General features: G+C 41.3%; 3 protein-coding genes across 4 annotated transcripts; 1 reads left to right on the top strand and 2 right to left on the bottom strand.

Annotated features, from left to right (window-relative positions):
- Window positions 1-7,458: 7,458 nt before the first annotated feature.
- THRSP (thyroid hormone responsive) lies at window positions 7,459-10,095 on the top strand. Its single transcript, XM_058687668.1, has 2 exons — window positions 7,459-8,065; window positions 9,629-10,095. The coding sequence occupies exon 1, from the start codon at window positions 7,576-7,578 to the stop codon at window positions 8,044-8,046; it is 471 nt and encodes a 156-aa protein (XP_058543651.1). The 5' UTR covers window positions 7,459-7,575; the 3' UTR covers window positions 8,047-8,065; window positions 9,629-10,095.
- A 1,881-nt stretch (window positions 10,096-11,976) lies between these two features.
- NDUFC2 (NADH:ubiquinone oxidoreductase subunit C2) lies at window positions 11,977-21,457 on the bottom strand. The gene is made up of 3 exons (XM_058687659.1): window positions 21,118-21,457; window positions 14,541-14,684; window positions 11,977-12,160 (listed from the first exon to the last, which is right to left on the bottom strand). Exons 1-3 carry the CDS (start codon window positions 21,284-21,286, stop codon window positions 12,111-12,113), a joined length of 363 nt encoding a protein of 120 aa, XP_058543642.1. The 5' UTR covers window positions 21,287-21,457; the 3' UTR covers window positions 11,977-12,110.
- A 13,249-nt stretch (window positions 21,458-34,706) lies between these two features.
- ALG8 (ALG8 alpha-1,3-glucosyltransferase) lies at window positions 34,707-64,786 on the bottom strand. Of its 2 annotated transcripts, none has more exons than XM_058687658.1 (13): window positions 64,637-64,786; window positions 60,869-60,947; window positions 55,796-55,989; window positions 52,988-53,097; window positions 50,598-50,665; window positions 47,700-47,826; window positions 47,339-47,442; window positions 46,526-46,646; window positions 43,302-43,441; window positions 41,595-41,734; window positions 40,161-40,258; window positions 39,772-39,844; window positions 34,707-34,962 (listed from the first exon to the last, which is right to left on the bottom strand). In XM_058687658.1, exons 1-13 carry the CDS (start codon window positions 64,729-64,731, stop codon window positions 34,821-34,823), a joined length of 1,491 nt encoding a protein of 496 aa, XP_058543641.1. In that variant the 5' UTR covers window positions 64,732-64,786; the 3' UTR covers window positions 34,707-34,820. The 2 variants fall into 2 exon arrangements, with proteins under 2 accessions (XP_058543641.1, XP_058543640.1); XM_058687657.1 differs by lacking the exon at window positions 34,707-34,962 and adding an exon at window positions 37,170-37,806.
- Window positions 64,787-67,751: the final 2,965 nt, after the last annotated feature.

Here is a 67,751-nt window from a genome sequence, read left to right as displayed (position 1 = left end):
GTGACTCATGGAGATCCTCTGTCAGAAACTGGCCATCTTGGAAGGAGGCAGCTGAGCCAAGGCCCCACCACTGCGGAGCTCTCTGGAGTCCGGGTGCTGCTGTTGGTAGGCTCTCCGCTGAGTGCCTCCCCTGGGGGGAGCTCAGTAAAAGTGTGTTGAAAGAAAAAAATGGAAAAAAGAGTGAGGAAATACCTGGGAAGCACACCCAAGTAGACAGATCCCCACAGTTTTCATTCATGCATCCTTTCAGTCAACAAACTAAGGAAACTTTCTTAAGCTCCTGGGGTCCTGGGGTCACAAGGAAGAGTTAGACCAGTTTCTTGCCCTCAGGGGCTCCCAGGTGGAGGAGAGACAGACAGGATTTCTGTTTGAGTGACTAGTCTTATCTAGTCACAGAATTAAAAGAATTTTTTTTAATGTTTATTTATTTTTGAGAGAGAGAGAGAGACAGACTGTGAGCAAGGGAGGGAGGGCAGAGAGAGAGAAAGAGACAAAATCCAAAACAGGCTTCGGGCTCTGCGCTGACACAGGGCTTGAACTTACAAAGTGTGTGATCACAACCCAGCTGAAGTCAGATGCTTAACCAACTGAGCCACCCAGGTGCCCCTGGTCACAGAACTTTTAAATATAGCCCTATTGTAAGTGATACATATGGCCTTTCAGGGGAGTGAACAATACGTGATTAGAAACACAAGGTGAAGCCTCAGTTTTCTCATCAATAAAGGAGAGGTTGGGTGCATGATAGTTATCCTATGTCCAACTCTGACAATCCAGATTTTGACTCACTGGGGAGCACTTCTGCCTCTGCCTCTTACTCGGGGAGCCCAGAAGCCCTAGGCTGACCCCAAGCTGGTTGCATCAGCTAGAGGAAGGAGTAGGTCTTCCCAGAACTGAGGGAGGAGTGTGACGGGGGGAAGTTGGGAGTGGAGGCTGGATGGGAAGACCTGCCAGTTTCCCGGGTCTACCCCGGGCAGCCATTCACAAGGAACCTTTGTAACAGTGGAGTTTGTGATGGGTTCCTTGAACTGCAGACACGCCTGTATTCCCGAGTAACAGAAAAGGCCCGGGCCTCTTGGGGTGACCTGAGGACTCCAGAGAAGGGACCCTACTGTTCCCTCAAATAGCTCTTTCTTAGCCGGTCATTTGACTCTTGATGCCTTAAAACCCTTCATTCAAAAGATAGTGGTTTTGGTTTTTTTTTTTTTTTTGGTTGTTTGTTTTTGTTTTTTGCTTGAAAGAGTCTCTACTTAGCTCAGCTCCTCAGTTTTTCAGTTGGTAAACTGAGGCCCAGAGGGGTGGAGTGGCTTGCTTAAGGTTACCCAGTGAGTTAGTTGTGTCTTTAAGGAGAATATATTATGATCAGTCACACTGACTACTCCCTCTGCCTGGGAGATAGATCCTCCAGAAGCTGAGAATATTCAGGTCCCAGCATAGATATTTCTTCTTCCTCAGGGTAATAACCATGTTTGGAGTGAATGCTTGACTCCCTGGCCACACACATCCCTGGGGGATCTTGCTGAAATGCAGTTTCTCATCCAGTAGGTCCTGGGGCGGCCCTGAGAATCTGCATTTCTGATGAACTCCCTTCCCTGGTGGTTAGATGCTGCTGGTCTGCAGACCACACTTGTACTAAGTAGCAAGGCTCTAGCTCATTATTTTAGTTATTTTATTTCTAGTACATGTCACAATGTAGTATTATATTTATCTGTGCATATGTTCTTTGTGGCTTTCTCCCCACTAGATATAAAGTGCCTGAGTGAGTGCTGTGTCTGCTTTGTGCCTTGCTATATCCCCAGGCCCAGCACAGTGCGAGCAGAATAAGCTCTCAATATATGAGGTCCCCTGGGTGACAGAGGGAGCCAGGTTCTGGAAAGCAGGAACCAACTGCTTTCTCCTGCCTCCCTGTGGCACCCCAGAGAATAGGAGCACACCAGAGGGGTTCAAGTACTGGGAGTAGGGGCATATAAAAGTTCTTGACTTTTGACCCCATGTGTTCCCCCATAGGTCAGGACTGAAGTAACAGTGTAAAGAAAAGCAGCCTGAGGCCCATAGATATCAGATGATGATGATGATGATGAGCGTATAAAAGTCATTTTGGGGGTACCTGGGTGGCTTAGTCAGTTAAGCGTCCAACTCTTGGTTTTGGCTCAGGTCATGATCTCACAGTTCATGGGTTCGAGCTCCATGTCAGGCTCTGCGCTCAGTGCAGAGCCTGCTTGGAATTCTCTCTCTCTCTCTCTCTCTCTCTCTCTCTCTCTCTCTCTCTCTCTCTCTTTCTGCCCTTCCCCTTTGAGTGTGTTCTCTCTCAAAATAAATAAACTTACAAAAAAGAGTCATTTTTAAAACTAGAAAACTTGGGGGTGCCTGACTGGCTCAGTTGGAGGAGCATGCGACTCTTGGTCTCGGGGTCATGAGTTCAAGCCACACGTTGGGGGCAGAAATTACTCAATAAATAAATAAACTTTAAAAAACCATCAACCTAAGAAAAGTTGTCGCAACCATAGTCTGAGTCCATTCTGTAGCTGCGTGGGCTGAAGTCCAGCCAGGGTTACTTGGACACTGGCAGTCCCAGAGCACAACCTCATCATCTTACCCCTTGTACCACATTCACATGGTGTTCCTGGCCTGGCCCTTGGGGGCCTTGACCCGACCATCTGGGGCCATATCGGTGTATCCAACTTGGGGCATTCAGATACCTTGAGGATGAGGCCACTGTCAGCTTTGCAGAGGCCATGCCAGTGAAGTGCCTCACTCAGCCTCAGTTTCCCCACCTGAGAGCGGGGGAAGGCAGGGGGAGAAAGGAAGACTGAGGAAACTCAGTGACACTTGAGATCTAGTCCAGCTTCTGCTACCTTTGTCCTCTCCATGGCCAGGACCTCCTTACCTGCAGTGGCCCAGCTGGACCAGATAATCTCCCAGCCCTGGGATGTGGCATCTTGAGAGCAAGGACACCTGAGTCCAGTGGACCTGGCTGAATCAGAACCACCTCTCCTGCCCTACTAAATCCCCTGAAAAGAGCCGACGTCCCTTCTTTCCTGTCTTCCTCCTTTCCCCTCCTCACTCCTAGAACTTGTCTGAGTTCAGCCTATCCCCTCAGATCCCGTCTCTCTGTCTTCTAATCGGAGACGCTGGGCAGCCGCTAATTCAGCAACATTTCATCCAGGGCCTCCATCTGCCAGGCAGACCTGGAGGCAGCCTCAGTCTGTAGCCTGCTGGCTGGACACCGGCCGTGTCCTCCTTCCCAGGGCTCTTCGTATGGTCTGCACTTACTCACTCACATGGCCTTTTTATTCTCCTAATTACCAATTTGTTCACTTTCTCCCTTTTTCACTGACACCCATTTGCTCACTCACACACGTGGCACTCACTTGGTCCCTCTGGGCCAGGTCCAGGAACACATCTGGGAACAGACTGGCCCAAGATGGGATTGGGACACAAACGGCAGAGGCAGAATGACACAGAAGGGCACGGGGGCCCTGTGCTCAGGTGGACTCCCTCAAAGTCTGAGCTGGAGAGGCTCTAACAAAGATCAGCCCCCTCGTTGAATAGATGGGAGGAGGACCAGGGAGGCCTTGGTTGGCCCCAGGCCACTTGCAGGGCACTTCTGGCCTGCCCACCATGCCAGGGTCAGCTCCCCCAGCCCTGTCCACATCATGTTTTCCAGGGCTAGGTTCAAAACACAAGAACTAAGGCAGGGTAATGCCCTTAGGGACCTGGACATGGGTTCAGAAGAAGTTACACAATTAGGGCTGAAAGGGCCTTCCCTTCAGAGACCTCCCATCCCTTCATTTTACAACCGTGGACCCCAGGGTGCAGGGTGCCTGCTTGCAAGTGGGCCTGGAAGCAGCCCCAAACCCGAACTACAGTGTCCAGGCTCGTGGTCTTTGGCTGTACCCACTGCTCAGCCATCTTGGATGTTCGATTACAAAGGAAGCCCATTTTTCTGAGGAGAAAACATTTAAAGAATGGTTTTCCCAATGAAGGTAAAAAAAAAAACAAAAACAACTTTTAGGGCTGGAAATGAGTTAATCAAATATTTACTTAAGTACCCTGTTAAAATTAAATTCTTTCACTTTATTAATTTAGAAAACCTGCTTTTTTCTACTCATAGTGTAGGAAACAGTTTTATGCAAATTCTTTACCCCTCTGACTGGTGGAGGTAATTTTGGGCCCGTGTGTCTTGCTAAGAGTTTAGTTTGCAGTAAAGTAGGAGGAGAGCAACCTGGACAATGAAGACTGTCAGAACAGGAGTATGTCACGTCCCTCCTTCCCTGAGGAGCAATTCTGGAAAAGAGTCTCAATGTTAGCACCAGCAGTAGCTGCGGATGCTCAGGCTCCCTCACTGGCCAGAGTCCTCACGACTGCCTCCTGCCAAGCCAGGGACGCTGTTTTTCAAGGCGACTGGACATTATGACCAAAGGCACTAGAATGTATCAAGAAGTGAATCTTTTATTTATTTATTTAATTTTACATTTATTTATTTATCTTTGAGAGAGAGCGTGCGCGCGCGCACACACACACACACACACACACACACACATACACACACACACAAGCAGGGGGAGGCATAGAGAGAGAGAGAGAGAGAGAGAGAGAGAGAGAGAGGGAGACACAGAATCCAAAGCAGGTTCCAGGCTCTGAGCTGTCAGCACAGAGCCTGATGTGGGGCTCAAACTCACAAACTGTGAGATCATGACCTGAGCAAAAGTCAGACGCTTAACTGACTGAGCCATCCAGGCTCCCTGCAAGAAGTGAATCTAATGGTCATTAATCAGCTAGTATCTACCGAACATTTGCAGCACTGGGCCCTGGGACAGGTGCACAGTGAATGGAAATGTATGTAGCAAGTCCTAGAATGAGGGAATAAAAGAGGGGTTGGGAGGACAGAAGGAGGAAAACAGAAATGCCAGGAGGCAGTGCAAATTTTTTTTTTTTTTAATTTTTTTTTTCAACGTTTTTTATTTATTTTTTTGGGACAGAGAGAGACAGAGCATGAACGGGGGAGGGGCAGAGAGAGAGAGGGAGACAGAGAATCGGAAACAGGCTCCAGGCTCCGAGCCATCAGCCCAGAGCCCGACGCGGGGCTCGAACTCACGGACCGCGAGATCGTGACCTGGCTGAAGTCGGACGCTTAACCGACTGCGCCACCCAGGCGCCCCGAGGCAGTGCAAATTTATTGAGGTCGCGATATACCAGATATTTCGTAAATATCATCTGTAATCTCCATGGTGGGAGTTATTACTCATCTCAACTCCTCCTTGCTTAAGGACTAATAATGTGTATTCTTAGGCTGGTTACTTTACCCCCATAGGCCTCAATTTCCTCAACTCCTGCCACATGTCATTGCTGGGAGGATTGAGTTCTGTTCTAAGCACTTTGCTTAGAAAAGCAAGCCCTCAATCAATGTCATCATGATTACACCATAGGAGGAAGCTGAGGCTCAGAGAGGAGCAGTGACTAGTCCGGGGCCACATAGCCATGGGGAGGAAGAGCTGGCTTATGTTCTCTGTTCCACTCCACAATCTGTGATACAGGAAAGGTTAAAGTGGAAGCTTTGCCCTTCACAGCAAGCCTGTGGCCTGGACTTGGCTGTCCTCTCTGCCCTGGAGAAGCAAGGCCACCTGTCTAACGCAGGATGACCCCAGGTTACCTGTGGCTATGTGCATGGCCAGCCCAGGAAGGGCACTTGGAGAGAGGGCCAACCTTGGTTTTCCTCTGAGGGCTGGAGAGCTGGGCCAAGCCTCATCTTGTCAGGTTTGAGCCCTTGGACAAGTACCTCCTCCTTTCAGCTGTTTCCTTGTCTGAAAAGAGGGCTGCCAATGTTTTTCTGCCCCATAGGGCTACTGTTACGGTGGGGATTGAGAAAGTTAAAGACTGGGAAATGGTGTTTCACACAACCCTGTTGTGCTAACAGAAGCATAGTTAAGGTAGGCAACTTTGGGGTGGGATGGGGTGAATATTACAATTTAATTTAATGGGAGGGGCTAAAGGCAGGTAGAATTCATTTAGAAATAAAGATGAACTTTCTTGTATCTCTGGCCATAGGAGTGGTAGGGAATGGGCGAATGGAGTCAAGAGAGTGAGTCAAGTGAATGCAGAGGGGACTCCCGCCCTGAGGTAGGGGTGAGAGTGGCTTAGGTGAGACAAGATCCCCTCCCTATGCTCTCCTCCTCTCTCCCCATTGCTGGGGCAGAAGCACCTAGCAGATCTTTCCACCCAAGGTGGTGTTGTGAGCAGGTGCCTGAACCAGAACTTGGAAGGACTTGTTCTCCACTTGACTCTGACACTTACTTGTTGCACAACTTTGAGCCACTCTCTGGGCCTCAGTTTTCCTAATTATCTCATAAATAATAGAGCAAATGCAGTGTGTCAACTGTGATAACGTGGTTTTGCAAAAGATTACTGTCTTCTAAGACTGCTGGTCAAAGGACTAGGTCGGTGGTGAAGAGGAAGCATCGTAACTGCTGGAATTGTAGGTTACAGTTGACAGTGACCTGCATTCATCTAGTATCTGCACAGATAATGCACCTGGGAACTGTGCTTTGTGGTTTACAGAGCATTTTCAATGGCTTTATCTTATTTAATCATCACAACACCTGAAATTTACAGATCAGGATACGGATGCATTTAACATGTACAACTTATGCAACCTCACACATAGGTCTAGAGCTCTGACTGGAGGTGGGAGTGAAGTGGTCCTGGGCTGCCATCCCAGCTCCAATGGGGCCATGGGCAAGTTACTTTAACTTAGTGCAGAACTTGATGTGAAGTAGGTTTTCAATAAGTGTTAGCCAGCAAACAACCAGAAAACGCAGCTGGGAAGTTGCAGAACTGGGCTTCTGGCTCCTATGTCAGTGCTCTTTGCCCCATAATGAGCTGTTTCATTTCATGACCCTCCTCCCTAGTTCATTTAGCAGCTGAGGCACCCCAGGCTAAAGAAGTGAACTTGTACATTAAGAGGCAGGCAGTGAAGGGACGCCTGGGTGGCTCAGTCGGTTAAGCGTCCAGCTTCAGCTCAGGTCATGATCTCACGGTTCGTGGGTTTGAGCCTCATGTTGGGCTTTGTGCTGACAGCTCAGAGCCTGGAGCCTGCTTCAGATTCTGTGTCTCCTTTTCTCTCTGCCCCTCCCCTGCCCACTCTCTGTCTTTCTCTGTCTCTCAAAAATAAATAAACGTTAAGAAAAATTAAAAAAAAAAAAAAAAAAAAGGAGGCAGTCAGTGAAGAGGCAGCTTGGTCTCAGATAACCCGAAAGAACTCATGACTGCCCTGGGGTCAAGCACACTGGTTGCCAAAGAGAAAAGCTTCCCTCTAACAAGCCAGTTGCGCTGGTGAAGGAGGAGGCGGGTGCTTGCTGAGGCGGTCACAGAGTGCTGAAATGACTGACAGAGGGCTGGCAGGTCTGTCTCTGGGCAGATGTATCGCCTGATATAGACGTTGGTGCCCAAGCCCTGGGATTGGCCTAAAACAGGTTTGTGTTGACCCACTGGCGGGCTTTGGCATCCTGTCAAACTGCTGTCACCTCCGGACATAAAAATGGTCTTGACATAGTGCTGGGGCAGTCTGCTGGACTCGGCATGGAAGCAGCAGCCATCATGCGGGTGCAAACCAAGCACTACCCCAAGAACTGCCTGCTGACTGTCATGGACCGGTACTCGGCCGTGGTGCGTAACATGGAGCAGGTGGTGATGATCCCCAGCCTCCTGCGGGACATGCAGTTTAATGTGCACGGGCACCGGGCCCAGGATGGGGTCCCTGATCTCTACAACTACTTCACCATGCTCAAGGCCATCCGTGTGGATGTGGACCACGGGCTGCTGCCCCGAGAGGAGTGGAGGTCCAAGGTGGCAGATGGCAGGGCCAGTGAGGCTGAGAATGAAGCTGCAAAGACAGAGAAGGATGAGGAGGAGAGGATCTTGGGGCAGCTGGACCTGGAAGCCCAGTTCCACCTGCACTTTTCCAGCCTTCATCACATCCTCACCCACCTTACCCTGAAAGCTGAGGAGGTGACGAGGACATACCAGGAGATAATGGGACAGGCCAAGTAGGCCTCGGACTCTAGGGAAGGTAATGGTGGCTCATTGGTGGGTGTCAGAGTCCACTGAGGGATATTCCAGGGGAGGTGAGCTGGAGCAGTGCACAGCCCAGTGGGAGAGGGAGAGCCTGGGTCTCAGACAGGTACCCTCACTGCAGGGTATTGAGACCAGGACCTGGGAGGGCTCAAGGCCAGGCCTGTCTTACTCTCTGGACCCAGAACTGGTAAGTAATGGCCACGAATGGCATGGTGATAATAAGAAAGGTGGCCTGTGAATGCATACCTTATGTGCACATATATGTGTTTGTGCATGGGTGCATTTACTAGCAAGTGTGTGAATGCTTGGGTCAACAGCTCTGGTTCAAGTTCTGACTCTACCACTAAGGCCTTGGTTTCACTGGCTCACTTCCCCGGGTTGCTGTTTCTTCACTGAATCATAACAGTATTAGTAAAAACAACTACTGGCACTTCAATAGTTTTCTAATTTAAAAATCACTTGCATATGGGGCACCTGGCTGGCTCAGTGGGTTGAGCCTCTGACTCTTGATTTTGGCTCAGGTCGTGATCCCAGGGTCATGGGACCGAGCCCCATGTAGGGCTCCGCGGTGAGCGTGGAGCCTGCTTAGGATTCTCTCTCTCCCTCGCTCAGCCCCTCCCCCCAGTGGCACTCTCTCCCTCGTTCTCTCTCTCAAATTTAAAAACAAAAAATCACTTGCATATCAATTTTCTAATGGAACTATCATTCCCTTTTACAGATGAAAAACTGGGGGCCTGAGAAGTAAAAGGAGTCCCAGGTTACTCAGGAAATGAATGCACCCTGGCTTAACTCAAATCCAGTTCCCTTTCTCTGTGCTAGTGGATTGGCCTAGAACCTTAGAACCCTGCAGCCTGGGCTGGAGAGAAACCCCCTCTATGTGTGTCAACTATACTTTAATTTAAAAAAAAAACAAAAAACGGGGCACCTAGGTGGCTCAGTTGGTTAAACCTCCAACTTTTGCTCCAACTCTCATGGTTCGTGGGTTCGAGCCCCGTGTCGGGCTCTGTGCTGACAGCTGAGAGCCTGGAGCCTGCTTCAGATTCTGTGTGTGTGTGTCTCTCTCTCTCTGCCCCTTCCCTGCTCTCACTCTGTCCCTCTCTGTCTCAAAAATAAATAAACATTAAAAAAAAAAAAAACTAGAACAAAAATCCAATTTGTTAGTGTCAACTTTAGCAACAAAATAGAAAAGAAACTGCACCCAACTCCTTCAAAGACGAGAGCAGCCATTCTGCACCATGTTTGAGCACACCGTAACCTGATGTTCATGGAGGCTATCTGGTACAGCAGAAGTTAAAAAATCTGGGCTCTGGTCTTGGGTCTACCACTGACTCTGTATGACCCCAGACAACTTCACCTGTCTGCATTGCAGTTTCCCTGTGAGTGAAACGCGGAGGCGAAACTAGCTGTTACCACAGCTCTGACACCCCAACTCTTACACTGCTAACTGCATTGCCAGATTTCCCTACAGCAATGAGCTGTTGCGTTGTTTTTCCTACCTAAATAGGCACGTTGTATGAATTTATACTGACTCGGTTTTTTAAATTTCGGCTCTCCACAGATCCCTTTAAGTGGCAGAGGGCAGACTCTGATGAGGACACGGAACAGTTCACTGGCTCTGACGCAGACCAGAAAGGCCTGGACCTGCCGCTGGAAGCAAACAAAGGCGACTTGGCTCTCTGGGATGCTTCTCTCGCTCTGAGCACCAGCTTGTGGACTTGGCACCAGGTCACCTTTAGGATGCCTGCTGTTATTCACAGCTCCCCTCACCGTCTTAGCAGCTTGGGGTGGTGGCCAGTGCTTCATGAGGGGCTAGGTATTACCTGGCCAGTGTGGTATGCCAGAAAGGACGTAGGTTTTAGCACCTGGCCCAACTGAAATTCACATCCTTTCTCTGGGCAGTCATTTACCATGTGATCTTGGACATTATTCAACTCACCGGAGCCTAAATTTCCTCATCTATAAAATGGGATAGTATTACCTCATGAGATTGTAATGGAAATTAAAGAAGATGATGAATCAAAAGCACCTGGCATGTGAGTGCTATTATTATAGGTTGACTTTCTCCCACCCTTACCATGTATTTGCTCTAGCCCTTGCTTTTTACCCTCCAGAACTAAGGCATAGCAAAGTCCCTTGGGATGAATGGTTCACACTCATGTACCCGCCAACCACAAGTGAATTATAAACGTATTTATTGCAGTAGCAGTAAACAACCCAAAACTTTGTACTTATATATATCTTCATTAGCTTTAAAAAAAATTTGTTTCATATTTGAGAGAGAAGAGAGCGAGTAGGGGAGGGGCAGAGAGACAGAGACAGAATCCAAAGCAGGTTCCAGGCTCTGAGCTGTCAGCACAGAGCCCGATGTGGGGCTTGAGCTCACGAGCAGTGAGATCATGACCTGAGCCACCCAGGGGCCCCTATCTTCATTAGGTTCTAAAGTAATTTCTCAGACATAATTTAATTTTTAACAAGTGAGACCCAAGAGAATAGATGGAACTCATCTGATTTTGTCCAGAAACCACATGCGTATACTCATTCTAATTTGATATAATGTATTGAGAAATAATTTTATTAATCTCCCCAAACTAATCTGATCATAAAATCTGAGCTTGCAAACAAACACATTTTGGATAAACATTTGGATTTGGGAAGTGATAAAGGGTAAATTTGTTCCAGTTAAAAAAAGGGGTTTTTACCTTTAATCACACCAAGCTCTGCTGTAGACAGTGTTAGCTGCTGAGCCCATTTTCTCCTGGGTGATCCCTGGATCATAACCAAAGACCCTTTTGCAGTATCAGTGTTCTAACAGTTCTTCTGGTCTTGAGTCTCCTCCTAAACCACCCTTTATATTGATTGTTGCAGAGAGCTCAGAAATACAAACCTGACTGTGCTATTCCACTAAAAAGCCTTTAGTGACTTCCCACCACCTGTAGAATCAAGCCCAAATTATTCTGCAAATTCAGAAAACCCTCCATAATCTGGGTTACTTTATTTTGCTTTTACCAGCACTGGGAACAGGTAAGCTTTTTCTGTAATCGGCCATATATTAAATAGTTCAGCTTTTGCAGGCCATAACGTCTGTCACAACTACTCAACTCTGTCAGTATGACATGGAAACAACCATAGACAGGCAAACAAGCATGGCTATATTCCAATAAACCATTCTGGCAGCGGACAACATTTGGCCCACAGGCTGGTTTGCTAACTCAACTCAACTTCATTTTATTTTTTATTTATTTTGAGAGAGAAAGAGAGAATCTTAAGCAGGCCCCAAAATCAAAAGTCAGGAATGCTTGACTGAACCACCCAGGTGCCCCTAAACTCCATTTTATTTTATTAAAAAAATTTTTTTTAATGTTTATTTATTTTTGAGAGAGAGAGAGAGAGAGAGAGAGAGAGAGAGAAAGCAGGGGAAGGGGAAGGAGAGAGGGAGACACAGAATCTGAAGCAGGTTCCAGGCTCTGAACTGTCAGCACAGAGCCTGAAGCAGGGCTTGAACCCACGAACTGTGAGAACATGACCTGAGCTGAAGTTGGAGGCTTAATCGACTGAGCCACCCAGGCCCCCCACCTAAACTCCACTGTAAATCTGCCAGATGTCTTCTTAAAATTGGGTGAATAGGGGTGCCTGGGTGGCTCAGTCGGCTAAGCGTCCGACTTCGGCTCAGGTCACGATCTCGCGGTCTGTGGGTTCGAGCCCTGCGTCGGGCTCTGTGCTGACAGCCTCGAGCCTGTTTCGGATTCTGTCTCCCTCTCTCTGACCCTCCCCCGTTCATGCTCTGTCTCTCTCTGTCTCAAAAATAAATAAACATTAAAAAAAAAAATTAAAAAAAAAAAATTGGGTGAATGGAAACGGACCATTCTCCAATGAATTATTTTTCTTATGACAAAAAGGAGTCAAGAGTGTTCACGATGACCATTTTAATCACAAAGTGTTAACATACAGATTAACATAAACTTCAGGTATCATGGAAACATGTTTCACAAAATTCAGACATAACTGGTATCAGTGAAACCAAAGTAAGCATTTTGGAGACTTCAACGCACTGGATGGAATTCTTCAAGAAAGTCACCGTAAGTTTTCTTATCTATAAAAAGGAAAGATCACAAAAAAAATTATTTTATATGTTTATTTATTTTTGAGAGAGACAGAACACGAGTCGTGGAGGGTCAGAGAGAGAGGGAGACACAGAATCTGAGCACGTTCTGGGCTTAGAGCTGTCAGTACAGAGCCCAAATGTAGGGCTCAAACCCAGGAACCGTGAGATCATGACCTGAGCTGAAGTCAGATGCTAAACCAATTAAGCCACTCAGAAGCCCTTTAAGTTATGTTTTAAAAATCGTATTTCCTAAAGAAAAATTAACAGTTAATATTCTCGTAGACAGAAACTCCTCTAAGAATTTTCTTAGGTTCTTGTCCTCAACCATAGCTTGGCAATCCCTGAGACACTGTTTCACTGGATGAAGGGTAACTTTGGAAGACTCTGGTGACATCCAGATGGCTGCCCAGAGGGACAAAGCGCTGCCAGGGGGCCCTGGCTGACGGGGTAATGGAAGGAATAAACAGGGAGGAGCACAGGTCAGCTGCAGGACCAGGAGTGGAGGTGGTCAAGCTTTCCATGTCCCTGCTGTCAGTGCAAGAGGCTCTCAGCACACCTGCCACTGATATGCTGCTCAGAGACAGAATGAGTCTGTAAGGCTATACAGGCTCCCACTGACAGAGGGAGCTAGTATAAACAGGAGGCAATGAGCCACAAGCCTGGGACCGAGGACTGCTCTGCCACTGGGTCTGTTAGGAATCACTATTTCCAAGATTCCAATGCTAACATGCATTTGCCTACTCCCCATCCCTGATACATCCATTATTCACGGCTTTGTACTCTAGCCTTTGAATTCTTCATTGGTAAAGAAAGCTATACCTTTTTGATCCACCATGAACATCACATATGTGACTAAAGGCTATGGGAATATTAAATAGAGTAATAAAATTTTAGAGCTAAATAGGACATTAGAGACCATCCTTTAGTATAATGAAATTTAAATGCTTAATATTACATTTTTGTGAATATGTAAATATTTAAATATCTCTTTAAAATCTATGTAAGTTCAAAGTTTTTCTACATTCGTTCATTCATTCTTTCACATATATGTACATCTGTATTATGTACATGTATTAAAATACAAACAAGACAACAGTTATATTACAATCATATTCATAGTTGAAGAGTGCTAAGTAGAGTGTACTGAGGAAATTCCTGTCTGTAGCTGGGCCAAGACTTCTCTGAGATGATGAATCTTACGTTGGAATTTGCTAGGTGGACAGGTAAAAATGGAGGAAGAGGACGATCAAGAAGGTACAGAGTCGAGCATTACCCAGGATATAGGGCAGATTTAGGACACAGAATTTCACAAGGCAGGAGATGAGTGACAGGAGATGAGACAGGTTTTTGTGTAGATCAGATCAGCTATTATTTATTGCTTACTAGTATAGGCTTTGTACTAGAGGGCTGAGGAAAAAAGATGAAGCTACAGTCTAGTGAGGGAGACAGACATGTACATGTTATGTGGTGGATAAAAGGTATGGGCAAAGTCTTTCTAGCAGGCAATTAGCTCAGCCTGGGGAAATAAGCCCTCCTAAACAGTCTGGATTTTGTCCAATAGGCAATAGATAGCTACTGTAAGCAATGCCTATCATTATGCATAGCCACATTTATCCAGAGACATGATCTTCAGTAAGACTGAAGGCAGAGGTGTGCTGGAGGCAAGTGCAAGAGTTCAAGCAAGAGATTATAAGGGTGTGAACTGGGGTAGTGGCAGCGGGAGAGAGATGGGAGTTTAGGATTGAGAAATAGGAAGTAGAATGGTAAGACTTGAGGACTAATGAGAGGTCACAGAAAGACTGGAGGACACTTTCCAGGCTTCTGGCTGGAGTAGCCAGGTGGACAACAGTGCCACTCAACCGATGCAAAACACAGAAGTCTGCAGAGGCAGAGGGGACATAAAATCTGTTTGCTGTCTGAGGGACACAGAGGTACTCGGCTAGGAACTGGATATACAAATTCAAGAGAATCCTAATACATAGGCAATGATGTGAGAGTCAACAGAATACTGAATGTACCTGAAGCCACAGGCATGTATAAGATTAACCAGGGCAAATGATACAGGGTAAGAAAGAGGTTCACTATAGGTAACTTGAAATACCTTTCTCTTTTTTTGTTTATGTTTATTTATTTAATTTTGAGAGAGAGAGAGAGAGACAGAGTGTGAGCAGGTGAAGGGCAGAGAGAGACAGAAACACACAATCCAAAGCAGGCTCCAGGCTTTGAGCTGTCAGCACAGAGCCCGATGCAGGGCTTGAACCCATGAACCGTGGGATCATAAAGTTGGATGCTTAACCAACTGAACCACCCAGGCGCCCCTGAAATACCTTTTTCAAAAAATAATAAATCAAATAAATAAATGAAATACCTTTTTCAGGAAAATCCTCTGGATGTGATTTTACATATGCAAACATATCATGGTCCTTCACAGCATACATATAGTCTTGACGTTTTAAAAGATAATATCCAATAAAGACAAAAGAAGTAACATATAGAAGCTGGCGATGTAAACCTGAAATTCAAACAATAAATTCCAAAGAAAGCAAAAATCCATCAATGTATATTTAAAATCACAGCTTTGCAGTTCAGATATGTAATTTATTGTTATTTCTTCCACCATTCTTTAAAAAAAAAAAGGTTTTTCTACATGGCTCTTTTGCAAAAACAGCCTTGACCCTGACATCAATTATGAAAACCAACATTAAATCTACAAACATAACTATGAATAGAATCCATGTTTATTTATTCATTCATTTATTTACTTATGCAAAACGAACTCAAGATTTTTAAAATTTAGGTTTTATAAATTTCTTTATGGGAAAAGGTGGATTAAGTACAAAATCCTGAAGATCTAAACTAACTTGTATTCCAGGACCTGTTCAGGATGCCATGTGACAGAGATGAAGTCCTTTATAAATGCTCAGAAAGCAGTTTGGTTTGTCTCCATACACCAATTTGTATCTGCATATTTACTGGTTACCAAAGCAGCCAGCTACACTATCAATTCTCTTCTTACCTTCTAAATTCTGTACCATGTGTATGAGTACCTATTCGAAAACTAGATTAAAAAAATCATCCTATTATAATGAGACTGGGGAGGATCAAATCATGTGATCTAGGGAACGCCAAAATTTAAAGTCTGAATGGGAGATCCAAAGGGCTGAACTTTATATACAGAAACATCTTTTAAAAAAGGCTAACCACAGGTTTGATTTTCTAGCTATGCCCCAGAATTCTATCCCCAGCCCTCTTCTTCTTATCCCATATATATTGCTTTGAAGAATACATTTATTCCTATAGTTTTATTTACCACCCATGTTCTAGTGACCTGCAAGTATGTCCGACTCAGATACCCAAGGTGAATAACAGATATATCCAAATGTTTGATACGTGTGTTTACCTGCGTATCCCCAAACGAACTTCCTTCCTTCCTAATTACCTTTTGTAAGACCAATCACCCAGGAAATCAAGCCCTGGGTGATCACAGTACTCATCCCTTTTTTTTAATGCTCTTTCCCCACATCCTGTCACTGAGTCCTGCCAATTCTACCTTGTAAATATTTCCTTGCCTCACTTCAGGGAACTCAAGCTCCCTTTCATCTCATTTTCTACTCTGCACTTATCCCAGTCTGCACCCTGTCACTAGAGGAATTTTAACTAAAATACAAACCTAGCTTGTCAGCCCTTTCTCCTTCAATTATACCCAATAGGAGACCAAACTCCTAGATGACCTCCCAGGTCTTTCATGAGCTGACTTTTCCATCTTTATCTAACATTCCCTGATATGCACATTGTGTTCCAGCAATACTGAACTACTTCTATTTTTATTTTTAATTAATTTTTAGAGAGAGAGAGCAGGGAAGGGGCAGAGAGAGAATCCCAAGCAAGTTCTTTGCTATCAGTGCAGAGCCCAACGTGGACTTGAACTCCCCAACCATGAGATCGTGACCGGAGCAGAAATCAAGGGTCAGACACTTAACTGACTGAGCCATTATACTGATGGGCACCCCATTATACTGAACTACTTTTTTTTTTTTTTTTAATTTCTCTTTGAGAGACAGAGACAGACAGAGTGCAAGCAGGGAGGGGTAGAGAGAGCGGGAGACACAGAATCCAAAGCAGGCTCCAGGCTCTGAACTGTCAGCACAGAGTATGAAGCAGGGCTTGAACCCACGAACTGTGAGAACAGGACCTGAGCTAAAGTAGGACATTTAACCGATTGAGATACCCAGGCGCCCAATACTGAACTGCTTTTAATTCCTCATACCACCCACTGGTTATTTCTCTGCCCAGAAAACCTCTGCCCCCATCCTTCAAGATTCAATTCAGACATCACTTCTGCTAAGAAGTCATCCCAGAATTTTCCTTAACAGGGTTAAAACAGGGTGAACTCCTCTCTATTAGCATGTTAACTGGTATATAGATTATTTCCCTCTACTACCACACAAAGCCAATGTTTAATTCATTTTTGTGTACCAGCATGTAGACAGCACTTAATATTTAATAAATGGATAAAAGGTCTTGGGCAAGTCAATTTACTACCTCTAAAACAAAGATGATACCTATCCTATCGTTCTCGTGGCAGTATTATATACACCAAAAGAAAATGCGTGTAAAAATATTTTGGAAAAATGTGTAAAACAATAAAAATTCAAAATAGTACTACAATCTGGGACTGGACAGGGTTCAGGCTCTTTCGCATTCTCCCTGACCCCAAACAGCCATCACTCCCCCTAATGGGCCACCTGCAATACAGCAAACAAAGTGTGCTGAGTTCTTCTTCTGTATGCCACTGGACGACACAGACACAAAGACCTAGACTCTCTATGCTTATGTATATCCCTCATAGAAAAAGATTCCCTGAATGTTTCAGATGGTGATGTTAGTGTCCCAGCCCTCAAGGGCATGGTTTGGCCCCTTCCCAAGTCCTCCTTTCCTTAACCTCTTCTCTCCCTCTCAGTGGTGGCCTCCCTCCCACCACATGCACAACCCCTCCACAATCGTTTTCCCTTTATTAAGTGAATTAAAACAATTTTTTTAGGTTTATTTATTTTTCAGAGAGAGAGAGAGAGAGAGACAGACAGACAGACAGAGCATGGGTGGGGGAGTGGCAGAGAGAGGGAGACACAGAATCTGAAGCAGGCTCCAGGCTCTGAGCTGTCAGCACAGAGCCCAATGAGGGGCTCGAGCTCACGGACCGCGAGATCATGACCTGAGCCAAAGTCAGACGCTCAACCGGCTGAGCCACCCAGGCTCCCCAAGTGAATTTAAACTTGGAAGCCATGGTGTTCTTTGCAGAATACCATTAACTACTGATATATTATACTAGAAATCAATAAATATATTTAATTTTGTGGGTGACACTTAGATACCAACGGACTATAAATCTAGAGCAGGTAAGTGGTAACTACTATCAGTAGTTTAGAGCTTGCGATGGGAGAAAAGCTCAAGAAAAAAATTCTATTTAATATTTTCTGCTAACTTGAAAAAGATCTGCATAATTTGATTTCATTTACAGAATATTCCAATGCTACCCACAGAATGCCAGATACTTTCCACGGCTATAGTTTGAAAATCCACCATATCTTTCTCCTTCCCCACTCCTCTGTCACAGCTGTTACCCAACATGCATAAACTTACACCATTTGGCCTTTTAAATGGATATGCTTGTCTGATTTGTGAGTCTTTCGAGGCCTGGGACCATGTTTTAGACTTCCTCGTAATCGACATATATTTATTCATTCAATACTTACTGAATACTGCTATATGACCGTCATTAAACTAGACAAACATAATGTGCTTCAGTAAATGCTGCTGAGAACCATTTCAATAAAGTTCTCAAGACCGAGGAAACCCCGGGGAACTCAGGAACTCTAACCCCTAGCCCCTAGGTTAAGGGCTTTATACATCATCTCATCTAGTTCTCACAGCCACACAGAGGTAGATATTATCTCTATTTCATATGTAAGGAAACTAAAGCTCAAAGAGGTAAGTAACTTCCCCAGAATTGAATGGCTAGTAGAATGGAGTGGTGTCAAACCCAAAATCATGTGCTCTTGACCACTATGTTCTTCCTCTGGAATAGTATCTCTCCAATCTGTACCTCCTCTGTGCTCCCAAAGTGCTCTCTGCTCACCTACTTCTATGAAAACATATTATCTGTCATGCCTAGACCCATAATGGACTGTTCACTTGTCTGACTCGACTAGGAGCTCTTCAAGGGCAGGAACAGTATCTCACCCCATATACCTGGTATGTAACCCTTCCTGGCACAAAGAAAGAACTTAGTAAATGCTGAACAAACAAATATATGGTAAACTGTGTGCATAACAACAGCTAAGGAATAGAAACTTTGTCTAGTATCTTCTGTAAGCCAGGCATTTTCTCTCTAGAATCTCACTTAATTCCCACAACAAATATGCAAAGATTAATTACTCTCATTTTACTGATGAAGAAATTTTGCCTCTGAATGGCCCGGCCAAGTAACTTGTCCAAGCTAACACAGATAGGAAAGAGAGGAGCAAGGCCATTGAGTTGCAAAGTGCAGCTGTGACATGCTGGGGCAAATGTGGAGTGGTGATGAAAAGGGAGAAAACCTCATCTCCCCAGAGGCAGAAGTAGACAAAGCCCACTCCTTTGGATGGAGGAGGGTCATGTCTAAGGGAGATGGGATTTCAATACTATTTGAGCACTGGAAACGCTAAGATTTGGTGAGCTGAAAGCTGGACTTCAGGCACGACATACAGCTGCAAGGTGGCCAAAAGAGGAACAAGTGAAGTGATTCCTGGTCGCCTGAACCACTGTATTAGCTTTCTTCTTAACTGAGTTCCTCGGCTCCAATCAGTGCTTTGCACTGACAAAGGTGACCTTCTTTTTAAAATACAAGGCCTGGTGCCCCTGGGAGGCTCAGTCAGATAAGCATCTGACTCTTGATTTCGGCTCAGGTCATGTTCTCCAGGGTTCCTGATTTCAAGCCCCATGTGAGGCTCTATGCTGACAGCAAAGGACCCGCTTGGTATTCTCTCCATGCTCCCTGTGCCCCTCCCCACTCACGTGTGCTCTCTCTCAAAATTAATAAATAAACATTTAAAAGAAAAAACAAAACAAAACACAAGGCCTGGGGAACCTGGCTGGCTCAGTTTGTAGAGCATCTGACTCTTGATGTCACAGTCATGAGTTCAAGGCCTACGTTGGGCATGGAGCCTGCTTAAAACACAAGGCCTGCTTACCACATCTCTCCACTCCCCATCCGCCAATAGATCTCAAAAGCTAAAAAGGTTCCTGTCTGCCTGGAGTATAATGTGCCCTGATCTACCTAAATCTCCTTCTTACCCTCATTATACTATTCTATACACTCAATCATCAAACTGTTCCCCATTCAGAGGCCCTTACTTCCATTTACTTCCACTAGCTTCTCAAAGGCCTGAAAAACTCTCCTAGAATTTGATAAATCATAGCTAAGTTCAAAGACACCTCTTCCAGGGGCGCCTGGGTGGCTCAGTCGGTTAAACAACTGACTTCGGCTCGAGTCATGATCTCACAGTTCTCACAGTTCGTGGGTTTGAGCCCCACGTCAGGCTCTGTGCTGACAGCTTAGAGCCTGGAGCCTGCTTCGAATTCTGTGTCTCCCTCTTTCTCTGTTCTTCCCTTGCTCATGCTCTGTTTCTCTCTCTCCTTCAAAAATAAATAAAAACATTTAAAAAAAGACACCTCTTCCAAAGCTTCCCTCCTCTTTTCCCTTTGGAAATCCACTGCCCTTTGCCCAGCTACTGTGTCAGCCATTATCTAACAGGCGGCCACTGACATGCTACTAGAAAATACAGCCCAGGGGCGCCTGGGTGGCGCAGTTGGTTAAGCGTCCGACTTCAGCCAGGTCACAATCTCGCGGTCCGTGAGTTTGAGCCCCGCGTCAGGCTCTGGGCCGATGGCTCGGAGCCTGGAGCCTGTTTCCGATTCTGTGTCTCCCTCTCTCTCTGCCCCTCCCCCGTTCATGCTCTGTCTCTCTCTGTCCCAAAAATAAATAAAAAACGTTGAAAAAAAAATTTTTTTTAAAAGAAAATACAGCCCAGTGGTTTTATCCTCTCCTACTCAAAGGGGGTCTCTAGACTAGCATCATCAACAGTATCTGGGAGTTTGTAAACATCACGCTTCTCTCCAGACCTGATAAATCAGAATCCGCATTTTAAAAAGATCCCCAGGTTACCAGTAGGTACATTAAGTTTGAGAAGCACTACTTTCAAATACAGACTTGAGGTCTAAAAACAGGCTGCTCAGGAGCGCCTGGGTGGCTCAGTGGGTTAAGTGTCCGGCCTCGGCTCAGGTCATGATCTCCCCGTTCCTGGGTTCGAGCCCCCATAGCAGGCTCTGTGCCGACACCTCGGAACCTGGAGCCTGCTTTAGATTCTGTGTCTCCCTCTCTCTCTGCCCTCCCCCCTGCTGTCTCTCTCTCTCTCTCAAAAATAAATAAACATTAAAAAAAATTAAAAACAGGCTACTTAACAACCATATGACCTTGGGCAAGTTGCGTTAGCCCCTCTAAAGCTCAATTTCCTCATTGCGGATAATACCTTTCAGTAAAGTATTTTGAGAATTAAATGCTATAATGCACGTAGCGTCAGTAGTGCATGGCACAAAGTGTACGCTCACTCTTGCACACACCAAGGCGCGAACTGAGAGAGGACCTGGCAGTTCAATCCTGGGTTCTTCACAGACTCACTGTGGGGCCTTGGGTTTCATTGTCCTCAATTGTTAAGTGCCAAATAACACTTTGGCCCTATCGGGTTCTGAAGAGCTCCCGGGACACGGATGCCCCAGGGAGGCGAGGCGGGGACTGTTAGGTGAAAGGCCCGGAAAAGCGAAAGAACCTTGGGCAGCCTATGGAGGAACCAACCCACAGCCCTGAGACCCCCTCTCCTCCCAGCCGATCCCGCCCGCGCAGCCCTCACCGGCAGTCACCACCGGCCTTCGCCGGATCGCGTTATCAATCAGGCCGGAGCAGTAGCCCAAGAAACCCATGTAGACGAGTCTCGGGTCGGTCAGCTTGGGCGGTGGGAGGCTCCGGGCCTCATCCGGCAGGAACTGTAAGGGCACTCGGCCCGGCCGTCCGCTCATCATGGTGATGCCGTTCCCACTGGAGGCCTAGCCTCGGACCGCCAACTACAAAGAAAACCACCAGGACCACCGCCTCGGCCCAAGCCGCGAGCTTTCTCCTCCGAGAGCCGGGCTGAAGGGCATGGCGCAGGGCGGTACAGCGCCCATACGCTTCCCCGTGTGCGCTGCTGCAGGGACCCCGCACACGAAGTTCCGGGTTATCAAATGGCCGGTGCTGCTTGGCCTCCCGCCGGCGCTGATGCTGGCGGGTAGCGGGTGGGTTTCCTGGGCTTGGTACCGCGGGGTCCAGGGTACACCAAATGAGCAGAGCTCAGAGACTAGTAGATACTGCTTTTTTTTTTTTTTTTTTTTTGCTCTCGAAGCCCCCCGCCCGAATTGCCTCTCTTTCCCTCTCCCCTGAATGGTCCTTCAGGCCGAATTGATCTTTGTATCCAACACCCACAAGTAGGTTTGACGGATCGTTCTAAGAAACGTAATTAATCAAAATCATAAAAGCTAGTTTCATTTGCTGGATTTCCCGTTGTTCACAGGCACACCTTCCAAAGCCTAAAATTAAGATGCAGCCAGCAACAAAGAATTCAGAGAACATCAGGATTGGATCATTTAGCCAAACACTTGAAAGTCAGCTTGGGTGGCAGCACCCTAAAAATTTTCACCTCTGAGTCTTTACGTCCTTGCACGTAGCTCAAGGAAAAGGTGTTCCCTACAGGTTTGAAGAATGAAAGAAGAAATTTATAACATTCTGCCAAGTAATTGCCAAGTCTCTGCTTCCCTACCTCCAGTAATGGGGAGCTTCTACTTTTGAACAGCTCTCTTTCGAAAACCCTTCCTGATTTGAGTGACAATGTCTTCTTTTCGTGTTCATTCATTAGTGAGGTCAACATTTTACCTAGATAAATGCTGATTAAACCAGAGATTAATGCAAAGGTATACGTATCAAAGGTATTGAGCTCCAAAGTGGAAGAACTAAATATCAGTTAAGAATGATTAAATAAAGGATGGACCTTTTGTGTCTCATAAAAAGCACTCCCAGATCTATAATATTTCAAGTTAGGATACCCCTAGGTAATGTATATTGGGAGTTGCCTGGAAAGCAGCAATTGTTTCAAAGTTTCACACTCTTTGATCCAGTAATTACAGAGCTGGAAATCAGTCCTATGGAAATAGAATGACATATAATAAAGCTGTTTTACAATTAAAAAAAAAACCTCGGTGTTTATTTTTAAAACTACATCAAAAGAAGGGAAACCACTTAAAATTTCCCATAGTAAGATTGTGTAAATTTTGAATACTAAATGAACTCTTAGGCAAACACTTAAAAATATTTAAATGATATTTACACATTCTTCTCCCCCACATTTTTCTAAGTCCAATCTGGGACAAGATAACAAATACCCATATTCTACCACTCAGAATTCACAACCATTAATGTTTTGTCATATTTATTTTTAACCTTTTTTTTAAAGGAAATAAAACACTATAAATAAAGCTTAAGTCCCCTCTCTCTTCTTCCCCAGAGAACCACTGTCATGAGTTTAGTATATATACTTCCAATTCACTTTTTATATTTTTACATATATTTAGTATCATGTTATGTGTGTTTGTTATGTTTTTTTACCCAAATAGTATAATTCCTTGTTCCTCTTTTCTCTCACTTTTATCATTGCATGCAATGATTCATTCCTTTTTTTTTTTTTTTGAAAGTTTACTAATTTGTGTTGAGAGAGAGTGCATAAGCGAGCAGAGGAGGGGCAGAGAAACAGGGAGAGAGAGAATCCCAAGCAGGCTCCACACTGTTAGCTCAGAGCCGGACATGGGGCTTAATCTCACCAACTGGGAGAACATGACCTGAGCTGAAATCAAGAGTGGAACCCTTAACCAACTGAGCTACCCAGGCACCCCTGATTCATTCATTTTGACTACTGTATAATATTCCATCATATAAATATGTCATATTTAATTTATCCATTACCCTTTTGATGGATATTTAGATTGTTTTCAATTCCTTGAACATCTATACTCTAAGCCTATACTCTAGTGTCCAGAGAAACTTGAATACATGTACTAGGATTAGGAGATGTACAAGAATATATGCAGGAGTAGAAGCACCTGAGTGATTCCGTCGATAAGTGTCTGACTTCGGCTCAGGTCATGATCTCATGGTTCATGGATTCAAGCCCCACATAGGACAGCCCAGAGCCCAGAGCCTGAAACCTGCTTCAGATTCTGTTTCTCCCTCTTTCTCTGCCCCTCCCCCACTCACGCTCTGTCTCTCTCTGTCTCTCAAAAATGAATAAACGTTAAAAAAAGAAAAAGAATATTCACAGGAGCAATAGCCATTTATAATTCTCCCAAACTGGAAACATCCTAAATGTCTGTTAAGAACAGAATAGAAGGGGCTCCTTGGGTGGTTCAGTTGGTTAAGTGTCCAACCTCAGCTCAGGTCATGATCTAAAAATTTGTGAGTTCTAGCCCTGCATTGGGCTCTCAGCTGTCAACACATAGCCCACTTCAGATCCTCAGTCCCCCTCTCTCTACCCCTCCCCTGCTTGCACTCTCTCTCACAAATAAAAACATTAAACAAACAAACAAACAAAAAGAAAAGAAGGGGCACCTGGGTGGCTCAGTCGGTTAGGAAACTGACTCTTCATTTTGGCTCAGGTCATGATCCCAGGGTTGTGGGATCGAGCCCCAAGTAGGGCTCCATGCTGAGTTTGGGGCCTGCTTGAGATTCTCTCCCTCTCTCTCTCTCTCTCTCTCTCTCTCTCTGTGCTCCTCTCGCTCCTCTCCCCTGCTTTTGCTCTTTCTCTATATAATAATAAGAAGAATAAGAAGAAGAAGAAACAGAAAATAAATTGTGGTATTTTCATAGGAAGGTGTATCTATGCATTGGTATGATGAATCTCAAAAAAGAGAGTCATGTTAAAAAAGGGAATAGGCATAAGGGAATAAGAGATAAGTTACAGGAGAATATTTAATTCCATTTATATAAAGTTCAGTGTTAGGCAAAAATATATTGTTTAGAGATACACATGTTGGTAAATTTGGAAAGAAAAGCAAGAGAAGGATTAACATAAATATTCAGGATTATTATCTCTGGGGAAGGAGAAGCACACATAAGGCCTTTATGGTATTAATAATATTCTATTTCTAAGGTGTGGTGGGTACATGAGTGTACATTTTATTATTTTTGACTTTACATGTGCATTACACACTTTTGGGTTTATGATATATTTAATGTAATAATAAATTTATATTGCTACATTAAAATTTTAACTTTACCATCTTAACCATTTTTAAGCATACAGCTCATTAGTATTAAGTATATTCACATCGTCATGCAACATATCTCTAGAACTCCTTCATCCTGCAAAACTGAAACTCTACACCCATTAAACACTAATTCCATGTCCCTCTTCCCCCCAGCTTTGGCAGCCACCTCTCTACTTTTCTGTTTCTATGATTCTGACTTCTGTAGATACTTCATATGTATGGAATTATATAACATTTGTCCTTTTGTGACTGGCTTATTTCACTTACCATAATGTCTTTGAGATGAAATCATATTGCTGCATGTGACAGGATTTTCTTCCTTTTGAGGCTGCATAATATTCCATCACAAAAAGTAGACACTACATTTTCTTTATCCATTCATCTGTCAATGGACATTTGTGTAGCTTCCACCTTTTACCTACTGTGAATAATACTGCAATGAAAATAAGTTTGCAAATATCCCAAGGTCCTGCTTTGAGTTCTTTTAGCTATATCCCAGAAGTGGGATTGCTGAATCATATGGTAATTCTATTTTTTATTTTTTTGAGGAACCTCTCTACTGTTTTCCATAAGTCTGCACCATTTTATTATGTTCCCACAGTGCCTAAGGATTCCAAGTTCTCCACGTTCTTACCTACACTTGCTGTTTTCTGTTCTTTTGATAGGGACCATCCTGTTGAATGTGAGCTGTTATCTCATTGTGGTTCTGATTTGCATTTCTCTTATGATTAGTGATGTTGAGCTTCTTTTCAGACACCAACTTATTGGCCATGTCTATATCTTCTTTGGAGAATTGTCTGTTCAAGTCCTTTGGTCATTTAAAATTGGGGTTATTTGGTTCTTTTTGTTGTTGGGTTGTGGAAGTTCCTTATACATTCTAGCTATTAATCCCTTACCAGATATAGATTTGCAAATATTTTCTCCCATTCCAGAGGTTGCCTTTTCACTATGCTGATTATTTCCTTTGAGATGCAGAAATTTTTTGTTTAAGTTTTTTTCATTCTTTTTAAAATTTTTTTCCTCATACATTTTATTTTATTTTATTTTTCAATATATGAAGTTTATTGTCAAATTGGTTTCCATACAACACCCAGTGCTCATCCCAAAAGGTGCCCTCCTCAATACCCATCCCCCACCCTCCCCTCTCTCCCACCCCCCATCAACCCTCAGTTTGTTCTCAGTTTTTAAGTCTCTTATGCTTTGGCTCTCTTCCACTCTAACCTCTTTTTTTTTTTTTTCCTTCTCCTCCCCCATGGGTTTCTGTTAAGTTTCTCAGGATCCACATAAGAGTGAAACCATATGGTATCTGTCTTTCTCTGTATGGCTTATTTCACTTAGCATCACACTCTCCAGTTCCATCCATGTTGCTACAAAGGGCCATATTTCATTCTTTCTCATTGCCACGTAGTACTCCATTGTGTATATAAACCACAATTTCTTTATCCATTCATCAGCTGGTGGACATTTAGGCGCTTTCCATAATTTGGCTATTGTTGAGAGTGCTGCTATAAACATTGGGGTACAAGTGCCCCTATGCATCAGTACTCCTGTGTCCCTTGGGTAAATTCCTAGCAGTGCTATTGCTGGGTCATAGGGTAGGTCTATTTTTAATTTTTTGAGGAACTTCCACACTGTTTTCCAGAGTGGCTGCATCAATTTGCATTGCCACCAACAGTGCAAGAGGGTTCCCGTTTCTCCACATCCTCTCTAGCATCTATAGTCTCCTGATTTGTTCATTTTGGCCACTCTGACTGGCATGAGGTGATATCTGAGTGTGGTTTTGATTTGTATTTCCCTGATGAGGAGCGATGTTGAGCATCTTTTCATGTGCCTGTTGGCCATCCGGATGTCTTCTTTAGAGAAGTGTCTATTCATGTTTTCTGCCCATTTCTTCACTGGGTTATTTGTTTTTTCGGGTGTGGAGTTTGATGAGCTCTTTATAAATTTTGGATACTAGCCCATTGTCCGATATGTCATTTGCAAAGATCTTTTCCCATTCCGTTGGTTGCCTTTTAGTTTTGTTGGTTGTTTCCTTTGCTGTGCAGAAGCTTTTTATCTTCATAAGGTCCCAGTAGTTGATTTTTGCTTTTAATTCCCTTGCCTTTGGGGATGTATCAAGTAAGAAATTGCTACGGCTGAGGTCAGAGAGGTCTTTTCCTGCTTTCTCCTCTAGGGTTTTGATGGTTTCCTGTCTCACATTCAGGTCCTTTATCCATTTTGAGTTTATTTTTGTGAATGGTGTGAGAAAGTGGTCTAGTTTCAATTTTCATTCTTTTTAAAAATGTTTATTTATTTTTGAGAGAGAGACTGCAGGAGGGGCAGAGAGAGAGGGAGACACAGAATCCCAAGCAGGCTCCAGGCTCCAAGCTGTCAACACAGAGCCTGATGCAGAGCTTGATCTCATGAACTGTGAGATCATGACCTGAGCCAAAGTCGGATGCTTAACCGACTGAGCCACCCAGGCACCCCTGTTTGTTTTATGATTTTTAAGCAATCTCTACCCTCAGTGTGGGGCTGGAACTTACAAACCTGAGATCGAGAGTCACGCACTTGGGGCACCCGGGTGATTCAGCTGGTTAAGCGTTTGAGTTTGAGCCCCACATCGTGCTCTGCTCTGACAGTGCAGAGTCTGCTTGGGATTCTCTTTCTCCCTCTCTCTCTGTTCCTCCCCCACTTTTTCTCACTCTTCTCTCAAAATAAATAAATAAGCTTAAAAAAAGATCGTTTTGCAATGTGGGGTCAACAATGCATTTTTTCCTTTTTTTAAATATACGCTTTAAAAAGAAAAACATCTCATTTTAATGTAAATATACATGATGATTAGAAAGGTTATGAGAAGTCTTTCATAGATTTATTGGTCATCTGGGTCTTTTCTTCAGCAAATTGCTGGGTTTTATCCTTGGTCCATTTTGTTCCTTTGAATTGTCTCTTATTTATTGATTGATTTGTAGAATTCTTTACATATTCTTTTTTTTTTTTAACATTTACTCATTTTTGAGAGACGGAGGGAGGCAGAGCATGAGTGGGGGAGGGGCAGAGAGAGAGGGAGACACAGAATCCAAAGCAGGCTCCAGGCTCTGAGCTGTCAGCACAGAGCCCTACATGGGGCTTGAACTCACAAACCGTGAGATCATGACCTGAGCTGAAGTCAGACGCCTAACCAACTGAGTCACCCAGGCGCCCCGAATTCTTTACATATTCTGATACTAATCCCTTGTTATATAGGTAGCAGATATCTTTTCCAAATCTTTTGTTTGCCTTTGAGCATTATTTATGGAGGATATTTTTTAAGTAATACAGAAGTGAAAGAATTGATTTAGTCAAATATATCAATCTTTTTTGTATGGTCTATGTTTTTCATATTGTTTAAAAATCTTTATTCCATGGTGCACCTGGGTGGGTCAGTGGGTTAAGTATCTAACTCTTGATTTTGGCTTAGGTCATGATCATTTGTGAGTTCAAGCCCTGCATCCGGCTCTGCACTGAGTGTGGAACCTGCTTGGGATCCTCTCTCTCCCTCTTTTTCTGCCCCTCTCACCCCCCAAATAAATAAACATTAAAAAAAAAAAGAAATCTTTATTCTGTGATCATAAAGATATGACCCTATATATTTTTCCCAAGTTTTAATTTCTTATGTGTAAGTCTTTAATCCATTTGGATTTTATTTTCGTGTTGGGTATGTGGAATGTTACACATGAGAACTGGCCCAACACCATTTATTAAGTAGTTCATCATACTCACCCACCAATAATCAACTCCAACTCTGTTATGCATCACGCTGTCAGAAATGCTATAGTCTATTTATTTGTTTTTTAAAATTAAAAATCTCCAGCTTTGTTATGACATTATTGTGATATAACATAAATTAAAGGTATAAAATGTGATGATTTGATAGACGTGTATATTGTGAAATGATTACCACAAAAGGGTTGGTTAACAGTCATAGTCTATTTCTGAACTTTATTTTATTCTACAGATTTCTTTGCTAATTACTGTACCTTTGTCACACTAATAGCTACAACTTTGTTTATTATATACTTATTTATATTTAAATTTTAGTTAACATACAATGCAATATTGTTTCAGAGTAGAATTCAGTGATTCATCACTTACATACAACACTCAGTGCTCATCACAACAAGTGTCCTCCTTAGTACCCATCATTCATCTAGCCCATCTCCCACCCACTTCCCTTTGTCAACCCAAGTTTGTTCTCTATCATTAAGAGTCTCTTGTGGTTTGTTTCCTTCTCTTCTCTACCTCCCTCCCATATGTTCATCTGTTTTGTTTCTTAAATTCCACGTATGGGTAAAATCAAATGGTATTTGTCTTTCTCTGATTGACTCATTTCATTTCACATAATACATTCTAGCTCCATCCACGTTGTTGCAAATGGCAAGATTTCATTCCTTTTGATGGCTGAGTAATATTCCATTGTATATATACCATATTGTCTTTATTCATTCATCAGCTGATGGACATTGGGCTCTCGACATAGTTTAATTATGGTTGATAATGCTGCTATAAACATTGGGGTGCATGTGCCCCTTCGAATCTATATTGTTGTATCCTTTGGATAAATACCTGATAGTGTGATTGCTGGGTCATTAATAACTACAACTTTGTAATATTCTTTTATTTCTGGTGGGGCATGTTACCCACATATTTTTTCAAAAGCTAGCTCACAGTAAATGTTAGTGGTTATTATTACTATTTGTACACTTCTACTTGTCCTCATTTTTAAAATCACCTTGTCAAATTCCCTGGAAAATCTCACTGGGGGTACTGATTAGAACTGTAATGAATCTATAAACTAATGTGAGGAGAATTGATATATTTAAAATGCTGAGCCTTCTCATGCATGGACATTGTATATATGTCTCCATTTATTCAAATTTTCTTTTTATATCCCTCATTAAAACATTATAATTTTCTCCATAAAACTATTACACATTTTTGTTAGCTTGTCTCTAAGTATGTATAGTTTCTGTTACCATTGGGAATGATAGCTTATATTCGATTACTTTTTCTAAACGTTGATTAAGATGTCATTCTTATGTCTAGCATTTTGCTAAATGCTTACTAGTTCTAATAGCTTTCCACTTGATTTTGTTGGTTTCCTTGGCAACCCCTGCCTGTTGCCATTGTCAAACTTCGATTTTGCCAATCTACTGGTAGAAATGTTATTTCGTTATTGTTTTGCCATTCCTTGATTATTAGTAAAGTTGAATCTCTTCTCATATTTATTGAAAACGAATATTTTGACCATTCAAAATATTGACCATTCCAGTTTCCTCTTCTGTGAATTAGTTGATTGTTTATCTTTTATTCACTTTTCTTTTGGATTGGATTGTCTTTTTTACTGGCTGATTTGTAGTAATTCCACAGATACTCTCAACATAATGCAATTTACTGTTTTTATGTAGGGACATTTATCCATTTTCTTTCTTTGTGATTGTGCTTTGTGTGTTTTGTCTAAGAAATCTTGGTCACCCATGACAATGTCCTTCTGCTCTCACTTTCAATTAAATTACCCTAACGAGAATACCAGTGACCTCCATATTATCACACTCATTGATTTTACTCAACATCTCAGCAGCATTAGACACAGTTGTCCTCTTCATACTCTCAATTAACACTCTCTTCCTTTAGCTTCCAGGACACCATGCACTCCTAATTTTTCTCTTGCTTCACTGGTTTCATTTTCTCAGTTTCCATCCTCTATTTCTTCTCAGCTTGCAAAGGTTAGATTTCCTCAAGACTTGTCCTGGGTCCTCTTGTCTTTACTATCTCTTCTCTTTCCTTAGGTGACATATCTACTTCCTTAGCCTTAATTATCATGTATATATTGATGATTCTAGCATTTTTTTACTCTAGCCCAAACTCTCTTCTGAGCTCAAATGATACATCTATTCTCCTACTTGAAATCTCTGCCAGGATATCTTACAAACATCTCAAATTAAGTATGTCGAAAAATAAAAGTCTTCTTCACATTGAAAAAAAGTTTTAAAAATCTTCAAGTATAAGGAACAATATAATAAATACTCATATACTCACCATCGTAACATTTTGTTGTATTTACTTCAGATTTATGGTTTCCTGATGTATATACACAGATGCACACATTTGTATATATTCTCCTTCAAAGATATGTAAATAATACAGTACGAAGCTAAAATTCCTTTTGGCCTCAACCTTAAGTCCCAGTCTTTTTCCTTCCTTCCTAGAGGCAACCATGATCCTAAATTCCATATGTATATTAGTATCCATATTAATGTTAATAAATGAATTCATAAATAACATAAAACAATTTTTGTGTGTGGTTTTAAAGGTCTACACATTCTGTATATATTATCTCTGTATAGATATTATATAAGTCCAAGTAAAAGAGTTTCAGAATATATGAATTTTCAATTTTACTAGATACCACCGAGTTCCTGTATGAAAAGACTGATCCAATTTCCATTTCCATCCACAATATGTGTGAAAGTAGCAATGTTTTCTATTATGACACTAATTTTTGCCAATCTGATGGTGAAAAACGGGAGCTCAATGTTGTTTTAATTTGCATTTCCCTATTATCCAATGAAAATAGTTATTTTCCATTTGAGTTTCCTTCTGTTTCGTTGCTTGTTCATATACTTTGCTTATTTTCTTTAGAGTTGTCTTTCTTTTTTATTAAGATTTTATTTTTAAGCACTCTCTGAATCCAACATGGGGCTTGAACTCACAACCTGAGATCAAGAGCCACAGTCTCCACCAACTGAGCCAGCCAGGCACCCCTAGGATTGTCTTCTTTTTTTTTTTTTTTTAAGTTTATTTGTTTATTTTTGAGAGACAGAATGGGAGAGAGAGAGAGAGAGAGAGAGAGAGAAAGAGAGAATAAGCGGGGGGAGGGGCAGAGGGCGAGAGAATCTCAAGCAGACTCCATGCTGTCAGTATGTCATGCCTGATGCAGGGCTGGATTTCACGAACCGTAAGATCATGACCTGAGCTGAAAAGAAGAGTGGGACATTTAATGGACTGAGTCACCCAGATGTCCCCTGGAGTTGTCTTTTTAAAAATGATTTGTAGAAACTTCTTGTATGAGGTAATATGAATCCTTTCCTATATATGTTATAAAATACTCTTCCTTAATCTGTTGTCTGTCTTGTAACTTTGTTTATAAGGCTAGAAGTCACAGAAGTTAAAATTCTGATGTAGTAGGGGTGCCTGGGTGGCTCAGTCGATTAAGCATCCAAATTCAGCTTGGGTCATGATCTCGCAGTTTGTGAGTTCGAGCCCTGCATCGGACTCTGCTGACAGCTCAGACCCTGGAGCCTGCTTTGGATTCTGTGTGTGTGTGTGTGTCTCTCTCTGCGGGCCCCACCCTGCCCCCCGCCTTGCTCACACTCTGACTCTCTTAAAAATTAATAAACTTAAAAAAACTTTTTAAAAAAAAATTTCTGATGTAGTAAAATTTGTCAATCTAATCTTTTTCTTTTTTTAATAATCTTTTTCCTTAAAATTTTTTTAAATGTTTATTTTTTTGAGAGAGAGAGAGAGACAGAGTGCAAGCAGGGGAGGAGCAGAGGGAGACACAGAATCCAAAGCAGGCTACAGGCTCCAAGCTGTCAGCATGGAGCCCGATGTGGGGCTCAAACTCACTGAGATCATGACCTGAGCCGAAGTCGGATGCTTAACTGACTGAGCCACCCAGGTGCCCCTAATATTTTACCAATTTTTAAATGCACATAGCTTTCAACACAGAAACCACTTCTAGAAATTTAATCCTATAACATGTGCAATCCTAGCACATGTGCAGAGTAAAGTATACTGGAAACAAAGGTCCATTGAGAGGAAACTTGTTAAATAAATTATGGTCCATCTATACAATGGATACCTTAATGGACAGACTTGAAAATGGCTCCCAATTATCTCTGCCTCTTGGTACTCAAGCCCAGTGTAATCCCCTCCCCTTTAGTGTAGGTAGGACATGTGGACTTCCTTCTAATATACAGAATGGGGCAAAGGTGGCAAGAGGTCACTTCCATGATTACATCACATAACATACATCTGTCTTGCTAGCAGACTCTCTCCCTTGCTGACTTTGATGAAGTCTGCTGCTCTGTTGTGAGTTACCTTATGGGGAGGCTTACACCGCAAGGAACTGAGGGTAGCCTCTACCCAACAGTCAGCAAGAAACTGAGGTCATCAGTTCTACAACCCACAAAGAACTGCATTCTGCCAGCAACTGTGTGAGCATGAAAACAGATCTGTCCCCAGTTAAACCCTGAGATGAGAACATAGCTCCAAGGTGTCACTGGAGCCTGTGAGAGCCCCCAAAGCAGAGAACCAGATAAGCTTGGGCCTGGATTCCTGACCTACAATTTTGAGATAAGAGATGTGCTTTTTCAGCCACAGAGTTTGTTACACAGCAATAGATAACAGATACAGATATTATGCAGCTGTTAAAAAACCATGATGGAATTTTATATATACCTATAATGGAATGAACTCCAAAATACATTAAGGAAGAAAAAGCAAGGTCATAACAGTGTGTGGAATGGTATCGTTTGTGTGTTTATAAACATACAGATATGTCTGGTGTCTCTGGAATGATATAAGATATTGATGGCAATGGTTGCCCTGTTGGTAGGGGAACTGGGTGGCTGGGGACTTTTTGAATTTTGCTCCATGTACATGAAAATCAATTCAGAAATTTTTAAACCCTTTTGTTCTCATTGTACTCAAAATAAAATTAATTTCTTTACAATGGCCTAAAAGACCCTGCATGACTTGGGCCTTGCCTACTTCTCCAACTTCAGCTCATGCCACTCTTTCTGGCTTTCAGGACTCTCCAGTCACTAGAATATAAACTCCTTGAAGGCAGGAATATATCTCTGTTTACCTTTTGATCTCTAGCACGTAGCATAGTACAAAATACTCAGTAGGAATTCAGTGAATATGTTTTTTGTAATTTTTTAAAGTTTATTTTTATTTTGAGAGACAGAGAGAGAGCGAGAGAGAGAGAACACAAGCATTCACGTGCATGGGGGAGAAGCAGAGAGAGAGGGAGAGAGAATCCCAAGCAGGCTCCTCACTGTCCACCTAGAGCCCAACGCAGGACTCAGTCTCACCAATTGTGAGATCATGATCTGAGCCGAAATTAAGAGTTGAACACTTAACTGACTAAGCCACCCAGGTGCTCCTGTGAATTTTTTTTTTTAAAGGAATAATAAATGAATTTGATTTCCAAAGTTTTAGGAAGGGTAAAAGAGGTAATGCCTAGAAGAGTACTTGGCACTCAACAAAGGAGGACACAATATGGGATTTTCCTTTTGTGTATCACTTGAAAGGCTGTCATAAATGGGAATAGGGCCTCATTATGTACTCCTCCAGAGACTAACTAGTAAGTGTCATAGGAAGAAAAGTATTAATTCAGCATTAAATGCCCTAAGGAATATGGGAGGGGCTGTTTTATGAAGTGGTGAACACTTCCACACTGACCATTTATTGTCAAGAAAACTGTTAAAAATGTGCCGAGTAATCATCTGAGAGCCTTTCTAGGATTCTAGAGTTCTGTGATTCTGTACATAGGTATATTTCAGGTCCTGTCCTTTTCATAGGAAATAGGCATATTTTTTGTTTTAAATATTTTTTATAGTTTATTTATTCTGAGAGAGTGAGCATGAGTGGGGGAGGGGCAGAGAGAGAGGGAGAGAGAGAGAATCCCAAGCAGGCTCCACACTGTCAGAATGGAGCCTGATGTGGGGCTCAAACTCACGAACCATGAGATCATGACCTGAGCCAAAGTCAAGACACTTAACTGACTGAGCCACCCAGGTGCCCCTATTGTTTTTATTTCTGACTCCTGGGACCAAAACAGAAAAATTGGTACATTTATCGATCTTTCTATTAAACGGGCATGCTGAATATGGGACTTCATTGTGAGATAGTAACGGCTGTACTGACTCAAGTTTTTTAGGTTTGCTCTAATCTCAGCTGCCATCAGCACAGTAGTCTGTTTCTTTGGAGCACCAGAAATGAGGTAGAGGGGTCAAAAGATTTGCTTTTTACCACAATCACGATGGAAATGTAATTTCATCAAACTACTCAAGAGTAGTTTTTCAAAGGCCATATTTTATTGGAATGCTTTCCTGCTCCATTAGCTGCATAACAGCCACATAGACTGTATGTAGGGGGCAGTTTGCTGACACTGAAGTGCTTCCTTCAGAAAGAGTAGCTTCAGGTGGAGGTGATTAACAAGGACACCATAGCAGTTTCAGGCTGGAAAGGCAGTGCATCTTCCCGGTAGCTCCCTGCTGGTTCTGGCTCTACCCCCCTGCTTGGGTAAAGATACTGGGAGCAACAGTACCAAGTCCCTCCCATCCTTCTTTTCTTTTATCTTCTTAAGGCTTGGCACACTGCATATAAATTAAACAGCAGGTAAAAAAGGAGTTATTTATATACCCTATTTAAATTTTGACGGCAACCTTAGCTTGTTCTTGACTTTACTTAATTCTAGATTTCAAAACATTTTGAACAGCACTTTGGTTTACTTAGGAACTGCTGAAACCTAGAAATTTGTTATTGAAAGCCAGCCACATCTTGCAAAGTTTAAATATATGAATACGAAGTATGGTACTTGGGAGAGTCCTGGGCCATAGGCAGGAGTGTGGGTTCGAGTCTGTGTGGCACCAACAAGATATTCCTGTCTCTGGAGCAGTTTCCCTCCTGGTAACGTAAGAGGTTGCTTTATTTTATTTTTTAAATGTTTATTTCTTTTGAGAGAGCACAAGCAGGGGAAGGGGCAGAGAGGAGAGGGAGAAAATCCCAAGCAAGCTCTGCGCTGTCAGTGAGGACACTGCCATGGGGCTCAATCAATCCCATGAACCGGGAGACCATGACCTGAGCCAAAATCAAGAGTTGGAGGCTCCACCAACTGAGCTACCAGGTGCCCCTTGAGGTTGAGTTGATTTAAAGAGACTGTATTTGGACTTTGAACTCTTTGTCAAACAAAAATTTATGCAAAGCCCAATATATGAAATAGATTAAAGCATATTTGCTTTGGTGGAAGATGGGACAGGGCCCAGAGCCTCTGAGGCAACTCCCAGGAACATCCCATGCTCTTCGGAACATTCTGGAAATCTCTGCACCACATAGGCTCTTCCAGTTCTGCCATCACAGAACAATCTACAAAGTACGATTAAATTTGGCCTTGTTGATATGCATCCAAACTCAACTTTTTTTTTTTTTTTTTGCTTGCACATCAATTGGCCAAGATGTGAACTATACTGAGTCTCTTGCATTAATGCTGGTATTAGTAAACACTTAGATTTATGGCCTGTGCGGTGTGCTTCATTCATTCAACTGTGCCAAAAACTGGGGCTATTAAGATAAGTGTGGTCTCTGCTCTCAAACTGCTAGTACCTCCTGGGGAAAGAAGATAAACGAATTAATATTAGATGTAGACTCCCCAGCATGGGAGCTCACACATGGTGAGGGTACTCAGTTCTGGGGCATGGGGAGAGAAGGTTGAGGCAGAGGAAAGGATTCATAAAAATATCAAGTGATATTTATTGCACATTCATGTGTCAGGCAGCATTCTAAATTTTTTGTAATCATTTGAGAGACAAGGAGATTGAGGCAAAGGATGGCTACATAACCTGGCTGCAGATAAAAAAATGATGGAGGCAGGATTTAAGATCAGGCTGTGTGACTCTGGGGCTCCTATTCTTAATCACTACACCATACTACCTGCATATTCATACATAGGGTAGCAGTTAAGTTTAATTTTGATGAAGTACGTACAATCACATGACAGGGTAGGAAAGTCAGCCGAGAGACGGGAAGCAGAATGGATGAAAGGGAGCAGAGGCACAAAGCAGCATGGCACACTGGCAATTTGCAGTTGTTAGGACAGCTGGAACACGAAGTGCGAAGGGGACTGTGGTGAGGAAAATAGGCTGGAGGGGCTATGCTTCTCTCCCCCTTTGGCAAAATCTCCATCTTTATCTCTGCAATGGACTCAAAAGGCGTCTCCAGAAAGTTGAGTGGATTCAAGGGATGGGATAGCTGGATTAGCATCGCAGGATGCCATTGACTTGGACTCTGATCTTCTTAGAGGATAAGGGGTAAATAAAATGTGTGAAAGGTCCTGGTGTTGGCTGGATAAACGCTGGCTGAATTTGTGCAGCAGATATTCGGCAAACTGGGGTCGTGGATAAAAAGTGTGTGTGAAGGACTCTTCTAGAAGGGAGAGGACATGGCCAGGCTGCAAAAACCACTTAAGTTTGTTCATATGACGAAAGTTTAAGAAGTGGCAGCCTTATCAAAACTGCAGAGCTTGCTGTTAGAATAAATGAACTGTACAAGATGTCCTTAACTCAACGCAAGCGTTGATATGCTGACAGGCCAAACCAGTTCATTAAGTATTCACCCCCTGGCTTTGTGAGTATTGTTATTGTATAATTTCAAAAAAAAAAAAAAAAAGGAAAGAAAGAAAGAAAGAAAGAAAACCAACAACAAAAACCACCTCTTGGAACAAGGTGTATAGAATGGGGACAGAACATCACCTGCTTGTGTGCACATGCCAGTAGGAAAATATAGGAGCAGATAATGATCCAGAACATTCTTGTTCAGAAATACAAAACAGCATTTTATTTCTATTTCCCTTAGCACATGATTCTAATTATGCTTTATAGCCTGACAATGGTCATCACAGGCTACAAATAATCATGTTGTTGGTAGACTCCCTGCTTGCTGTGAGCAAGCACAGCAGTCTGAATCATCTCAGATGACTTGAACTGGGCAAGGCGAGATTTGTTTCAAATGTGCTTCATTGCTTAGGGAGGATAAGTGGCTTCTCACCATGGTGACAATCACGTCGCTAGGCTGGGCAAGGCCAAGTTTAGAAGAATGGTCTTCCAAACAGAACTACTGAAATGAATGGTTCATGCCACCAGCAACTTTCTTCAAGTTCTGATTAATTTCCCATGAAATAATTGCTTGGAAGACATCCAAGCAGTTCCTTTATTCATTGTTTCTTTGTCTTGCTGGAAGGAGGGTCAGACAACACTGAAACATACAGTTTGAACCAAGCATATGTGATGCCGGCTGCACAATACACTGAGGTCAGTAACAAAGGGATAAAGGGGTACTTCAGCTTCCAGGAGGTGAAAGGGAATACAAATTCACAGAAGACTTCCAGAGGCCCCAAGCCAAGGAGGTAGAAAGTTTCCAACCAATTAAAAAGAGGTTTTTCTTTTCTGAAGACAAAAGGAGAGAAAAGTCTCATTTTAAACAAGTCATCCTGGTTTAGCAAACATCTCTCAGCTGAAGCTTCCCACCTGCACCGTCCTGATGTGAATGATAGCCAAAGCCATTGTCAAAAGAGTGCATTCAATTTCACATTTAGAAAAAATGGAGAATGATATACCGCTGCACTAGCTCAACAATCCAGATTTACCCAATCGTCATCTACCCATGCTGTCACCTCAGTGAAGCTGCTGAGAGAACCAGCTCTGCATCTGGGGGAGGAAAGGGAGCTGGATGCTGTGACCCTGATGTAAAAAAATGCTACACAATAGGTAATTGATGGTTTTCAAGACGCTTTTGTTTTGGTAAAATAACATACAACTTGCTATTGAACCATTTTTAAGTATGCCATTCAGTCCCAGTAAGTGTATTGATAGTGTTCTGCTACCAACATCACTATCCACTTTCAAAACATTTTCATCACCCCAACAGAATCTCTGGAAACATCAAGCAATAATCACTCCCCATTCCTCCTCCCGAACCTCTACTCTGTAACCTCTAATTTACTTTTTGTCTCTATGAATTTGCCTATTCTACAGCATTTATATAGTATTTGTCCTTCTGTGTCTGGCTTAGTTCACTTAGCCCATGTTTTCAAGGTTCATCCATGTTGTAGCACACATCAGAACTTCCTTCCTCTTTCTGAGTGATCAGTACTCCACTGTATGTATACACCACCTTTTGTTTAGCCATTCATTTGCTGATGGACACTTGGGCTGTTCCCACCTTTTGGCACAGTGAATAAAGCTGCAATGGACACTGTGTACAAGTATCTGTTTGAGTTCCTCTTTTCAGTTCTTTTGGGTATATACTAACAGTGGAATTGCTGGGTCATATGGTGAGAACTGAGTTGTAATATAATTAAGTATATGAGGCTTATGGACATAATCAGATATGAATCATAAAGGAGCTTTAAAAAAATTATATGGATAACATTATATTAAGTTTAGAAGAGAAAAAATTCCACCCATAATTCTATAACAAGAATTTTTACATATATTTATTTAAAAATATTTTTTGAAGTAGGGGCGCCTGGGTGGCTCAGTGGGTTGAGTGTCTGACTTCGGCTCAGGTAGTGATCTCACAGCTCATGGGTTTGAGACCCATGTCAGGCTCTGTGCTGACAGCTCAGGGCCTGAAGTCTGCTTCGGTTTCTGTGTCTCCCTCTCTTTCTCTCTCTCTCGCTCTCTGCCCCTCCCCCGCTGGCACTCCCTCTCTCTCTCTCAAAAATAAACATTAAAAAAAATTTTTTTTAATATTTTTTGAAGTTTATTTATTTATTTTGAGAGACAGAGAGAGCAAGCAGGGGAGGGGCAGAGAGAGAGGGAGATAGAGAATCTCAAGCAGATTCCGCATGTCAGTGTGGAGCCCAATGTGGGGCTCAAATCCCTGAACCATGAGATCATGACCTGAGCCAAAACCAAGAGTCAGACGCTTAACTGACTGAGCCACCCAGGCGCCCCTACATATATATTAGCTTTATGCATCTATATTTATGTGGCTTTACTCATAATGCATATTTTACATTCTAATATTAAGTTTTCATATAAGGTTTTAATTTAAGTTAGGTAGTGCCTCCTCAAATAGTCCTTCAGTTAAAGACATGAACTATGTTGTCATGTCAGAGTGATGTGATTATGGGTAATTCATCCCTAAAAAAATTCTGGCAGCTTTTTGGGCTCAGGTCATGATCTCATGGTTTGTAAGTTCGAACCCCGCATTGGGCTCTCAGCTGTTAGTGTGGAGCCTGCTTCACATCCTCTGTCCTCCTGTCTCTCTGTGCCTCCCCTGCTCGTGCACTCTCTCTCTCAAAAATAAACATTGAAAAAAAATATTTTTTAAAGGCTTAACGGACCATTTAGGAATAAACATTTCACAACAGCAAACATAATTTTAAATGTACTCTTTTGGATTACCTGAATAGAGTCTTCAGTGAGGAAATACTATAGGTGGTAAATAATAACATGAGTAAGATTTTAGTGGGAAGTTCTGTTAAAAGAAAAAAAAAACACAGATGATAATTCAGTTGATCAGAGAAATATATATGATACTCAAGGCAATATAATAAGCACACTGGCACAGCTATATAGTGCTAGCAATGTTTTTTGAGCTTAATGATGCATCTTTGTGACATCTAAAGATACTGAGGATTAGGAACAAATTAGAGGTTTTATTTAAGAGCATGGAGGAGCTCTCTCCTTCCAAGAGATTTTAAGGTCATTTAAATGAGATATATTGATCTCTAGGCCCTGATGAAAAAGGCATGGCAATCAAATCTCTCTCTCTAAAATAAAAAGCTGTTTACCTGGTGCAGTGAAGAGCAGAGGGAAGAGGGAATAATGTCCCGTTGTGGTCAGAATCAGAAAAATGGAAGCATCTCCTGCTTTTCCCACAGAAAGAAGGCTAAAAATAAAAATTCTTATAATAATTCCTTAAAACAACAACTGAAACTTACACTTGCAGCAGACAGCTTGAATAAACGGCATCTATTATTTCTAGCACTGGCTTATGCATAAGCTAACATACTGATCTTTGCTACAAGTCCAATGTAATTGAGAATATTAATTTCGTGGGAAAATTTAAGCAACTGATGGAAGAATGTACCACACTGAATTGGGGAGTATTGAAAAAGAGTCTTGCTTCCCTGAGTAACTGCCTTCCTCACAGAAAGGGACATGGTGGGACTAGGAGCTGCCTAGTGGTGGTAGCCAGGGAGACAGGACTTGGGAGTTTAATTTCCAGACCTGGAGCTCTTCTCTTGGGCAGTGCCCCATGCCTGATGATGCTTAGTATGAGTTCTAATTAAAGACATTAGAAGTTTTGCTCTATTTCTTAATTTGGAAACTCTATGTTGCTGAATGAATCCAGACAAGCCATATACTGACGTGACAAATTTGCTTAAGCTTCCTTCAGAGCTTAATGATTTCTCTCAAGATTTAAGAAAAATCTCAAGGAAAAAAAAGGCTAATTCTAATATCATCTATATATCAGGATTTAATTATATGCAAAATGGACACTACTGCATTTAATTTTTTTTTAATTTTTAATTTTTTAGCATGGTACAGTGAAAAGATCATAGGAACCAGCATCATAACATTCAGGTTTAAGTCCTAACTGTGCTACTTGCTAGCTGTGTGGCTTTGGATAAGTCATTTAGACTCTCTGAGCCCAGTTTCTATAGATGTTAAGACGGGATGATATTCATTTATCCTAATTACCTTAAAGGTTGCTGTGAGGCTCAAAAGAAAAAAAAATGCAAAAAGAAAAAAACCCAACCAAACCCCTCTTCTCCCCACCAAAAACCACCTCAACAAGAGTTCTGCAAAATGTGAAGTTCTGTACAAATATTAAATTTTACTCCATAATGGACTCAATCATTACTCTAACAACACTTAACAAGAAATCATGAAATCTTATTTTCGCCAATGAGGTGACACCAAAGCCTATGCTTTTCTATACCATGCTGCCATTCAATATCCATATCTAACACCTGGTATCATGGTTCTTAATTGCTGTAGTACCCTTAACAAAAAACAGCAGTAACTGTGTGTGCATATTCCCAGGCCCAGTGATCCCAAGTTAAGCATCCCTGTCCTGTCCTAGTATAAATCTATTCCTTTGCCTAGTATAAATCTATAAATCTTTGCCTTTGTCTATCCCACTGAACATGTCAAATGGAAAACAACAGGCTCATTACGAAATCTGCCAGAAATGCCGGCTGACTGAGTTATGTGCTTACCTCATTGGGAGAACTGCAAGGAGTATGGCTTTTTCATGGACGTGCCACCCAAATAGGAAGGAGCTCAAGGCACAAAGAATTAGACATCGCAGAAAGCCTCTGGGCCCTTGGGGTTTAAACCAAAGACAGAAAACAGAGGGCTAGAAACAACAGGCAAAGATAAAACTTCAGTATCACTCAAAATAGGCTTTACGGAAACACTGTTCAGGCAAATACAATTTATATCATCTCTGTAAACCAGTACATCTTAGACTATTCTCCCTTACACTGGGTTAATTCATCACCATGTGAACACTCCACCAGAAGTTATAAAAAACTACACAGGGGGCACCTGGATGGCTCAGTCAGTTAAATGTCTGACTCCTGATTTCAGCTCAGGTCATGATCTCATGGTTGTGAAATCAAGCCCTGAGTCGGGCTGTGTGCTCACAGCACAGAGACTACTTGGGATTCTCTCTCTCCCTCTGCCCCTCCCTGGCTCATGCACACTCCCTCTCAAAAACAAAACAAAACAACAACAACAAAAACTAAAAACCTACTCAGAAAAGAAGGCTTTGGAAATACATATTTAACTCATTAATAATTCTGTTCAGGGCACCTGGGTGGTTCAGTCAGTTGAATGTCTGACTCTTTACTTTGGCTCTGGTCATGATCTTGCAGTTTCATGACTCTGAGCCCTGTGTTGGGGGGGCTCTGTGCATGGAGCCTATTTAGGATTCTCTGTCTCCTTCTCTCTCTGTCCCTCCCCTGCTCACGGTCTCTCTCAAGTAAATAAATAAACTTAAAAAAAATTAATTCTGTTCATCAGAATTAATAATGAATGACTGATATCAGGTCAAACTACAAAAGTTCAAAAACATTTTGAGGCTAATAATAAATTAGATTTTACCATATTAATACATACCTAGCTTTGTGGGCTGGATTGTAATTTATAATAAAACTAGGGCCTTCCATACGCAGCTTATGAGGCTGACGTTTTAGAAAGTTTTAGGCAGTTAGAACATGGGAACAAGTAGGCCAGCAGAACTTAATTACCCATCAGCACTGCCACTTAATTAAGCAGGGTCAGGTATCTTAATAGGTTTGGTCTTTTAGAAACCAAAATTAAAGCTGAGTATAATTAAAGTAGAATTGAGTTATTTATACTGAATGCCATTAAAATCATATCATGAAATTGAGAGCATCATGATCACAAACAAAAACAGCTATGAATGAAGTCTCTAACACCATCTGAGTCATGTTAGATTCAATGTTTGACACTCAAAGAGCCACTGTTGATTCTCTTAACTCATTGTCGTCATCAAGACAAAATATCCACGCAGTCCAGGCAACTTTGGATTTTTGACCAGTTAGCCATGGATGAAAACAACAACAGAAACCTGGATGTTCCCACTACACACGTTTTCCTTCTCCACATTGCAGTCCTTGGCCCTTCCTCTCTGGGCTTTTCTTTTTTTCCCATCAGATCATGAACAAATGATCTAACAGCCACAGCAAGGATGTCTCTCTCAGAGGTCTTACTAGTAATCTTTCCTTAAGGTGCTCAAAATTACTCTAAGAATTGCTCTGAAATACCTCAGTCTGCAGCAGGATGACAGGTATGGTATTTGTCCTATAGTTGGAAAAAGCTGAAAGATGAAATTAACCAGCCACACAAAAGAAAAGCAGAAAAAACACAAGAAACGAGTACCGTGGGTGAATTCTTACCAACATGGCAATCAGAGTGCAGATGAGGGTGGCCAAGGGAGTCACTGAGGGAAGGACTGTGTGTTGGAACTGCTGAACCAAACCACTTGTCATTGAGGCCTTGGGAATTTTGTTGGGATCAAGAAGTTTCAACTCCAAACCTAGAGAATAAGTAGATATTTTGTTTTATTTTTATCAATATTTGGTCAACCAACTCCTCGAGAAAAAAAAAATCTACTAAATCTTATTGTTGCTTCAAGGTCGAGCTGTATTAAAACTCAACTCTGTACTATTATTCTACCTAAAATGCCTCTGGTCTTGAGATCATATGATGCAAAGCAGCTTTTTGCACTGGAACAGAGAATTCATGCAGACGGTATGAATATCAATCTGCTCTCTCTCCCCTCTAAAATGAAGCAGGCTTCTAAAATGCAAGTCTGACCATGTCACATCCCAGCTTGGAATCCTTCATTGCCTATAAAGTCCATATTCCCAAGCACGGCATAAACTGTCTTCCATGATCTAGCCCCTTCCTCTCCAATCTCATATCCTCCGCTTGATTAAATGTGGCTTGGCCACAATGAATTGACATAGCACTCTCCACACTTGTCCCCTTAGCTTAGAATGGCCTAATCACTTCTCTAAGTTAACTCCTAATTCACTCCCTCATCTGAGAAATCTTTTAAATAAAAAAGTAGAGCTGATTTTCTTGTGGGCTAGGTACACACATATGGACCCTGTACATGTCTCTATCTAGTGTTCACCCTACTGCCCTGTATCTGTTTATGCACTCATTTCCTCCACTGTATTGGATTTCTTAAAAGCAGAAATGATGATTAATCCATTTTTATCCCCAGCACATACGTGTTCAAGGAATAATTAGATGACCAAGTCTGAGGATGATGATGCAAATCCCATCCCAAACTAGCTAATAGGACAGCCAAGGACAGTCTGAGCACGACCTTGTAGTAGACAAGGTCTACTGAAAATCAGTGAAATGTGGGGAGGTGTACACTACCAAATTATTTTGTATTCATTAACCTCTTTCCTTTTCCCTTCAGTCTGATGAGTCTCTCTTAAAGCTACCGCCACTGACCAAGACATCTTTTTTTTTTATATATTAAATATAATTTGTTGTCAAATTGGTTTCCATACAACACCCAATGCTCATCCCAACAGGTGCCCTCCTCAATGCCCATCACCCACTTTCCTCTCTCCCCCACCCCCCATCAACCCTCAGTTTGTTCCCAGGATTTAAGAGTCTGTTATGGTTTGCCTCCTTCCCTCTCTGTAACTTTCCCCCCCCTTTCCCTCCCCCATGGACTTCTGTTAAGTTTCTTAGGATCCACGAGTGAAAACATATATCTGTCTTTCTCTGCCTGACTTATTTCACTTAGCATAATACTCTCCAGTTCCATCCACGTTGTTACAAATGGCCAGATTTCATTCTTTCTCATTGCCAAGTAGTATTCCATTGTATATATTAACCACATCTTCTTTATCCATTCGTCAGTTGATGGACATTTAGGCTCTTTCCATAATTTGGCTATTGTTGAGAGTGCTGCTATAAACACTGGGGTACAAGTACCCCTATGCATCAGCACTCCTGTATCCCTTAGGTAAATTCCTAGCAGTGCTATTGCTGGGTCATAGGGTAGATCTATTTTTAATTTTTTGAGGAACCGCCACATTGTTGTCCAGAGCGGCTGCACCAGTTTGCATTCCCACCAACGGTGCAAGAGGGTTCCCGTTTCTCCACATTCTTGCCAGCATCTATAGTCTCCTGATTTGTTCATTTTAGCCACTCTGACTGGCGTGAGGTGGTATCTCAGTGTGGTTTTGATTTGTATTTCCCTGATGAGGGGTGACGTTGAGCATCTTTTCATGTGCGTGTTGGCCATCTGGATGTCTTCTTTAGAAAAGTGTCTATTCATGACCAAGACATCTTTGAAGAGGCAGATATATAAGATAATGTACAGCCTAGTTTCCTCACTCGGACAAGGAAAGTGGCCCTTATACCTCATACCTGGTTATTTAAGGTTTTTGAATATAAATGTTAAGACATTCCTTGTAAGAGTCCTTGAACATCAAGGCTGGATTCACAGTGGGTGAGGGATAATACCAAATTATGATTTCCTTTAAGTATGCACCAAAACAGTGACAGCAGCTACTTGTGCCAAGAGCTTTGTAGCCATTACTTTCAGACCCCTGAGGCACAGAGAGATGTATAACTTGTCCAAAGTCACACAAGTGATAGGTGGTAGAATTAAACTCAGATCTGTCTGGCTACAATGCCCCTGCTACTAACAACCTAGCATTTTTTTATTATTGCATGTTTCTTACAACATAGTGCATTGGTACAGTTACTTACATTATCCTCTTATTGTACTCACTAGAAGAATCAAGTGACTTGAAGAATGCCACAGAGCCACTCATTTATGCAGGTGGGCCTCCAACCAAGTCATCAGACTCTAGATCAGGAATTGGCAAATTCTACCTTGAGGGCCAAATCCCCAGCCTGTGACTAATTTTTGCATAGCCCGAAGCTAGGAAGAGTTTTTATATTTTTCAAGGTGGTAAAACAAACGAACAAAAACACCTTATGTGGTCTGCCAAGCCTAAACTATTTACTATCTGGCCCATTTTTTTTCAGACAAAGCTTACTGACTTTTCTCTTGATCCTCCCCATTTCCCATCAAGCTAGGCTATATTCACAAACTACTGTGAGTTATTCTAGAGTGAATTATTTTCAGTAGAACCATCTTAAGATATACATTATTATTATTATTTTATCACAACCCAAACTTAAAAGCCTAGCCTAGGTTTCCCATTTCTTCTCATCTCATGCATGACTATCATTTTCCTTACTGATAGAACACCTAGAGTCACAGCTTATACGGTCTTCTTTCCTTCTGCACACATTTAAGTTTAAAAGCAGAGTTAACTGCTGAATAACATTTTACTCAAGGCAAAAATTACCTTTTAAAAATGTCTAAATATTGTATTTTTTTTTTCCAAAGCAAAGGATCAACCTCATTGCCACAAATGGTTTTTATGAGGAACACAGCCTGTCTACTACACTGAAACCTTAGTCCCTAGAACTGCTCCCTGTTTATTCTGAAAGCTGAAACACAAGGCTGGAGAACAAACAGTTCAGCCACATTCAAAACACAAAGCAGGATTTTCCATTTCTCAGTATGACTTGTCCAAATCCATCGTCTAAGTAAGAAGGCTGGCTACTATACCTATGAAGGAGAGCACTTTGTCCAAAGCATTGTATAAAGCCCAGAAGTTTGGAGCCCAATATGCATGGCAGAGGCCCCTCTTGAAAGGGAAGAGTCGGGACAAGACTTGAGGCAGTTGGTTCTGTAGAAAAGAGATTAAACAGTGACTGATCTTTTCCAAATGCAAAAAGAGAACTAAAGAACCATCTGTGACATAGCGTGTAGAAAGTTCTAGTCCTTGTTCCCTCAAGTAGTTGTGTGATCCTGAGCAGTTCACAGAACCTCCTCTTGTCTAACCTACTCATCTGTTGAGTGGGAAAAGATATGCTGAATACCAGTCCAGTACTGCTATGAGATAATTATAATAAGGGAAGAATTTACGAGCTGCAAAGGAGGAGACCCCAGGGTGAGGGAAAAAGGGGAAAACGAAAAATATTCATCGAACATCTATAATATTCTAGGCACTTTGAATGTTGTCAGTGAATGACTATGCAACACCATTAGTATTGATTTTGGAGTTACAAATAAATTATCACAAGTAAGCAAATGAGCAAATAAGGAAATCTGCGAACAATAATCATCAATTCTGTGTGTAAGTGTGTGTGTCTATGTGTGTGAAAGACATATAGTTAAACATGTAAATACACAGATACGTATTTGAATGTGAACCAAAATGTCTGAAAGACCACCATTCTGTCTTTGGGGAGTCATACTGGGGAAGAATCAGAAAAAAGTAGATTTGCTTCTTTTATACATTCTTTATTATTTTTTTCTAAACAACAGCAGCAACAACAAAAAACATGTATTACTTAATTTAAAAAATAAAAGACTTACCAAGGCTAGGAAGGGACCCAGTGAAAGAGCAGAAACTAAAAAAACAATCAGTCCTAGAGAAATAACACGGACAAAGCTGAAACTGTTCCATCGGATGGATCCATCTACAGAAAAGGAACATTACCGTTACCAGGAGCATGGAAAACCATAACTTATACAATGTGCTAAAACCAGAAGTATCCCCTGATAGCACACCAGCCTTCATGATGTGACAAGAGCACAGAAAAGTCAAAATGGTCAAGGGTTTATAGGATCAATAAACGAGAGACATCTGCTGTGCCTCATAAAATCCTCTCACGAAGCAAGCTACCAAATCAAGGAAAAAGAAAATAAAGGTTTTGTTATTGTCACTAAAACTTGCCTGGTTTATTTGCAGTGAAACAGTAAGACCGTAGCAGGTATACACCATAAGCCGGGGCGACATAGAGGTAGATGTGCTTGAAGTGTAGAAGAACAGCAAAGAGAAATGCTCCTTCCATATGCCTTTTCTAGGAGATTTAAAAGGGAAATATCACTTTAAAATTCAGGGTAAACTAAATGTAGTAATGTAGTATCCTGGTTGGATCCTGGAACAGAAAAATAACATTAGTGGAAAAACTGGTGAAATCTGAGTGCAGCACCAATGTTGATTTTTTAGTCTTTTTTTGTTTTTTAAGTTTTAATTTTAATTCCAGTTAGTTAACCATACAGTGTTATGCTGGTTTTAGGTGTACAATAGTGTTTTTTAGTCTTGTTGAAAGAATGGACTATGAAAGTGTCATAGTTATGTAAGATGGTGACATGAGGAGAAAATGGGTGAGGGGCACAGGGACTCTCTGTACTATCTTTGTTAACTTTTCTATAAACCTAGGACTATTTTTAAAAAATTAAGTTTATTAAAAAATAAAAAAACCCTGGAGACTGGTTGCATAACAATGTGAATATACTTAAAACAATACTAGGGGCGCCTGGGTGGCGCAGTCGGTTAAGTGTCCGACTTCAGCCAGGTCACGATCTCGCGGTCCGTGAGTTCGAGCCCCGCGTCAGGCTCTGGGCTGATGGCTCGGAGCCTGGAGCCTGTTTCCGATTCTGTGTCTCCCTCTCTCTCTGCCCCTGCCCCGTTCATGCTTTGTCTCTCTGTCCCAAAAATAAATAAAAAACGTTGAAAAAAAATTTAAAAAAAAAAAACAAAAAAAAAAAAAAAAAAAAAAAAAAAAAACAATACTAGACTGTACACTAAAAAAATGGTTGATAGTTAATTTTATGTGTATTTCAACACAATTTAAAAAAGACATATTTTATTTTTAAAAATTTTTTTTTTTTCAACGTTTTTTATTTATTTTTGGGACAGAGAGAGACAGAGCATGAACGGGGGAGGGGCAGAGAGAGAGGGAGACACAGAATCGGAAACAGGCTCCAGGCTCCAAGCCATCAGCCCAGAGCCTGACGCGGGGCTCGAACTCAGGGACCGCGAGATCGTGACCTGGCTGAAGTCGGACGCTTAACCGACTGCGCCACCCAGGCGCCCCAAAAAAGACATATTTTAAAATCTATGTTCTGACATGCTTAATGAATGAAATCATCTGGGATATGTTTCAAAATAATCTTGTGTGTGTTTGTGTGTAGATCACTGTGCTATTTTTATTTTCTCTACTTTTGTATATGATTTAAATTTGCTATAATAAAAAGGTTTTAAATTTCAGGCAAATATTCTACATGCAATATAAGGAGAAAACAGGCAAGTGATTCTAGTTAGTTTTTATACTGAGCCTAGTTCATTACTGCAACAAATATTTATTTAATACGAAGCTTGATCCTAAGGTACAGGACACATTATCATAAAAACACACCCCAATGCTCCTTAAAGATCTGAAGCCCAGAGAATTCAATCACCCTCATCCCCTGGACCTGGGGATGAGAGTACGAAAGAATACATATGATGTTATGCTACCAAAGAGCCACCTAAATCTGGTGTTATAGATCAGGTAACATATAGTACTATCAGGCTGAAGGCACCGGGTACAGTACTTGATCCTAACAAACTACCTACAAGAATTAAAGGTATTCTGATTTAAAACAAATAAAGAACAACAACAAAAAATCCCCAAGTTGACTATAACTAAATAAATCTGAATTCTACCTACCTCACAGGAATTTGGGGATCAAATGAGATAATGTTCCTGTGGTTCAGCAAGGAAGCTGCCAAAGGGGCCATGAAAGGCCAGGTTCCTTCTCTCACTGTCTCATCAGGGTGTGCTCTAGAATAGATGAGTGAGGAATGATAAAGAAAAATAATGGGTTGTTTCCAGATCTCTGATCACCGCTTTTTCAACTTAAGATTCAGAGAAGGTCTAGCTAAACTTTATTTAACAATCATTCACTGAATGCCAATTATGCTCTAAGTGCTACATGGCTTTTTATGGTTAAAAGACAAAAACTTATCCAGACATTTATAGTTGACAAAGAATTTTAAAGCAGATTATCAAATTTGATCTTTCCAAAGTCCCTGTGAGGTAGGGGGCCCCCATTTTACAAATAAGAATGTAATAAGGGTACATTTCATTTTATGGATGCAAAAACTGTGGCTGAGGGGGTTAAATGACTTACTTTCGGTTAATGGTTCCCAAACCTGACTGTGAATCAAAATTCCCTATAAATTCCTAAACGCCAGTGCTAATGATTCTTATCCAGCATACAGAGAGGTGACCCCAAAATATGAACTTCTGATTTCTTCCTCTATAAAGAGGAGGAAAATAATGACAATAATTTCATAGAATAGTTGTGAGGTTTACTCAATAAGATATTATATATAATGTACCTAACCCAAAGAAGCCAATGCATTTGTGTGAGCCCTGTCTGAGTCATACAGTTCATTAGGGTCAGTCAGGATTTCAACTCAAATCTTCTGATTCCAAATCCCATACTTTCCATTACACTATGCTATATACTTCTGACGATGAAACCCCACCATCAGTTATTATATTGTAAAAACTGGAGACTTCATTCCTAGGTAAATGATTCCAGCCAAATACAGCAACACAAGTTTATTTCAGGCCTGCCACCCTCTAACAAGTTTCTAGAGTCTATGCGTAAAAGGAAGAAAATTATTGTCAAAAGAGAAGATGGGATTTATGAGAAATATGCAATAAAATTATCTATAGTGCTTGACAATTCAAAACAGTTCATCAAATAAGTCTACCCATCACCAACTTATTGTTGCCTTTCAAAGCTCAAAGTCAGACTTAAGGGCAAAAATCTAATCAGCCTATTTTGTATTTACCTGAAATAATCGTGCAATGGAGAGTAGCATTAATCCAAATAAAAAACCATTGTACTGGAAATGAATATCTGGACTTAGATTAAGGAAAGACAACAGAGGATACCAAATTTAAGTTGAATTGTGCCAGCAGATTGAATATAAAAATGCAAATGCTTTCCTAATAGGTAAACTAAAGACAAAAATATTCCTCCAGTTTGAACTTCTCATAAATGTGTTTTCTATAAACAGAGTCAAACCTTAGACAAACTGTAATTAAAATGTATATAGTGCCTGGGAATGCAAGCTGGTGCAGCCACTCTGGAAAACAGTATGGAGGTTCCTCAAAAAACTAAAAATAGAATTACCCTACGACCCAGCAATTGCACTACTAGGCATCTATCCACAGGATACAGGTGTGCTGTTTCGAAGGGACACATGCACCCCCATGTTTATAGCAGCACTATCAACAATAGCCAAAGTATGGAAAGAGCCCAAATGTCCATCGATGGATGAATGGATAAAGAAGACGTGGTATATATATACAATGGAGTGTTACTCTTTTCAAAAAGAATGAAATCTTGCTATTTGCAACTACGTGGATAGAACTGGAGGGTATTATGTTAAATGAAATTAGTCAGAGAAAGACAAAAATCGTATGACTTCACTCATATGAGGACTTTAAGAGACAAAGCAGATAAACATAAGGAAAGGGAAGCAAAATAATATAAAAACAGGGAGGGGGACAAAACAGAAGAGACTCATAAATATGGAGAACAAACTGAGGGTTACGGGAGGGGTTGTGGGAGGGGGGATGGGCTAACTGGGTAAGGGGCACTAAGGAATCTACTCCTGAAATCATTGTTGCACTATATGCAACTTAATTTGGATGTAAATTTCAAAAAAATAAAAAATAAAATAAAATAAATGTATATAGTGCCAAGGATTATATAGGGGATAAAAAAAATTATGTTTAAGAAGAAAACCAGGAAACTTTCCCATGTTTTTTCTATCTTAAAGACCCAGCAGCTACAGGACAGGGAGTTTTCTGGTTTTGTTTTTTGAATTAGGGATGAGAAATGAAGGGACCTAACAGCTACTGAAGGCCACTGGCATGCAGCACCCCCTCGTTTATAGTATATATACACAATCTTAGTAAGTCTCACGACGAACTTGTGAGGACATCAGAGCTCAGAGCCATTAATCTACACACGGCCTAAAGCTATTGCAATGCCATAGCTAAGAGCTGAGTCCACGTCAGACTTGAACCAAAGTGTGGGTGTTTTCCTCACACATGGCTACCTTTATGAAAACTGTAAAATATGAGGCTCCTGTCGTTAAGATTTTAGTTTCATTCGTATCTTCTGGATTTAAGAACTTTGCCTGTTAATATGTGGTAATCTAAGGTGGTAGGTAGAAGAGCATGAAGGTCTGCCTGGTCCCATATGTAACACTGAGACAGGCCCTTTCCTAGAAAAGGTATTTAGAATAATGTGTTCTAAAACTATGTAAGATATATGTATCTGATGAATCTAAAGACAGTTAACAAATCCCAGTATATTGCTTTACTGATGGTTTAACTGGTTCTTGAATATCACCACTAGCTTTTCAGAAACAAAGTGCTCTAAAAATCAGTGTCTGCTGCTAGGAATTTACCCAAGGGATACAGGAGTACTGATGCATAGGGGCACTTGTACCCCAATGTTTATAGCAGCACTCTCAACAATAGCCAAATTATGGAAAGAGCCTAAATGTCCATCAACTGATGAATGGATAAAGAAATTGTGGTTTATATACACAATGGAATACTACGTGGCAATGAGAAAGAATGAAATATGGCCTTTTGTAGCAACGTGGATGGAACTGGAGAGTGTGATGCTAAGTGAAATAAGCCATACAGAGAAAGACAGATACCATATGGTTTCACTCTTATGTGGATCCTGAGAAACGTAACAGAAACCCATGGGGGAGGGGAAGGAAAAAAAAAAAAAAAGAGGTTAGAGTGGGAGAGAGCCAAAGCATAAGAGACTGTTAAAAACTGAGAATAAACTGATGGTTGATGGGGGGTGGGAGGGAGGGGAGGGTGGGTGATGGGTATTAAGGAGGGCACCTTTTGGGATGAGCACTGGGTGTTGTATGGAAACCAATCTGACAATAAATTTCATATATTGAAAAAAATTAAAAAAAAAAAATAAAATTACTTTCCAAGTGAAAAAAATAAATAAATAAAAATCAGTGTCTGGTACAGTTGGGAGAACCCATAGAAACCATAGTTTTGGGAACCCACGAACCCACCCCACACCCATTTTCAAAAGTAGCTCACATTTCAGAATTACCACTGAAGAAATAATTAATCTCATACTTAGTATATATCAGAGTAAGTAAGGGAATAGTGCAGAAAATGTCAAGGATACGGTCCACGATTAGCAACCCGAAGTTCCACAGCAGTAACACTGATAGAATAAACTTTGGCTTCTCTGTAAGTTCTTTACCTGCTTTTTTCCCATCAATGCATTTACAGCACCTACAGTGGAACACCAGGAAGGAAGCAGAAAGAGCTTTTATCTTCATTAGAACATCACCATACCACTACAGAGTACACTCTGATACACTCAGACATATTTTATTAGCTATTCCTGATAAACTGCCCATGCTGTTCTTGACTGCTTAAAAAGGTGACAGCAGAAACAAAGACCTCAGGGTCAGTTCCGTGTCTCTTTTTCAGCTCTGCTGATTTGAAATAGTCTTCATTTAGTAAAATGAAAAATAAACAAACAGCCACCATAAACTCAAAGGGAAGTATTTTGAAAGTTGAGAGGGCACACACTATTTAGTCCTGAAGTGTAAAAAATGCAGACCATACCTGAAACTAATATAACAGTGTAACATTGTATATCAACTATAATAAAAAAATGCAGACCAGAATAATATGGTACTCTAAATTATATATCATAGCAGCCAAATTAAAAATAGAGCCACGAGGAGCACCTGGATGGCTCAGTTGGGTAAGCGTCCGACTCCTGATTTTGGCTCAAGTCATGGTTTGTGGGTTCGAGCCCTGCATTGGGCTCTGCCCTGACAGCACAGAGCCTGCTTGGGATTCAATTCCTCCCTCTCTCTCTGCCGCTCCCCTACTTACTCTCTCTCTCTCAAAAATAAATAAATAAACATTTGAAAAAAAATAGAGCGGGGTGCCTCAGTGGCTCAGTTGATTAAGCTCCAACTTTGGCTCAGGTCATGATCTTACGGTTCGTGAGTTTGAGCCCCATGTTGGGCTATGTGCTGACAGCTCAGAGCCTGGAGACTGCTTCAGATTCTATGTCTCCCTATCTCTCTGACCCTCCCCCGCTCATGCTCTGTTTCTCTCTCTCAAAAGTGAACATTAAAAATAAAAATAAATATCAGACCTAACATCCCCTTAAAAAAAAAATAGAGCCACGAACTCATAGCTCCTGATTGTCCAAATAATTTTAAAAACATTTATTAAAAATGTGTATCATTTAAAGGTCAAGATCTATTATTAAATGACAATAGCAAGTGAAAAAAATTATGATCCTATTTTTATTTTATAAAAATTATATTCAGACATAGAAGAGAGAATGAAATAATATATAGCAAAATGGTGATGGTGATAGCTGTAAGTGGAGGAGTATGGGTCACTTTGACTTTGTGTACATGTGTGGTTTTCTGTTTTCCAAAATTTTGACAACAATGCATAATCCCAGAAAAAGGATTTTAAAAAATACGTTTGAGTATCAGCAAATCGCAAAAACAGAAATCTAAGCCCCAAAAAAGAAATAGACAATAAAGAAGCAATTAAAGAGGGGTTAGCAAAAGGTGTTCTGCTTTTCCTCCATGGAGCCTATTTCCTCAACAGAGACAGTAACCTTACAGGGTAATTGAGAAAATTAAGTAAGTTACTGTCTATACTTTGTGCCTGGTTCTGGGAACTGGGACATAGATCTCAACAATTTATATCTTATTTAACTGCTTCTTCTACACTGTAGGTAGAAATGAATTCTATTCCCTCTTCCTTCTGCTCATATGCCTTCTCTAGGAACTTCAATTCAACCATTTTGAGTTTAAAGGAGTACATCACAACTCACCTTCCCTTCCAACTCTTGCTAGGTCATAAACAGACTGAATGTTAAGGTGTCAAGTGGGAACTACTCCTTGAGAATGAGCAGGGGTTAAAACATTGCCAAGGGACTCTTGCCTAAATGGGGCAGGGGTTCAGTGTAGAGGGCCTCACAAATAGAAATGATCCATTTGTGACAAGGGTCATGAAGGGACACAGCTGGTGGTCTGTCACATCATACCAGCAGGCTTAATAAAGTATTGGGACAGAATAGGAACCAACATTAACTGAGAACTTACTACTTACAAGTCACTGTGCAAGACATTGTATATATGTCTAGTCAACTAAAATTAATTTATAAGTAAAAGATGCAAAGCATAAAAATATAAAATATAAACATAACTTAAAATTAGTGAAGAGTCTAAGGCGCCTGGTGGCTCAGTCGGTTAAGGGTCAGACTTCGGCTCAGGTCATGATCTCATAGCTCATGTACTGAGAGTTCAGAGCCTGGAGTCTGCTTCAGATTCTGTCTCCCTCTCTCTCTGCCCCTCCCCCCTGCCTGTGCTCTGTTTCTCTAAAATGAATAAATGTTACAAAAAAATTTTTTTAAGTTAGTGAAGAGTCTTCATGAAGGAAAAAGTCCCGAAACAACAACTAAAAGCACTCAGTAAGGTTTCCTGAGTTTACTAGAATGGGCACTCCATTGGTGGTCAGCACAATGAGTATGTGTACATGAGTGCGTGTGCTGTATGTATGTGTGTGTCTCCTAAAGAATAGGGTAGGTCACAGAAGCCTCTGGGGGCCGGTTACAAGAAAGGAAAGAAAAGCATATGGAGCCATTCTGAGCAGGAGAAATGGTCATGGAACTCTACATGAGACTACTCCTCAGAACACTCACAATCTCTTGTTCTGCCTCTGCCTTGTAATCCCACCTCATTCCCCATTGTCTTCCACAAGATATAGCTAGCCTACCTACTGTAATTACTCACTGTACAGTTTAAAACACAGTAACAGAGTTCAGAACTATTCTAGAATTTGCTATCATGTGAGCTTTGTTTCTCTCAAATGAGGAACCAGTTAATACTACTTAATATTGTATTATGTCCTCAACACCTTCCACACAAAATGACATTCTCAGACTTACTCGTGGACAGCATACACAAAGAGTGCATCTGTAAAGATGACAGAAAATCTCTGGAAAAGTAAGGTTCTCGAGCTGGAATAGTTCAGATTATGGACATTCAGCATCTCTTGATCAAAATATTTGGCAACATGTGACAGGGCATACTCAAACCACGCAAAAAAAGGCGGATAATCCAAGGTCCATTCTGAAGTTGCCTGTAAAAATCAAAAAATAGAACATATCCTAAATAACTGAATAAACAAAGTTGGTGTAAAGACTGAAAATCCTCACTCTCTAGTCTTTAAAAAAGCACATGAAATAAAATTGCATTCAAAATATGACCTAGGGGTGCCTGGCTGGCTCAGTTGGAAGAGTGTGTGACTCTTGATTTTGGGATTGTGAGTTCAAGTCCCACAATGAGTACAGAGATTAAAAAACAAAACAAAACAACTTTAAAGAAATGATTAAATTATTGAGTAATTTCTATGTAAGACTGAGCAGACCACCAAAACCTGGTTCCTAAGTTATTTAATAATGGTCTTCAATTTTCTTTAAATAGAATTAACTATATTTCAAAGAAAATTAATGAAACTTGCAATAATAACCTTGGTTCTGACATGGTGCTACTCATGTAAATATAAAAAGGGAGCTATGGTATAACAAATGATTCACTAGCTTGGGTTCAAGTTCTGTCTCAGAGACTCAACTTCTCTATTCGTAAAATGAGGTAGTGTGAGGGTTAATTGATATAATACATATGAAACACAGTTATGAATGACAAAAGATAACACAAATGCTATTTATCTTTTGTTCTTATAGGTTATCAGATACTGAGATTAAGAGAGCAAAAGTCACTCCTTGCCATTTCTGTATTCTGAACCTTCAGTAAGTGCCTGATATATTAAGTATGAAAAAATCATCAGTTAAATAAATAAGCAATCACTAATGAGTAAATGAAAATACAGATCATATGAAATAGAGAGTATATGAAATATATAACTTCAGGATATTATGTTTTGTTAGATTACTCTAGGTCTCCATTTCCTCACCCAAACAACAGGGATGCACCTACCTCATTACTGCATTAAATTTTACATACGCATTTCAAATACTATTTACATAGTATTGAACCAGAAACAAAGTGTCCGTAAATATTATTTATCATTTAAAAAATTATTGCTATCACCATAGGATGTCCCTAAAACTAAACTCAGACCTTGCACCTCTAAGAGCTCAGATGGTAATAATAATCTCCCTACTCTGTATTTGTTGCTCTTTTCAATGGGAAATTCCTCTCCTTCTGGAATTGCACTGAAGGTTCACTGGGTACTAACTGGGTGCTCATAGGGACTACTATTTAGGGTTGCTCTGTGGTATAAAATGAGGTGAGAGAGACTCTGACAACTACTTGTTAGCTCTTTGTTCATGGTAAGGCTAAATGACAACTTTGGGTCCAGATAAGAAGTAGCTTGTTTCCTCCCCCTGCAGGTACCAACATGTAGAAAGCCTCAGATCTGAGGCAAACCCAGAGGTTGTATGTCTTAAGCACTCAGGCTATGAACCCACCCATTAAATTCTCTATGAAAAGTTCCTTCCCTAATCCCAAGTTTCCAATGGGGAGTATAAACAAGATGAGCTATTAAATTGGAGAAAGAAAAGTTAGAAATTCTATTTTTTAATTTCATCCTGTTTAATGTCTACTTTTAATAGTATGTTAATAAGGCAGTACTTTTATAATTTATAAATAAACTCACATGGAGTAGCAAATGATCAAAATGTTTTCTTGCGGGGTATCTGGGTGGCTCAGTAGGTTAAGCGTCCAGCTCTTGATTTCAGCTCAGGTCATGATCTCACGGTTTGTGAGTTGGAGACCTGCATCGGGCTCTGCATAGTGCAGAAGCTACTTGGGATTCTCTCTCTCTCCCTCTCCCTCTGCCCCTCCCTGTATGTGCTCGGTCTCTCAAAATAAATAAACTTAAAAAATTTTTTTTAAATGTTTTCTCGCTAGGGTATAGATATTTAAGAAACAAATTTAGAAATTACTGCTCCATATAATTCCAAGAAAGTCAACATCAACTTAAACTTTAACATATGCAGTTCCCAGCTACAGTTTCTATGTCAGAGTTCACTCTACCCTGAAAGAGCCATTTACTCTACAGAAGTGTAAAAGGTTTTGTCCTACTTTACCTTATTTGGAACATTTATTACTTTAAATAAAATGGGGATTGGAAAAGCATTGAAAAAAACTGGGAGGGACAGGTGCTGCCTGGGAGATGGCCATCTTTCCAAAATAAAATGTCCCTGTCGTTTCTTTGCTATTCCCAATTCCATACCACTCAGAGGCTCTCTACATGCTGCTCCTATTCCCCACACAAAGACTTTCCAAATCTAGCTGCGAAGGTTCTCTGGACCTCAAGGATTTGCATCTGGGCCATTTTCTTACCTCAACAGTTTTTGGGAAGCCAGTTAGGCTATTAGCTATCATTTCCTCCCAAGTAAACAGTTCCATCACTTAACTAATATTTGGCAGAAGTGGAACTAAAATCTGGGGCTTCTGACTCCAAATCCATTAGCTCAGTAAGCTAGTACAACAGAGCTGTAGAGAGCAAGATGGAGTCACTCATGTCAAGCAGTGACTCATGTCAAGTAGTGTGGTAAGCAGCCAAGGGCGTTGCAACTAAGACCATATATCATGAAACCAGAACATGCTGACAACTCCCAGAACTGATAACCAGCAGAACCAGAAGAAGCCTGCAAAGACCCACTGACCCTTTCACTGTATTCAACGTCTGGAGAGTCTGACAGTTTGCTGCAAAAGTCCTCCCTTTTTAAAGGAGCTTAATCAGTCTTGGGTCTTTGCAGGCTTCTTCTGGTTCTGCTGGTTATCAGTTCTAGGAGTTGTCAGCCTGTGCTGGTTTCATGATATCTGGTCTTAGGTGCAACGCCCTTGGCCTCTTACCACACCGCTTAATATGAGCAACTCTATCTTGCTCTCAAGAAGAGCTATTTCTTCAGATATAGAAACATCTAACCTCACAGCACCTGGGTGTCTCAGCTGGTTAATCATCTGACTCTTGATTTCAACTCCGGTCATGATCTTAGGGTCTGAGAGTTTGAGACCCATGTTGGGCTCTTCACTGATGGCACTGGAGCCTGCTTGGGATTCTCTTTTCTTCTCTGCCCCTCTCCCACTCACGTGTGTGCATGCGCATGCTCTCTCTCAAAATAAACCAATAAACTTTAAAGAAAAAAAAAGAAATATCCAACTTCTTCATATGAAGATTCAAAACAACTGTGTTCATTCCACAAGTATTTACTGTGGGTCTCTTTGGTGTCTTTCCCAACCAGTCGACCAATCAATTTAAGCTGAAGCCAGAGCAGAAAGGTAGGTTTGAAGTCCCAGGTAGGTAGTCCACTGCTCACATGTTCACTCTCCTTACCACGTCAGAGAGACCCTTCCAGACCTGACCTCATGTGCCTCTCTAGCCTTATCCCCTACTGTGAGGTTCTTGTCTCATATAGTCAAGCCTTGCCCACAACTGAGTTTTGCTCCTTATTGGCTCTTGTGGTTATTTTTGAGCAGAGCAGGAAGAACAAAGAAGTATACCATTACAAGAATACTTTTTTTTTCCTTTAGTAAGCTCTATGTCCAATGTGGGGCTTGAACTCACAACCCTGAAATCAAGAGCTGCATGCTCTACTGACTGAGCCAGCCAGGTACCACAAGAGTATCTTTTATATAAGACTCTTTTATCTAAAATAAATTGATAAAGAAGACAGCTTTGGCCTAAATAGTGTTCTAGGAATCCTAAGTTAACAGACAATGGTGAAGGTTATAGGAACACATGAAAGAACATCCAGAAAGAGTTAGAGAATTGAAATTCTGTACCACAAAGAGAACCCTAGAGTACCAGCTGTTTAAAGGGTGTACAGATGAGGAAAAGTTAACAAAGGAGACAAGGAAGGAATGGTCAGAGAGAAAGAGAAGACAGGGGGCTGCCTTCTTATTTACAGTCTAAGGGTCATGATATGAATAATGCTAATTCTTAATAACTCTTAATGTTTACTGAGCACTTCTGTTCCAAGCACTGTGCTAAGGATTATAAGCATCATATTCATTTCACTCTAATACTTATTATCATTTAATAGTTAGGGATGTTGAGGCTTTGAGAGGTCAAGCAGTTTGCCCACAGTCACTCAGCATGGGTGTTAGCTGGCAGAACCGAAAGTCACGGAGAGGTGGTCTGGAATCACAGCCCCAAACTCTTGACTGCTAGGCCACACAAAATGTCTTCTAATGGATATGTATACATGCAAACTGAACTATCTTACACTAAAGCAATTACTTAAAGATCCTTAGCATTCCTATCAAATACTTATAATGTTATTATGTGAGAAGAACTCGGTCCCTTAGGTCAATTGTTCTTAAGCTTTTTTGGTACAAAGGACTATTCTGATCTGACAACAAACAAACAAACAAACCCCAAAAGCAACAATGAATTAAGAGAAAACTTTGCAGATTGTCTTAAAAAAACCTCCCTGCAGCAGAGTGCTATTTTTGATCAAGACACTTCTGAAATATCATATGCAACTTAGTAATTCATACCAGAAATAAAAATACATAGTTTTCAAAAATAATAGAAGAGAATGGTTTGTATATTATCAGAAACCTATATATCACATTTGATTATTTCTTTTTTCATAAATAGTGGGGATTAGCAGGATCTTAGAAATAATTCATTCCTAATCTTTATGTGCCAGATGAGAAACTAAGGCTCAGAGAAATGAAATATATTTTCTATGCTGTGACAGAGCCAGGCCTGGAATCTAATTATTCCTCTTTCCCAGTCCCAAATTCTTTCAAAAGGGGTGCGGCGAATATTATACTTTCTAATTTATTGTTTGGGAAACTCATTTTGAAGTACAGGGATTCCCTAATAGTGCCAGAGGACAGAACTGAGGAAAAACTACAATTTTTATAAAGATTAATTAGAGCTATAATCACATGGAAAACTTCTGATATCAGTAAGACTTATATGATTTCACACATTACTGTAAAAAACAATCCACCAAAAAAGTGAAAATTTAACTTACCTCATAATACCACTGTGATACTGGCAAACTGTGAGTGATAGCAAGCCAGTTTCGGTGTACTTCAAAATCTGTGGAATGGCTATTCAAAGTAATCAGATGAGTAAAATGAGATTTTGTTACATTTATCAATTTCACATTTCTAAAATTATGCTTTTAAATGGACTAACACTCCTATACAGCCACAGTTCATGATCCTCTAAAAACACAAACAGGCATTACATAATCCTGAGACACCTCACTTATCTGAAGGCCAGACCTCCTTCTGGAAAAGTTGGGGATCTACAAGTAAGTGAAAAGGTTCTTGGAGTTATCTAAAGGGCTGGGCAAAATCCCATACTCTTTCTTAAGGGAGGTCCTCTGGCTATTGCTCAGAGGTCACTTACTCTTGTTCACAAAGAATTCTAACAATATTCATTATCTGGAAAATGCTTCACACACCAGCTAGAACTTCAAGGATGAGTAGGAGTTCATCAGATGGAGAAGGTGAGAAAAGGCCCCTGCCCTGCCTTTCCCATGTCTCCTAATTCCTCACTATGTGTAAATATAGTCAAGAATCTCTCCTGCAGGGAAAGAAACATTTTCTCTTCTACCCTTCTAAGTTCTGTAGCTGGTCTAAGAATTAAACTGACATAAGACAAATTTAACAGGAGAAAAAAAAAGCCAATTTTAATAATATATGTATATATGGGAGCCCGAAAAGAGATGAGAAAGACATGAGGCTTAAACGGTGGCCAAATGATTAAGGCTCATATACCACCCTGAACTAAGGACAGGGATAGGAGCCTGGGGCTTCAAATGGGGAGAAGGAATTCAAGTGAGAAGATGTTTGGTGCACAAAGGTCACCCTGCCAGCAGATAAGTCTCTCAGGTGGAAAAGTGATCTCTGGTAACAGCTCTCTTTCTGGTACAGGCCCCCTTTCTCACATAAATTTTCCTTATAAAAAGGAAAAACTTACAAATCTTATTAAAAGGGTAACTTCTACTGTTTTCAGAGCTTCTCCTGTATCTGCAGTTTCTCCAAATAATCAGCCCCAAATAATCCTTATGGCAAAGAGACATATTTTGGGGTGACATATTCTGTGCCTTTCTCCCCTCTTTAGAATAATTTTCTTTTCCCATTTGTCTACTGCAGTATTTCCCTTCCACGTCTTGAACAGCACCTGATATACAGATGGGCTCAACACATTCCTGTGGAGTTAACCACTCATCATCAAAGTCAACGAGTTCCACAGCAAAACCCGATTAACACTTTCCAATGTTTTATACAACCTTTCCAGTGTCAGCTATCTCCTGAGTTTCCTAGCCAACTTTCATGGCTTTCCATTCCAATATTCATCAGGTAAACGCTGATGATCCCCTATGTTCAGTTCTTGGTCCTCTTTTTATGCAACTTATTCTACTCTGGACAATCTTATTCATTCTTATTGCTTCCATTATTAACGGTATAATGATGACTTCCAAACCACAGTACAAGCTTGATCTCTTTCCTGAGTTCTAGAGATAGGTATCTCCAAATTCCTGCTGACAATGTCCCCTTAATTTCCTATGGATTCCTCAAAATCACAATTCAAAACTGATCTAGCATTTTAATTTCTAAGTATATTCAGTAGTCAACAGAAATACATTTACATATGTTTATCAAAAGACATGTACTGGGCGTGGTCTTCAGGCCTCCAATTACATGTCAATTCTTGAGACTTTCCTTGACACCCAATCTAAGTAAGTCTCCCTAGTTAGTCCCCTTATAAAATCCCATTCTTTCCCCTTATAACACTTTTTTTTTTAATGGATTCATCTGTTTAATATAGAGATATAACACTGTGTCAATACTAGGCACCATAAAATGTAAACACAATTACTGTCATAAACCTGGAAAGAACCTTTAAGGATTCAAAGTGGCTTTGTTTAGTTACCATTTGCATATAGTGCAGAGAAAGGTCTTCATGTTATTAGCAGTATGTACACAAGAGGTCCAAATTATGAGACAGATAAAAAAGTTGTGTTCTTTAAACATTGTTAAACTAATTTTGTAGTAACAGCCAGGTTTATCTTTCTTTCACTAACCATGTTCCCTGTTCAGCACATCATAACAAGAGCATAATGAAGTGAATGACGAAATAAAAGAATTTTGATACACTTGCACACAATACATTCTATTTATATGATTAAACATTTGATCATACAGTACTTTCCTACAGGATTGCCGGCTAATTTTCTTCATAACACTTAATACAAGTGTAGTTGTGTAATTACATATTTACTTTAATTTGTTGCTGGAACTGTTATCCTACTAAACTATACCCTTTATAGGATTAGTGATCATATCCATTTTGTCCTCCCCTGTAGTACCTAGCCCAGTACATGGTATACAAAAAGCAGTTAACAGTTTGTTCACTATATTTACATTTATCCTGTAATACCGTAATGCTGTAGTCCTTCCCTCTCACATGCCAGGGTTTTGCAGTTGAGAAGCAGAACATTAACTACAACTATATATGCTCTTAATCCTGGACTAAGAGCAGTATTGAAAGTAACAACCCTGAAGTAACTAAAGCAAGAAACATTACTTTATATACACAGATCTACAGTTAAAAAAAAAAAAAAGAATTCCCTTTCACTCCGATTTGAAAGGAATTTCTTCATTTTAGAAAGATTTTTTTTTCCAATTTGCTTTTAAAATGGAGATATGTTTCTTATTTATTTTCAGTTGCACAGAAAGTTCAACTGACCAACTCCTTTTTCTAAGTCCCTGTAAGTCATTTTGCTAAACCTACACACATTTCATTGCTTATATAATTACATAGACACATCAGTATAAATGCACACTCTAGCCATACAGTTCTTCCATACCCAGCAGGATATCACCAAGAACTTGAACCAAATGATACCAGTAAACCAAAACCTAAACTGGGAAGAGGTGGGGAGACCTGGAAGGAAGGGAGAAAAGGAATGAAAGGATAAATGATGGGATAAGAGTTAGGAAGGATGAACAGATGGTGGAAGCTAATATTGAGTACCCACAGTATAATATTACTTGGTGGATACTTCCTAACTGGTTTCCATGCTTTCAGCCTTGCCCCTCTATTTTTCAAATAGCAATCTAATCCTGTGTGATCTGGCCACTGTCCACCTCATCCTGTGCCATTCTCCTCCTCCCATCATGCTCTTCAGCAACAAGGGTCACTTACTGTTCCCAGAATGCTCTTGAGTTTTTTTTCCTACCACAGGGCATTTACACTTATTCTCTCCTATGCTTGAACTGATTTTTACATGGCTTATTCTCTTTCATCCTTCAAATTTTAACTCATACATCACCTCCTAAAAGAGGGGTAAAGCCTTGACCTGTAGTCAATTTCTTTTATACATCCTATCACAATCTGAAACATTCGTTTTTGTCTGCCCCCACTAATCTATCGAGGGCAAGAATCGGAAATGTCTTTCTCACCACTGGATCTCTAGTGCCTAGCCCAGCAGACAACTGTTAAATACAGCTGAACGAATGGTGGAGCTGAGTGTTCTTAATCTGCATATTAAGGATGAAGACCCAAGGCTTAAAAACATTTAACTCAGTCAGCGCCAAGCCTGAACCTAGCCATCCAGGGCTATGATCTAGTTCTCAGGTCAAGTAACAATCAATCGGCGGAGCGGGAAGCTTAGCAAAAGCATAGCGGAGCCTACAGGAGCGTTCAAGTTCCCTTTCCTCCTCCCACCCACGGGCATCCTCGCTTCTCTCTCCCGCTTTGACCAACCGTGGTGCGGGTCCCTTACTATGTGGGGATGAGAAGGCATTTGAGGAGAGTCACCCCGAGCGCCAAAGCCGAAAACCAATTGCCACCACCCATCGCAATTCCGAGAGCGGCCATTACTGTAGCGCCCGGCGCTTTCAACCAACTGGATCCACATCCGGGCTCCCGCGCATGCGGGAAAGGCCGTCTGAGGCGGTGCCTAGGCCGCTGCGCGCATGCGCTCAGCCAGTCCGGCCGTGGGACTCTAGTGCTGTGTCATTTAAACCTCCCGCTAACTGTCCTTTCACCGCCCTGTCTCACTCCAGGGCTCGGCAGGGCGTGACAGTGTCTGCGCGGATTTCTTACGGCGACAAGTTAAGTTGGCGACAAGTTAAGTTTCGTTAGCTGCTTCATACTTATCTTTAAATAGTTGCTGGGTGTCTGCTCTGGCGTTTCCTGCATTTTGCCTGGCAAAACCCGGCGTTGGGGCACCTAGGCGAGAGAGGACTGTATCTTCTTGCACCGGAGACGTAGTGGAGGAGACAGCATTGTACCCCGAGAGTTGCTGTAGTCGAAAGCACCTGAGAATCCTGGAGGTGCCTAATGCAGGCCCCTGAACAGAAGTGTCAGCTCCAGGTAGAGAATGGTGTGAGCAAAGATGCAGGGTGTAAAACGTCTGTGCTTCTAGAACTCGGAGTTAGGTTCTTGGTGCGCCACCTGCCAGAGTGGAACCCATTCTGGACGCAGGCTAGAGTCTAGTGCTTGTCACACAAAGTATAAATAACTTGGGAATCTTGTGAAGATTCTGATTCAGTAGGACTAACAGACTCCTAGATCGTGCCAGTGCTGCTGGTGCATGGGCTATAAGGGCCAAGGCATGAAGAATGGAGTTAGTCTTACTACATCATGTACTGTCTGATCTTGGACACATGACTAATCTCTCTAAACCTCAGTTTCCTGTTCTGTAAATAGATAAAAATGGTGTCTACCTCATAAAATGGCTGAGAGTATTGAATGAGTGCACGTAAATAGCTCTGTATGGTGCCAGGACAGAATAAAGGCTCAATAAATAATGTTTCAGAGAAGTTAAGTATCTTGCTGAAACATGCACAGCATGTAGGTGACAGTGTCACTCTCCTCATAGGAGCTTATGCCCTCCTACATCTTCAAATGCTACACACCCGAATATGACACTCAGATGTAGACCTCATGCCTAGCCCTCTTCTTTCACCTCCAGACCCTTATATCCAACTGCCTAACTGACCTCTCTTAGATGTTTTAATGGCAACTTGCATTAGTTTCCTATTCTTGCTGTAACAAATTACCACAAACTTAAAGCATAAGCTTAAAACAGCACAAATTTATTCTCTTACAGTTCTCGAGGTCAGAAGTCTAAAATCAATCTCGACAGGCTTGTGACACCTTAAAGTTAAGGTGTCATTGATTCCTTCTGGAGGCTCTGAGGGGAGAATCTATTTTCTTTTAGTTTTTGAAGTTGTCTGAATTCCTTGGCCCCTTCCTCACATCTGTAACCTCTTCCTTCTATTGTCACATCTAGTGTTTTTCTGGGCTCAAATCTCCCTGTGCTTCCCTCTTGTGAGGACACATGTGATTACATCTAGGGCCCACCTGGATAATACAAAATAATCTCCCTTTCTCAAAATTTAATTTAATCATTTCTGCAGAGTGCCTTTTGCCATAGGCAGTAATATTCACAGGTTCCAGGGATTCAGTTTACCATATACCTGCAAGCTCAGTATTCCCAAAACTGAACTCACTATGTTGCAATATTATCTAATCAGAATGATATCAACCATCCAGTTGTTCACTCCCCCACCCTGTACTTGCAAACTCACTGTGAATTGACTAACTCAACATGCATTCCCAATCCTCTTCTACCTTTTCCATTTTTTTCTAAAGAGGATAGAAAAGCCAAACAGTTGAACTTCCAGCTTCCCTGGCAGCTAAAAGTGGCCTGATTACACAGTTAGGTCTGCTGGAGGAGGAGGGTGGTTTGAGAAAGGTTTTCCTTTCCTGATAAAAGAGGCTGTTGTCTTGAATTTTGCCCCCTTTTCCAATTCTTCCTGCCTTGGATTTGATCATGAAGCATGGAGCTGGATTTAGCTGGAAAAAGAGCTGCATGTTGGCCCTGGCATCACTGAACTATTCAAATCCCCCTTACTTCTGGAATTCTTACTATCTTTTTCTTGTCTCAGGAAACTTCTTATCTGAGGAAACATGCACACACATACATGTACACACACACTCTCATGTGTCCAAGCCACTGTTGGTCAGGTTGTCTGTTCATTCCACGAAAGTATTCCTAACTGCTATTGCCGAGTCCTGTCTTTTGAGCTTCATATCTCTCACATGTATCCCCTCCTCTGAAACCTTCTTCACTCTACCTCACTGGTCTGCTCTCAGGCTCTGGCACATGCACGTTCTCTCCTGTCATCGTGCCTTTATGCATTCTTTTTCTTCATCTGGAATATTCTTCCTTCTCCCTATTACAAAACAAAATTCGGGGTGCCTGGGTGATTCAGTCAGTTAAGCAACCGACTTCAACTCAGGTCATGATCTTGCGGTTGTGAGTTTGAGCCCCGCATCAGGCTCTGTGCTGTGCTGACAGCTCAGAGCCTGGAGCCTGCTTCGGACTCTGTCTTTCTCTCTCTCTGTCCCTCCCCTGCTCACACTCTGTCTCTCTCTCTCTCTCTCTCTCTCTCTCTCTCTCTCTCTCAAAAATAAATAAACATTAAAAAACTTTAAAAAACCCACAAAATTCAACTCAGTAAATTTTATTTGTTTTAGTGTTTATTTATTTTGGAGACAGAGAGAGAGAGAGTGTGTGTGTGTGTGTGTGTGAGAGAGAGAGAGAGAGAGAGAGAGAGCAGGGGAGGGGCAGAGAGAGAGAGGGAGACAGAGGATCTGAAGTAGGCGCCACACTGACAGCACAGAGCCCAATGTGGGGCTTGAACCTGAGAACTATGAGATCATGACCTGAGCTGAAGTTGAATGCTTACCTGAGCCACCCAGGTGCCCCTCAACTCAGTAAACTTTCAAGATCTTATACAGTGATTCATGAATCAAGCAGCATCCACTCTAGAAGATTGAGAAGAGCTCTGAAGAGCTGTACAAAATGAAAGACTTTCAGAGGCAGA

This window comes from Neofelis nebulosa, chromosome 10 (genome assembly GCF_028018385.1).
Source record: "Neofelis nebulosa isolate mNeoNeb1 chromosome 10, mNeoNeb1.pri, whole genome shotgun sequence".
NCBI classification, from domain to species: domain Eukaryota; kingdom Metazoa; phylum Chordata; class Mammalia; order Carnivora; family Felidae; genus Neofelis; species Neofelis nebulosa.
Note: the sequence above shows the minus strand (reverse complement) of the source record. Positions and strands in the feature narration are given on the sequence as shown.

Coding starts and splice junctions, on each gene's coding strand:
- NDUFC2 (XM_058687659.1), bottom strand. CDS start 21,286: ATGATGAGCGGACGGCCGGGCCGAGTGCCCTTACAGTTCCTGCCGGAT. Junction 14,685..21,117: donor AAGGCCGGTGGTGACTGCCG/GTGAGGGCTGCG, acceptor TTTGAATTTCAG/GTTTACATCGCCAGCTTCTA. Junction 12,161..14,540: donor AGAGGATTTTCCTGAAAAAG/GTATTTCATTTA, acceptor TCCTTTTTATAG/ATAAGAAAACTTACGGTGAC.
- ALG8 (XM_058687657.1), bottom strand. CDS start 64,731: ATGGCCGCTCTCGGAATTGCGATGGGTGGTGGCAATTGGTTTTCGGCT. Junction 60,948..64,636: donor TGCCTTCTCATCCCCACATA/GTAAGGGACCCG, acceptor TACTTTGAATAG/CCATTCCACAGATTTTGAAG. Junction 47,443..47,699: donor TTTCACTGCAAATAAACCAG/GCAAGTTTTAGT, acceptor CCTTTTCTGTAG/ATGGATCCATCCGATGGAAC.
- THRSP (XM_058687668.1), top strand. CDS start 7,576: ATGGAAGCAGCAGCCATCATGCGGGTGCAAACCAAGCACTACCCCAAG.